Source organism: Bos indicus x Bos taurus, chromosome 21 (genome assembly GCF_003369695.1).
Source record: "Bos indicus x Bos taurus breed Angus x Brahman F1 hybrid chromosome 21, Bos_hybrid_MaternalHap_v2.0, whole genome shotgun sequence".
In the NCBI taxonomy this organism is placed as follows: domain Eukaryota; kingdom Metazoa; phylum Chordata; class Mammalia; order Artiodactyla; family Bovidae; genus Bos; species Bos indicus x Bos taurus.
This window is the reverse complement of record NC_040096.1, coordinates 19929600-19990547: the sequence shown is the minus strand read 5'-3', so window position 1 is coordinate 19990547 and position 60948 is coordinate 19929600. Positions and strand designations below refer to the sequence as shown.

The 60948-nt window shown below is 47.9% G+C and overlaps 3 protein-coding genes, 1 long non-coding RNA gene and 1 other non-coding gene across 5 annotated transcripts; 3 read left to right on the top strand and 2 right to left on the bottom strand.

Moving 5' to 3' along the window:
• The first annotated feature begins 1555 nt into the window (after positions 1–1555).
• Positions 1556–8178, top strand: LOC113879801 (myeloid-associated differentiation marker-like). The gene is made up of 2 exons (XM_027521605.1): positions 1556–1640; positions 6623–8178. The coding sequence occupies exon 2, from the start codon at positions 6771–6773 to the stop codon at positions 7656–7658; it is 888 nt and encodes a 295-aa protein (XP_027377406.1). The 5' UTR covers positions 1556–1640; positions 6623–6770; the 3' UTR covers positions 7659–8178.
• Positions 8179–15044: 6866 nt separating this feature from the next.
• On the bottom strand, positions 15045–25002 carry LOC113879919 (myeloid-associated differentiation marker-like). Its single transcript, XM_027521758.1, has 2 exons — positions 24963–25002; positions 15045–19182 (listed from the first exon to the last, which is right to left on the bottom strand). The coding sequence occupies exon 2, from the start codon at positions 19037–19039 to the stop codon at positions 18101–18103; it is 939 nt and encodes a 312-aa protein (XP_027377559.1). The 5' UTR covers positions 19040–19182; positions 24963–25002; the 3' UTR covers positions 15045–18100.
• Positions 25003–29054: 4052 nt separating this feature from the next.
• Positions 29055–38537, top strand: LOC113879706. The gene is made up of 3 exons (XR_003507433.1): positions 29055–29984; positions 32587–32651; positions 35030–38537. It is a non-coding gene; the product is annotated as an uncharacterized LOC113879706 (long non-coding RNA).
• A 4276-nt stretch (positions 38538–42813) lies between these two features.
• Positions 42814–42886, bottom strand: TRNAC-GCA. The gene has a single exon. It is a non-coding gene; the product is annotated as a tRNA-Cys (tRNA).
• Positions 42887–45764: 2878 nt separating this feature from the next.
• Positions 45765–59350, top strand: LOC113880090 (myeloid-associated differentiation marker-like). Its single transcript, XM_027522097.1, has 4 exons — positions 45765–45815; positions 51546–51676; positions 52091–53021; positions 59246–59350. Exons 1-4 carry the CDS (start codon positions 45765–45767, stop codon positions 59348–59350), a joined length of 1218 nt encoding a protein of 405 aa, XP_027377898.1.
• Positions 59351–60948: the final 1598 nt, after the last annotated feature.

Genomic DNA, 60948 nt, shown 5'->3' with positions numbered 1-60948 from the left:
GAGATGCAGGCATGGAGCCAACCTTCCCCATGGAGGAGGGACCTGGACTGGAACTGAGAGAGGAGAACAGGGGCCTGAAGGGGTTTCAGGGCTGTGACAGGGACACGTGGCCAGAGTGGCAGGGACCCTGGAGACCACGGAATTGCCCAGGTCACCTGCCCAAGACAGGGCTGCAGTCCTGCCTCACACGGGGGCTCCTCTAGGGTCCAGTGTGTCGGGGGAGTGGGGGCCCTCCCAGCCCGCCCCCTCCTCAGGGACAGCTGCCCTGTTTCCAAGGGACTATTTGCTGAGATGCCCCCAGGGCTGAAGGGCCAGCACCCTGATCCCCAGCAGCTTCCTGCCATAGTGATGGTGATGGTCAGACACTATCAACAGAGGTAAAACTTTGCTTGTTTTACAGCCAAAGTCTTATGAATAGTTAAACACAGCTCCAGAGTTTGATGGACTGTTTTTATCTGTATTGATCTGTTTGATCAGTCCAAAAAATGGACTGTGTGGATCTGCCTGTTTTTGTCTGTTTCTATCTTAGTTCTTTCTCTAGAAATATATGACCAGTGACCTGTAGAATAATGACCCACTGATCTGGACAATGTAAGGACCCACTCAAGTTTAAAAGCCAGAAAGGTGTCTCGTGGTTAATGTAAAGTCTCTAAAAATAGAAGCACAGAGCACCTCCAGCAATGCAGCCTACAGCCTGCATCCCTTTCCTGTTTCCCGCCTTGTATAAATTCCGGCTCAACCTTGGAGTGCTGCGAGCTGGTTCTTTTGCACAGTGGTCTGCCTTCTCCCCCGGTTGCATCTTCCTTAAAATAAAGCTACTTTTCTTTTACTCAACACTTGTTTCTCAATACTGAGTTCTTATTCTGAGCTGGGTGACAATGTTGGCCATCCAGGCAGCAGTCATGTCCCTGGGGCTCCGGACCCTCCCCCTCCTCCGGGGGCGACAAGGGTGGTGCCTCTGAGAAGGTCGAGGTGCCAGTTGCTCCCAGCGAGGATCTACAGGGATGTGCCAGTAGCTGCCAAATGTGTTAGTTTCCGAACTTGCCCTGTCCCTCCCGAGTCCTTCTGTTGCAGGAAGGGGGACCCCTTCCAGGGCCCGAAACTGGGCTCTTGTGTAACACTTGGAAATGAATTGTCTGAGGAGACACATGCGCTGACAAAGCAAGAGATTTTATTGGGAAAGGGCACCCGGGTGGAGAGCAGGAGGGTAAGGGAACCCAGAACTGCTCTGTCACATGGCTCGCTGTCTCGGGTTTTAGGGTGATGGGATTAGTTTCCGGGTGGTCTTTAGCCAATCATTCTGACTCAGAGTCCTTCCTGGTGGTGCCTTGTTCAGGCAAGACGGATGCCAGAGAGAAGTATTCTGGGAGGTGGTCGGACAGGTGGTGCCTCCTTTTGACCTTTCCCGAACTCTTCTGGTTGATGGAGGCTTATTAGTTCCCTGTTCCTTACCAGGACTTCCTGTCGTAAAACAACTCATGGAAATGGTTACTATGGTGCCTGGCCAGGGTGGGTAGTGCCTGGCCAGGGTGGGCGGTTTCAGTCAGCGTGCTTCCCCTAACACTTCCTCACAGCCTGCTTTCACTTTCTGTTGAGAGAAGGAAACTGGCCTCTGAAGGAGCTGCGGAGCTGTTGACTGAGTGAGTAGAGGGGTGTGTACCTTGGAAGCCCCCTTCCCACCTGTTTGGGAATATTCTTTGCCCTTTGGAACTTTGGGGTCAATTTGGACAGAACAGGAGTGGGACCTGGCTTTTCTGTGACTCTGTACCAGTCTCTACCCAAGAGGAATTTGCATGTTTGTTTGTAATCTGTTCCAGGGGAGTGGGTGAAGTGAAGATGGGGCCTACATCCATCCAGTGGACTTCTAGACTTTGTAGAAGTCCACTGGACACTTCCTGGCAGGTTGGCAAAACTAGAGCTATGACCTTGTTTTAAAAAAGTCTTTTTTTTAATTGCAATACAGACTGGCCCAGTTTGCTTTCGATTCTGAAGAATGGTGGCCCCTGAATGGGTCTCTAAATTCCTCCACTATTTGGACTTAGAACTAATTTGTCAAAGATCTGGTAAGTGGGAGGGAACTCCATGTGCAGGCCTTCCTGTTACTCCATAGTAACAGTAACAGGGCACTGAAAGGCAAAATTCTTCCAACAAGGACACTAAATTAAAGGCAAAAGGGAAACTAAACTGTGAAAAGCCTGCCCCCTTTACAGACGAGTCTTTGCAGGCGAGGGAGTGAAAAGAGGGGATCAGCTTCTTATGGATCTGAATTTCCCCCACCTCTGTGGTTCTTATCCTAATGCTCCAGGCAGGGGCTGCCTAGGTCTGCGCCCCCTTCCCCCAGTCTCTGGACGGAAGAAGACTTCTATTGTTCTAACACCAGGGGAGTTCTAACCTGGGGCACCCCCCACCCCACCCCCTGCCCAGCATGAGAAAAAAAGGATCTGAAATAGTTTCTTCCTTTAAGACCTGACAGGACACTCGGTTTGGTCAGGGTGTGTCCACTACAGGGGGAGGGGGAGGGAGAGGGTAGATTTCCAACAAGACAGTTCTCTGCAGGAGGTCTGAGTGCGAGAGGACAGCCAGTTGGCCATCATTGGATTTTGTTTTCCACCTCAAACCTACTAAACCATAAAAACACCAGTCCTCCGTACACAGGCGATCCAGGAAAAATGGTAGAAACGTTCATTAGTATTTTTTCCGACCCCGCCCCCGGTTGTAGGCTGATGCACAGACATGGGCGATGATCGGCTTCACAGTGGGGGTGCAGCACCTTGTTCCCGACACTGGTGTCTCAATGTTTGGCTTCCTGAGGGATAAGCAGACAAGCCCGAGTTGGGTAACATGGCTAAGGGGCTTCCAGAAGCTAAAAGAGGCAAAGAGGGACCCTTCCCTGGGGCATCAGAGACAGAGCAGCCCTGCTGACACCTTGTTTCAAAACTCTGACCTCCAGAACTGTGAGAGAATACACTGCTGTTTTAAGCCATCAGGCTTGTGATGATTTGCTGCAGTAGCCCTAGATATTCAAGATGAATTTCCAGAAATGAAAAATAAATTCTTTGTCATATTTTTTTTTTTTTAAGTTTTCAGAAAAGCTTGCTGACCTCCTACTCTAGAGCATGGTGGTCATGTGGATCCCAGGACCCCTGGTCATATCCTGTGTCCCCCCGTGTCTGAGACTCACAGGGGAGGGTCAACTGATCTAGAGAAGGCAGGTCAGTCCAAACACCCGCAGGAGCCAGGAGGGAAGGAAATAAGTAAAGGGGATGGAGAGGACTAGGGCCCCTGGAAAGGACCAGCTGCACCTCAAAAGGGTGGTGAAAAAGCAAGATGCCGTGTGCATGACACGGTCTCATGTGTATAAAACTGAAAAAGATATACAGATATGCCTTATAAACTTGTATGCATATATGTACACACATGTCCAAATGTGATGTCAGAGCATGTGAAATGCGCTGAAGGCTGTACATGAGGTTGAGGACATGGATGCTCCCTGAATGGAGGGGCAGATGCTTCTGTGAGCAGGCAGGAAGCCTGGCCACACCCAAGAGGGGAAACAGGCACATGGGAGATGATCATAGTCCTAATTTTTGTCAGTTCAGTTATACATGAGAAAAAGAAAATATAGAAAATTAAACGGAGAATGAAAACAATATAAAGGAGACAGCAGCTGCTCAGCTCCAGTGACCCCCTTTTTAGGGAATGCAGCCCAGTGAAACTGGATCTCCTGAGGCTTGAAAAGGAGCTGGAAATCTGGATTTTCATGTGAAATTGGAGCACTGTGCAGCTACCAAACACTTGAGGAAAAAAATAATGTTGATTCTCTACCATCGCTTTCTGAAGGGAAACCAAACACATCCCTGGACCACCTCCAGTCCAAGCTGGTTTGCAGCCCCTGATCTGCAGCAAATCAAGCTGCATATGCTGATGTCCAGAGTGGGGCCAGGGCCTTCTGGGTCCTTTGTGAGGGGGAGGGGGACAGGTAAATGGCATGGGTTGAGTGTGCCATGCACCAGGGCTCTGATAAGCCCTTCACATGCTTCCATACATTTAATTAATGTAAAGTAGATACTAAAGTCCCCTGCACAGACGGCGAAACTAAGGCTCTGGTGAGTAACTTGCCCAGGTTCATCCAGCTCTGAGGGATCTCCCACAATCTCTCCCCTCTACCTTCTTTGCCCTTCTGGCACCTCCTCCTCCTTCCTCTGTCCTGACCATGACCTTCCTGGTTCCCTGTCTTCCAGTCCACACGTCTGGCTGCTGGGCAGGCAAGGCTCAGCCACATCCAGGCTGTACTCCGACGGGGGCACCATGTCCAGGATCACAGATTAGAGTGGAGGAGGGGCTGCTGGGGAGACTCAGGCAAAGCTGCTGATTTCCAGGTCGGGGAACTGAGGCCCAGAGAGGGCACAGGCCTGACCCAGGGTCACACAGCAAGAACCTCATCCTCTCCTTCCCCAAGCCCTCCCTCTGTGACATGAGAAGGATCCAAAGTTGTCATTTAGTCTTAGGTGGAATCTCAGGGTGAGTTCAGGTAATTAAGCCAGGATCAAACTGGGGTACAGAGAGCATGACACCCCCAGCATTCCTCACGCCAGTGCCCCTCCCCACCCTTGGCAGTGCCCACTGGGAGGCCAGCAGGCTCCAGGGCTCCACTGGTGATTGGGGCTCAAGGAGCTTTGTGAGTCCAGGAAGGTTCTCAGGCTTTGTTTTGTGTTTCTCTTTCTAGCCTCAGCTTGTCCCGGGGTTTATTATCAGCAAAGTGACAAGGCCCCTGATGGCAGGAAGCTGGCTGGGGCTCAGGGTGCTGGCCCTTCTGCCCTGGGGGCCTCTCAGCAAATAGTCCCTTGGAAACAGGGCAGCTGTCCCTGAGGAGGGGGCGGGCTGGGAGAGGCACACTCCCCCAACACTGGACCCTGGAGGAGCCCCTGTGTGAGCAGGACTGCAGCCCTGGCTGGCGGGACTGTCTTGGGCAGGTGACCTGGGCAATTCCGTGGTCTCCAGGGTCCCTGCCACTCTGGCCATGTGTCCCTGTCACAGCCCTGAAACCCCTTCAGGTCCCTGTTCTGTCTCAGTTCCGGGCCAGGCCCCTCCTCCATGGGAAGGTTGGCTCCATGCCTGCATCCCTTCTGGGTCAGAAGACCCCTACTGGGCTGCCTCAGCGCCACTGGGACCCTGGGGTCCCCCCAGTCATCTCCACTCTGCCCCCCGCACCCCCCTCCCCCCAAGTCCCAGGAGCATTCTCAGGGCTGGCCCCTCCCAGGGGTCCTGCAGGGGCCTCCTCTTTCAGCTCCTGCCCTTAAAAGGGGGTGATCATCCATCCATCCTCACCCCCTCCCTGAGATGCCCTGGAAGACTCCCCATCAGCATCAGACACAGCATCCTTGTTCATTTCCAATCCCTTCTTCCCTGCTTGGAAGCTGCTAACCAGTCTCCCAGGCCAGGAAAACCCACACAGGTAGGACTACTCCTAGATCTTTCCAGACTGGCGCATGGATGGCTGCTTTGGAGCTTATGAGCCAAACATTATGTTAATTTGTTCAGTGATTTCTCCAAGACACTCGTCCTTGGAGTCACGCTGGGTTGAGATATCCCCTCCCCAGTGGGGAAGAGTCACAGGTTGAGACAAAAATGGGTGGAGGGGATTCACAACAGTCCCTACTTCCCATGTCATTCTGTTCCCACGGCCTTGCTCTTACCTCATGGCTCCTCCCTGTTCACCCCTGAAACTGCCCTTCTGTGGTTGAAGCTGTGTCCCCTCAGATGGCAGCTCCTTCTAGTGATGCTGCAGGGAGGACAGGCCGGGACACATCCTCCAAAAGACTACAATCCATAGTCTTTTTTCTGAAATCCCTTTGGGACAGATATGCTTCTGAATTCAGAAACTTTCTGCTTCCGACTAGTAACACGGTACATCTACTCTATGTGACATCACACCCCACTGGTGTCTAAAAACAATTTGTGATCAAACACATTCATTTTGGCAGCTGTACTTTTGAACATTCACTTTCATTGAAATAAACAAAAATTGTTAATTGTCTCAGGTCTGTTCAGGTCAAAATTTGCTACCAAACTATTTTTTTTTTAATTCTTTTTCAATTTTGAGAATCATGAAGGTTTGTGATTGTAGAAAAGGAGAAGCATACTCTATATTCCTTTAAATAATGGTATCTAACACAAAGAAGGCGATGGCACCCCACTCCTGTATTCTTGCCTGGAAAATCCCATGGATGGAGGAGCCTGGTAGGCTGCAGTCCATGGGGTTGCTTAGAGTCAGACACAACTGAGCGACTTCACTTTCACTTTTCACTTTCATGCATTGGAGAAGGAAATGGCAACCCACTCCAGTATTCTTGCCTGGAGAATCCCAGGGACAGGGAAGCCTGGTGGGCTGTCGTCTATGGGGTCGCACAGAGCCGGACACGACTGAAGCGATTTAGAAGCAGTAGCAGCAGCACAAAGAGATAAAAATATATACACAGTTTTGATGCCACCCTCAGTCTAGCTGTGAGTTTAGGATAAAACAAGTCTCCTGAAAAAGCCACCAGTGATGTGTGGGGAGAATCATTCTGGAGTGGCTATGCTGTTACCCAAGTGTCTTGAGTCATTGATTCTAATTCTACAGGTCCTGAGCCTCAGCCTTCACAGGGCCCTGGGTCGTTTCCAGGCATCTGACTCAATCCATCTCCGGATCTGGATCTTTCTCTGGTGGATCTTCAGTGAGGACCACTGCCACAACCAGTGACCGTGACCTGTCTGACCATCACAGCACCATGGCCACCAGGTCCACATCCACAGACCAGGACTACTTGGCCTTGGTGTGGTTCTGCTTCCGCCTGCTGCAGTTGTTCTCCAGCTGTATGGCCTTCTGGCTGGTGACTTCTGGCTTTCGGAAGAGGGGCTACGGGGACGTAAATATCTGGGCCATGCTCATCTGGTTCCTCTCTTTGCCCATAAGCCTCATCATAGTCATAGTTGAATTATGTTATATCCAGTCCCACTTTCATTTCTCGTACCACATGCCCCTCACAGATGCCTGCTTCGCCGCCCACGTCTATCTCTCACTACTCGTCGTCCAGTCTATCCGGAGACACCGGTTTTTGCCTTATGAACCTTTCATAGACCGCGTCAACGCTGCCCTATCATTCACCTACATTACGTGCTTCCTTTATGGTGTAGAACTGTCTTGCACGTGGAACTGCGACAAGCTCAAAGACCTCACCTGCGCTGTGTACACCACACAGGGCGTGCTGAAGGTGCTGGAGATGTTTGTGGCCTGTGTCATCTTCACCTTCATCTGCAACACCTCCCGGCACCCAAAGGAGCCAGCTCACGAGTGGTGTCTGGCCATCTATTGGATCTGCTTTATCCAGGCAGTTGTGGCCACGCTGCTGAACCTGGGCAGCTGGGAGTACAGGCTGCCCATCCAGCTGACCCTGCTCTCCGTCCTCCTCTACTCCACTGCTTTGGTTCTCTGGTGGCTCTACCCAGTAGATGAGGAGATTGAGGGCAAGCCCAAGGGATTCTGGGTCTTGTACATGTTGAGGCTCACCGACCGCTGGAGCCGCTGGAGCCGCAGGGACCATCGACAGGCTGTGGTCATCCTGACAGCCATCAACCTGCTGATTTATGTGGCCGACCTGGTGATCTCAGCCCGCTAGGTTTTGTCAAGGACTGAGGATCAGCCCTCTTGTCAATGGAGGTTTCTATACTGAGCTCTGATGTCATCTTCCTGGCTCCCCTTCTCACATTCTTTCCCGTTCATCTCTCTCTCTTTTCTGTTTCCTTCTCTCCATATGCTCTTTGTCCTGTTTTATGTGTTTGCTCACACCCTGTTTTGTCTTTCTCTTGCTTCTCTCATCTTTTCTACATTTTCTGCTTTTGCCCCTTTTCTGATCATCCTTGGTCTCCTATGTCCTGACCTCCTCTCCCCATTTTCCTGCTGATCCATCAAGATCAGATTTCTTCCTTCTCTGCCCACCACCGCCTCCCACCTCCTAAGGTGCTGACTTCACAGCACACACCTCACTATGTGGCTGTTCACACGCTGGACATCCAGAGGGGCCTCGTTGCCAAAGCAAGTCTGTACCCCTGGCAGTGCCTTAGTTGGTGTGTGTGTGTGAGTTTAGGGGTGGCATGGGTAACTAGGCTGCTGCTGCTGCCGCTAAGTCGCTTTAGTCGTGTCCGACTCTGTGCAACCCCATAGACGGCAGCCCACCAGGCTCCCCTGTCCCTGGGATTCTCCAGGCAAGAACACTGGAGTGAGTTGCCATTTCCTTCTCCAATGCATGAAAGTGAAAAGTGGAAGTGAAGTCTTGCAGTCGTGTACGACTCTTTGCGACCCCATGGACTGCAGCCTACCAGGCTCCTCCGTCCATGGGATTTTCCAAGCAAGAGTACTGGAGTGGGGTGCCATTGCCTTCTCCGGGGTAACTAGGCATTGGGCCTCAATTATCTGAGTGGAAGGCGGGTGTACAGTGTGCCCTCCCTTCAATTAAAAAAAAAAAGTCTCAAGAGGTTAACTATTTCCAGCGGGCAGAAGTCTTAAAACAGAGACCCTGGATTCCAGGGCCCCACCTGATGTTCAGCCCCTTTGAGATTGGCTCCAGAATTTTTGCAGGCTCACTAAACACCTGCTGCCTAGAGGGTATCTTAGAGGAAGCCAGGGGTGAATGCCTTCCATCCCAACTACTCTATAGGGAATAAAAAAAGAAGCTGGTGAAGAACCCCAGGATCTTGAAGACACCTGTTTGCAGCGTTGGTGAGGGGCAGCGATGTGGCCCTCCTGCCCCAGCGTTCAAAACAGCACCCTAGTGTCACCAGGGCTAGAGGTGCCAGGAAAGTGGAGGTCTGAGGGAGGCGCAGGGGAAGGCCCCCCACTGCTGCCACTCTCTCCTGGACTGGGGTGAAGCACAGGGGCAGGTGGGGTGGAGCAGGGGGCATTCCCAGGAGGTAGTCTCCATGGCAGGCAAATCTTAAGAAGCATTGAAATAAAATTAACATTTTAATGAAAGACAAGAGAAATTTAAACATAAACTTTTGGTTAAATACTGCAGAGATCACATGAAATAAGCACTGAAAAGTGTCCACTGGATGTGACCATTTGAAAGTCATTGACAGCCTTGCTTAGAGCTTTTTTATGAAGTTCTCAGGACAAAAGCCAGTGCATTGGAGACAGAGAAAGAGAACGAAAGACGGTAAATATAGGTTTCTCCTGGGGCAGCTAGTGTCTGTAAGGGGAAAGAGAGGGTCACAGTTGGAGAGGAGCCAAGGGTCAAGGGAACCTAGATGATAAGTTTGCAAAAGGTCATTTACTATTGCTTGACTTCAACCCAAAGGAACATCCAAATACTGACACAAGGCCCAAAGGGGAAAATACTTTTTAATGCCCAGAGCATGATAAAATGTGAATCACGGTGACAGTGTATGACATCATTTAGGTAAATAGGAGATATGTTAACTTGTTATCAAACAGTCTGAATGGTCCAACTGTTTTGGAGTCAGAACAGGAAATAAAGAGAAAGAGGGTAAAGGTTATTAATGTTAAGAAACTTGTGATTATCACTTCAGAGTTACTTACTTCATGAACCCAATTCTTCTGTACAGTATATTGGACAGTAGATGCATGCAGCTATTTAATTTTTTTTAATCATATCCTTTTGTTTTATTTATTTATTTTAGCCAAGCCATGCAGCATGTGGGATCTTAGTTCCCCAAATGGGAACTGAACCTGTGCCCCCTGCAGTGGAAGTGCAGAGTCTTAACTACCAAGGAAGTCCCCTAATTTTTAACTAAATAAAATTAAATAGATTGAAACATGCAAGTCCTCAGTCCTACCAGCCACATTTCAAGCACCATATACCTACATGTTGTTAGAGGCTACTGTATTGAACAAGACAGGTATAGAATATTTCTATCATTGCAGAAAGTTCTACTGGGGACTTCCCTGGTGGTCCAGTGGTTAAGAATCTACCTTGCAATGCAGGGAATGTGGGTTCAATCCCTGGTTGGGGAAGTAAGATTCCACATGTCTCAAAACAACTAAGCCTGCATGCCATAACTAGCGAGCCCACGTGCATCAGCTAGAGACTCCATGCACCACAGCCAAAGATCCCAAGTGATGCAATGAAGACCTGATGAGGCCAAATAAATGAATAAATACATATTTTAAAAAGTTCTGCTGACTGCTCTGCTTCATATATTCCAAGGCCGTATAGTTAGATGCATATATGTTTGGGCTTGTTATGTCTTCTTGTTTACTTTCTCAATTCAAAAACTATCTCCTTGTCCCTTGTGATGTTTATTACCCCAAATTCTGTTTCTCAGAATTTAAATTTGCAATCTGGGCTTTAGTTAATGAATTTACATTTACCTAAAATATCTTTTTCCACATTGTTTCCTTGCCACACTTGAACTTTACACAATCTACATGGATATTTCAGTGTTTTTGCTAATCGAGGTGATAAGGGAATAACAGAAAATAAGGTTTTGACACAAAATTGGCCTACCGACTTTCCTGAAACAGTCCACTAAAAATTCATACAGGTTGATTCAGGTCAGTTTCATTTTTATCTAGCAATTTCTTTTCTGCTCTTGTTAATTTCTTATTGAATTTCTCATTGAATTTCTCCTTGGGAAATAGTCTAAAAATACCTATTTCCTTAAAAACAATCAGTCCCTCTGGTAGGCTGGAAAAATATTTCTTGGAGAGATAACCTTGTCAACTCCTGTATCCTGTGAATGTTATTTATTTGGAGGAAAAAAAAAGATCTTTGCAGATGTGACTAAATTAAAGTGAGCAGAGAAGGGAGGAGGAGGCCAATATTGGGGTGGGTGGTGGGGCAGAAGGAAATGGGGTCAGGTTCCACATAAGGGGAAAGTATTGAAGAAACTGGGGCCTTGTAACCTGGACAGTCAAGAACTCAGGGTTGAGATGGAGACATGAGGATGAGGTGAAGATGGGTGACAGGTCACCATGTGGAAGTGACACTGGATTTATCCTGGCTGGAAACTTCAGTGGGGAAAGCCTTGTGTGTATAAACCAGGGACTCAACCCTCCGAGCAGTGCTTTCCAGACTACGACTCCTCTGTCCTTGGGCACGTCCAGGCCAGGGTCCATGGCCCAGGTGAAAGGAGTCAGGTGGCAGGGGGGAGGTGGGCTAGGGTTCAGGGCTCAACCTGGTGTCCTGTGATCCAGACATAGCCCCAAACCTGTTCCCATGGGTCAGCGTTTCTTCACAGACACCATCAGCTGGGCTGAGAGGCACCTGTGCAGTGCAGCCTGCATTCTCAGTCCTGACAAGCATCAGTCTGGGGTCACTCACTTGTTCCTGGGTCAACCGCTTAGGCATTGGGGGTGGTGAGCCTTGGAGCAGAGGTCCTGACCACACTCATCATCCTCCCCATTTCTAGGTTCACACGCAGCCCCCTCGGGGCAGGAGGGGACGCACAATGTCTTCCCACAGGCTCAGGTGAGAGCACATCCCAGCCAGGACTGCCATGCCAGATGCACTCCCCTCCCACCCCACACACACACTGGAGACTCCCCACAGGCTGTTCCTTCTTCCTCTCCTCCCGCTGCCATCCTGCTGGGTCTATCCCGGTCTCCAGGGACTGGTTCCTACCACCCAGGACGGCAGAGTCACTCATGGAGCCTCCTGCCCTGCAGCAGACTGTCCCCAGGATGTCGAAGGCTTGAGAAGGGCACAAGGGCAGGTGTTCTGTGAGCTGAGATGAAGGACAACATGGGGACACACACCCTCCCCCTGGCCCAGGACAGGATGGCAGAAGCAACGGAGCAGAGAGAAGGTGGGAGGTGGATGGTGAGAAGAGGGGCTGGGGAACTAATCTGGAGAAGCAGAGTAGGGCAGCTAAAGGGCTTGGGAAGAAACCACCGAAAGGCGAAGGGTGTTGAGAAGCACAGCTCTCACTTCTCCCTGTTGCCTGGGGTGGACCCTGACCTGCTCTTTTCAGAACTGAGAGCAGAAGAGCAGGAGGAAGTGACCTCCATGCGGATGCCTGAACAGGCTAGAGCAGAGTTCAGCATGAGCCCAGTTCTTTCCATGGTGGCTACGGAGTCGGGACTATTGTCCCCATTTCACAAAGGAGACGACTGAGGCAGGAGTTGCCCAGATATGAGTAGAGCCATAGGTGACAGCAGGGCTCCTGGGTTGTCCCAGGTCTGCTCTCTGAGGAGTTGCTCCCAGTGGTCTGCTGGGGAGGACAGAGCAGGGGCTCAGGAGCCAGGCTGGGGTCACTGGAGGACTGTGAAAGATGACATGTGTGAAGCATGGAGCCCAGAACCAGTCACAAAGCAGCCCCTCAACAAACATCACCTCCCATGCCTCCTTCTATCACAGCCTCAGTGAGAAAACCCAGCATTTGCAGCATCAACCCCAGGTGTGTGGGGGCCCAGCTAGGTCAGGGGTCCAGAGGGGCAGCAGGGGTGGCTCTGCCTTTATTAGGAACAGGGGTGATGGTGCTGTTTATGGGTCCCCACCACCCCCAGCCTGGTGCTGGGCACCCTGCCTATGGGGGACCTCAGCCCCCTCCTCAGCCCTTTGATGGACAGGACCTGAGCTCACAGAGGTAGACACGGAGTCAGGTGGGCTGACTGGGGTCTCTCTAGAGCATCAGCCTGTGCTTCTCACCTGGTTCAGTGGTACAAATAGCAGGCATTGCTGTTGTAAAGCAGCACCCCCTCCCCGCCCCCCAACCCCCTGAGTGAAAAACACGGTAGTTTGGTGTCATGAAACTGTTAGTTGCTTAGTTGTGTCTGACTCATTGCGACCCCATAGACTGTAGTCTGCCAGGAGGCATGGCAATCCTCTCCACTATTCTTGCCTGGAGAATTCCATAGACACAGGAGCCTGGCACAGGTTTCATGTTTGAGAAGTGCTGCCTACATCAGGCTACTGTGCTGTGCAGCCACGGATGAGCCACTGGCCTAAGGGCTGAGCACCTCCAAGGGGACAACAGCAATGCCTGCCATTTGTACCACTGAACCAGGTGACGTAGGTGGTACCACCTGGGAACCAGGTCTGGGAGAGTGGGGATGTGTAGCCTGACCTCTCAGGGTTCTCTCCTGCTCTGGCTCTAGGGTTTAGGGTCATGAACTCGGTTGTTGTTATTATTATTATTTTAATGAACTTTGGAAGCTGTTGGGTTCGGTGGGGCTGCCTGTCTGGCTGTGAGTGGCCACCAAGGGAGAGCCCTTGGTGATAGGTTGCTGCTGAACCATGAAAAGACGCTGGGATTCTTGGCCTCCAGAGGAGAAGAATTCAATCCGGGGCCAGAGATGAGGCTTAATAGCTCAGAGCTTTTGTGTAATAAAGTTTTATTAAAGTATAAAAGAGATAGAGAAAGCTTCTGACATACATATCAGAAGGGGGCAGAAAGAGTACCCCCCCTGATAATTTTTAGCTGGATGTTATATAGTCACTAAGCTAAGTCACTTCAGTCGTGTCCGACTCTGTGCAACCCCATAGACGGCAGCCCACCAGGCTCCCCCGTCCCTGGGATTCTCCAGGCAAGAACACTGGAGTGGGTTGCCATTTCCTTCTCCAATGAATGAAAGTGAAAGTAAAGTCTCTCAGTCGTGTCCAACTCTTAGCTACCCCATGGACTGCAGCCTACTAGGCTCCTCCATCTATGGGATTTTCCAGGCAAGAGTACTGGAGTGGGGTGCCATTGAGCAGTCTGTTAAGAAAGAATGGAATGTCTTAAAACTCAGAGAATGGCACCAGGCCCCTCATCCATAAGATGTATTTGGGGGTGTATTTGCTGTGGCCTGGCCTGGAGGGTGACCCCAGGCTCCCTGACTCCTAGCCCCTAGTTCCTTCCAGGGCTTCAGGCTTCCTCAAAAGGACAGGAACCAGGATTCCCAAAGGAAAACTTTTCCCGAAGGAAATTAACTCAACCTCCTGCTTTGGCTCTGGGGTTTGGATGTCCCCAGGGGAGGGAAAAGCTAGGGAAGCCTCCTTACCTCCCAGGTAGGTGCTGAGGTGAGCGAGTGTCAGGACCCAGAGGGTAGCATGTGCCGTGGCACCAGCCCCATCTCAAGCTCCACGCCTCCTGCACAGCCCGCTCTCAGTGGAGGAAGCATGGTCACAGGGGAGGCACAGGGGCTTCCATCTCCACATCTGAGTTTCCAAGACTGGTAAGTCCAGGGGCCCCGGGAAGAGGGGGGCTGGGAGGGACCAGGGGTCTCTGGCACCCCTCCCCCCTCTAGCAGATGAGGAAACTGACTCAGCAGCAGTGAGTGCCCTCCTCAGGGGGATGGAGCAGGTTTATGCAGAATGAGGGTGGATGGGGCAGAATCCCAGCCTGGAGGATGCTGCTACCACACTTGTCACAAGCAGTGTGGGGCTGTGGACAGACAGCCGGCCTGGGGACAGGGCACCTGGTCCTGACTCTGACTCTGCCACACACAGGGTGACTCTGGACACATTCTGCCCCTCCCCGGGGTCCAGCTGCTCCTCCCCTATGACGAGAGGGTTGAACTAAGCAGAGGACCTTTACACTCTCATTTGAGCTCCACAGTGAGGGGACTGGACCAGCCTTGGAACTGTGACAAATGACGCTAAACCCCCCAGCAGGGGGGATGGAGCAGCTGCCCTCAAGAACCATGAGGCTTGGACAGTGAGCCCCTCAGGTGAGCCCACCCTGGGCAGTTCTTTTACTAAAGCAGAGAGGCACCTTCATCTTCCGGGAAGTGAGGTCCCAGGGTTGTTTTCAATTTGATTTAGGAAAATAGAAGAATGTGAAAATCCTGTACCTAGACTTACAGGGGTAAATGTGCACTTGCTTTTCTCAATGAAAAAAAATTAATCACTAGTCAATCTAAGAAAGAAACCAAAAACTTTATTCAAGCCAACCTGTCAACTATAACCCAGGTCCTAGTTTTTCAGTAAACTGAGAACTGTTCTGAAGACATAAGGCAGGAGATTAGTATGTATGTGATTTGGGGGAAGGGGAACATACAAACAAGCACACGGCTTGGAAGAGGCTTACTGCTCTTCCCAAGGAAAAATACTTTAGCTAAAGGCGTTCATGCTTTTCTAAGTATGAGAAGATGCAAGAACAGAGTTCATAAAAATTTCTCCTAAAAAACTATCACTATCTGAGGGCAGGTTCTCCCAGTTTTCCCAGAGCACAAAATGCCTCATCCTGAGTTTCCCCCCTGAATTCCTTCCAGGATCGACTATAGGTCGGTGACCACAGTGGCTAATGACTTGATTCTTGTACAGCTGGTGATGGGCGACATTCTTTACTGCACAATTCCCTTCCTTTTGACCTTAATTTCAAACAAGATTTGGGAGGCTTTTTTGGCCAATTTGTCCCAGGGTTCTAGGAATGCTCATTCCAAAATCAACCCAGGATTTTGTTGTTAGGCCACTGAATGCGCTGTTACTCACCCACTCCTGGTAACAGTAGCCAAATCCTCTGGAGCACCTGCCTTACTAGTGTGTCAGCTCCAGGAAACGGCTCCCTCTTGTTGCCTCTTTCCTTTCTGTATCCAGAGTCACACTATTACAATCATGGATCTTAAAGAACTTTGCATCACATCAGTCATTTCAAGTCACTTGGTCATCATGATTGTTTATTATAGGCTCAATCACTCATTTGTTAATGCAAGAAACAAGAGTCTTATAAAATAGGCAGGATAAGTAACACAGCTAATGACATTAATAAGGTCCTAAATAAGTAAGTAGTAGTACCTTCTAAGGAGTTACATGCATGCACCAGAGAAACTCAACTTTACGTTTGAGTAGGTATTTCTGCCCTTGATAAGGGCTGGTTAACACATAATACAGATGCACAAAGCATACTAGAATGGAGGGAAGAGGCCGAAAAAGACAGAGAAAATTTTTATTTTTAAATTTTTCTTATCTTGCTTTAAAATACAATTTTTATTTCAGTCCTTAGGATTTCGCCGTGATGTAGACGGCCTCCTGGGAGCCCTCCCCCTGCACCCCACCTGCCTCTGGGTGAAGATCACACGCTTCATCCCAGTACAGGAATGAGGGGCAGCAGAGGGGGGTCTTTCCCCTCCCCTCCCCAACAGCTCTGCTTTTGTGGCTCCTCTGGCCCTGGTGACTCTAGGAGGCTGAGCTCGAGGCTTTGTGATTGAGGACAGGAGATTGAGGGGCCTTCACAGCCACCGGTTACTGTAAAGGGCTGTGGTCTCAATGCAGGGAAGCACATGGTCACACACACATGTATACACACATACCTGCACTGAGCATACACACAGGCACACACCTCTCTGGAGAGGCATCCAAGTGCTGTCATGGCCCCTTTAAAGGTTAGAGGAAAAGATGCTGGCACTGGGGTGGAGCCCAACCTCTTGTGTCACAGGCTGGGCCACACCCCCAGGCTCTGGTCCAGTTGTGGATGGGAGTCAGGGGGAGGGGCTCCCAGAGACCTAGCTTTGGTGAGGGTGGGAATTGGCTAGGACCTTCAGAGCTCTAGACAAGTTGGGCGCAATTAGACTATGTGGATTTGGTTCTGGAGTTTTTTGTCTTTGTCTTTTTCTTTCACTTTTATGAGGTTGAAAAGCTACATTATGAATGTGGAAGAAGGGACAATGCTATTCTCAATGACTGACAGCAGAGGCTGATGGGAACCAAAAGCTCTGGGAATAAAAAAAAAATTGTATGCATTTTATAGATCACATTATGCTGGAGTCCCAGAGAATCAGGAAGCAGCAGCAGAAAGCAACCAGCACACAGAAACACACATGTAGCCTTCCCCGGTGGCACAGTGGATAGAGTACACCTGCCACGCAGGGCACACCCCTGGTCTGGGAATATCCCACATGCAGCAGAGTGACTAAACCTGTGTGCCACAACTACTGGAACCTGTGTGCACTAGAGTCAGTGCTCTGCAACTAGAGAAAGCCCACTCACAACAGTGAAGTCTCAGCACAGCGAAAACTCAATCAATCAATAATTTTTTAAAAAATTCTTTATAAAAAAAAAAAAAGAACTGTGTGTCACTGCACACTCAAGCAATGCAGTTCTTTTGATGATGGGAACAGCAACTCCCTCCCCTCTCCAAACAACCTGCCCAAGAAAATTTGAAAAGAAGCTTCCCCTTTAAGAACAGAGTCACCCAGTAATTTTTGCCCTCCCAATCAGAAAAGAGACGAGAACAGAAAAAAAAAAAAAAAAAAGCAGGCTAACATCACTTTAAGGCTGGTGGGCCCATGCTCTTCTCCCTGCAGAGGCAGGACTGCAGTTTTGATCACTGAGGCAGGAGGGCCACATGGCTGCCCCTCACCAACACAACCCTAGGGTTCTTCACCAGCTCCTTTTGTGATTCCCCAGAGCATAGCTGGGATGGAAGGTATTGACCCCTGGCTTCCTCTAAGATGCCCTCTAGGGAGTGGGTGTTTAGTGAGCCTGCAAAAATTCTGGAGCCATTCTCAGGTGGGGCTGAGCACCAGGAGGGGCTCAGGGGCCAAGGGGCCCAGGGTCTGTGCTTTAAATTTGCCAACTGGGAATTACTATCTCCAGAGACTTTTTTTTTTTTTTAATTTAAAGGGGAGGCACATTGCACACCACCCTCCAACGCTCCACTAGGAGAGAGTGTCCAGTGACTTACCACCTGCCTTCACTCTCCAAAAAAACACACAGACAATTACCAACTAAGGCACCCCCAAGTGGACAGACATCCTTTGGCAATGAGGCCCCTCGGGAGGCCGAGGGTGTGACCGCTGCACAGAGGGCTGTGTGCTGTGGAGTCAGCACCTTAGGAGGTGGGAGGGGGCGGTGGGCAGAGGAGGAAGGAGTCTCAAGTCCTAATGGATCAGAAGAAGGAAGATGGGAAGAGGTGGTCAGGACACAGAAGGTGAGAAAACAAAGAGAGTCAGAATGGGGGTAAAGGCAGAAAATGTAGAAAAGATGAGCGAAGCAAGAGAAAGAGGCAAAAGAGAATGGGGGCTATCACATAAGACAGGAAGGAGACAGAGCAGAAGGAGGGAAGGAAACAGAAAAGAGAGTGAGATGAATGGGGAAGGATGTGAGAAGGGAGAGAGAGCCAGGAAGAGGGCATCAGAGGATGTCAGAGCTCAGTAGAGATCTCCTGTGAGCAGAGAGGATCAGGAGTCTGTGGGTTGACCCCCAGTCCCTACAGAAACCTGGTGGGCCCAGTACCCCAGGTCGGCCATGTAAGTCAGCAGGTTGGCGGCTGTCAGGACGGCCACAGCCAGGCGCTGCTCCCAGGCGCACATGCCGTGGGTAGTTCTATCAACGCAGTTCACATCACTGGACTGCTGGGGCTGCCTGCCATACTTCTCATCAAACTGGTAGAGCAGCCAGAGGACCAGAGCAGTGAAGTGGAGGAGGATAGACAGCAAGTTCAGTCCCAGATGAAAAACGGGGAAGGAGATGGGCAGCCTGTTCTCCCATTCTTCCCGGTCCATCAGCATGGCCAGAACTGCCAGGATGAAGCAGATGGAATACACGGCCACGCACCACTCCAGGGCTGGCTGGTCTATGTACAGGGAGGTGTTGCTGAGGAAGGCAAAGATAACACAGGCCACAAAGGTCTCCAGCACCTTCAGCAGGCCTGGCATGGTGTGCACGAAGCAGGGGATCTCCTTGAGCTTGTAGCATTCCCATACGCAGGCCACTTCCATGACATAAACCACACATGCGATGCAGGAGAACACAGTGGCAGCAATGGCCCGGTTTCGGGTGGCATCATAAGGCAAGAACTTGATGTAGGTGATGGGGTAGAAGATGGAGGCTGAGAGGCAGATAAGGGCAGCATAGCAGGCATAGGTGATGGAGAAGTTGTACCAGCAGAAAGGAAAGTCGGTCGGGAACCTATATAATTCCAGTATGACGATGATGAGCGTACCAATGATACAGAAGCACCAGCTGAACATGATCCAGCTACTTATGTCCCCCCATCGAATCCCCATGTCGAGCACTAGGAAGAAAGCCGAGATGATGCAGACCAGCTGTGGCACGCGGAGGCAGCTGAACACAATGTACAAGCCACACTTTTCTGGGGATGTCCTACCGGTGGACATGATGTTGTGATGGTCAGGCAAGTCCCGTCACCAATATGGCAGTGGTCTTCACTGAGGACCCACCAGCCAACATACACTCTGGAGGCGGATTAAATCAGATGCCTTGAAAAGTCTCGGGGCCTGTGACTGCTGAGGCTCAGGATCTGTGGAGTTAGAACCAATAACTCAATCACTTGGGCAACAGCTCCAGAACTATATTCCCCACCCATCACCCTTGACCTTGTAACAAGACTGCTGCTGCTGCTGCTGCTGCTAAGTCGCTTCAGTTGTGTCTGACTCTGTCAAGACTATCCCATTCCAAACCTCACAGCCCAGTTGGTTTTGCCTCAAGCCATAAAGACTTTTTATCTCTTTGGCTGTGCGCCACTATTTTTGGAGATACCGTGGAATGTGGCCCTTATCCGCAATCCCAACATTTTAAGGCTCCAAAAAGAAAAGAAGAACTTTTATAAATTCCTTTGGCTAGAGAATCTTCCTGAACAGACATGAGAAAATTTATCAGGTCAGTTCAATTCAGTCGCTCAGTTGTGTCCAACTCTTTGCAACCCCATGGACTGCAGCAAGCCAGGGCTCCCTGTCCATCACCAACTCCTGGAGCTTGCTTAAACTTATGGCCATCAAGTCTGTGATGCCATCCAACCATCTCATCCTCTATCATCCCCTTCTCCTCCCACCTTCAATCCTTCCCAGCATCAGGGTCTTTTCAAATGAGTCACTTCTTCTCATCAGGTGGCCAAAGTACTGGAGTTTCAGCTTCAGCATCAGTCCTTCCAATGAATATTCAGGACTGACTTCCTTTAAGACTGACTGGTTTGATCTCCTTGCAGTCCAAAGGACTCTCAAGAGTCTTCTCCAACACCACAGTTCAAAAGCATCAATTCTTTGGCGCTCAGCTTTGTTTATAGTCCAACTATCACATCCGTACATGACTACTGGAAAAACCATAGCTTTGACCATGTGGACCTTTGTCAGCAAAGTAATGACTCTGCTTTTTAATGCTCTGTCTAGGTTTGCCATAGCTTTTCTTCCAAGGAGCAAGCGGCTTTTAATTTCATGGGTGCAGTCAACATCGGCAGTGATTTTGGAGCCCAAGAAAATAAAGTCTGTCACTGTTTCCTTTGTTTCCCCATCTATTTTCCATGAAGTGAGGAGACCAGATACCATGATCTTAGTTTTCTGAATGTTGAGTTTTAAGCCAATTTTTTCACTCCTGTTTTACATTCATCAAGAGGCACTTCAGTTCCTCTTCACTCTCTGCCATAAGGGTGGTGTCATCTGCATATCTGAGTTTATTGATATTTCTCCTGGCAATCTTGATTCCAGCTAGTGCTTCATCCAGCCCAGCATTTCACATGACGTGCTCAGCATATAAGTTAAATAATATACAGCCTTGATGTACTCCTTTCTCAGTTTGGAACCAGTCATTGTTCCATGTCCGGTTCTAACTGTTCCTTCTTGACCTGCATACAGATTTCTCAGGAGGCAGGTCAAGTGGTCTGGTATTCCCATCTCTTTCAGAATTTTCCAGTTTTTTGTGATCCACACAGTCAAAGGCTTTGGCATAGTCAATAAAGCAGATGTTTTTCTGGAACTCTCTTGCTTTTTTGATGATCCAACGGATGTTGGCAATTTGAAACCACCAGAGTGGTTACTCTGCCTTTTCTAAATCTAGCTTGAACATCTGGAAGTTCTCAGTTTACATACTGTTGAAGTCTGGCTTGGAGAATTTTGAGCATTACTTTGCTAGCGTGTGAGATGTGTGCAATTGTATGGTAGTTTAAACATCCTTCAGCATTTCCTTTCTTTGGGATTGGAATGAAAACTGACCTTTTCCAGTCCTGTGGCCACAGTTTTCCAAATTTGCTGGCATATTGAGTGCTGTACTTTTAGGACTGCATCACCTTTTAGGACTTGAAATAGCTCAGTTGAAATTCTATCACCTCCACTTGCTTTGTTTGTAGTGATGCTTCCTAAGGCCCACTTGACTATGGACTCCAGGATGTCTGGCTCTAGGTGAGTGATCACACCATCATGGTTATCTGGGTCATTAAGTTATTTTATTGTATAGTTCTGTGTATTCTTGCCACCTCTTCTTAATACCTTGTTTTTGTTAAGTCCATACCGTTTCTGTCTTTTATTGGGCCCATCTTTGCATGAAAAATTCCCTTGGTATCTCTAATATTCTTGAAGAGATCTCTAGTCTTTCCCATTCTATTGTTTTCCTCTGTTTCTTTGCACTGATCACTGAGGAAGGCTTTCTTATCTCTCCTTGCTATTCTTTGGAATTCTGCATTCAGATGGGTATAGCTTTCATTTTCTCCTTTGCCTTTAGCTTCTCTTTTTTTCTCAGCTATTTGTAAGGCTTCTTCAGACAATCATTTTGTCTTTTTGCATTTCTTTTTCTTGGGATGGTCTTGATCACTACCTCCTGTACAATGTCATGAACTTCCGTCCATAGTTCATCAGGCACTCTATCAGACCCAACCCCTTGAATCTATTTGTCACTTCCTCTGTATCATCGTAAAGGATTTGATTTAGGTCATACCTGAATGGTCTAGTGGTTTTCCCTACTTTCTTCAATTTAAGTCTGAATTTGGCAATAAGGAAATTCATAATATGAACCACAATTCGCTCCCAGTCTTATTTTTGCTGACTGTGTATAGGCCTTCTCCATCTTTGGCTGCAAAGAATATAATCCATCTGATTTCTGTATTGACCATCTGGTGATGTCCATGTGTAGAGTCATCTCTTGTGTTGTTGGAAGAGTAGAGTGTTTGGTATGACCTGTATGTTCTCTTGGCAAAAGTCTGTTAGCCTTTGCCCTGCTTTATTTTGTACTCCAAGGCCAAACTTGCTTGTTACTCCAGGTATCTCTTGACTTCCTACTTTTGTATTCCAGTCCCCTATGATGAAAATGACATCTTTTTTTTGGTGTTAGCTCTAGAAGGTCGTGTAGGTCATCATAGAACCGTTCAACTTCAGCTTCTTTGGCATTAGTGGTTGGGGCATAGACTTGGATCCCAGTGATCTTGAATGGTTTGCCTTGTAAATGAACAGAGATCACTCTGTCATATTTGAGATTGCACCCAAGTATGGCATTTTGGACTCTTGTTGACTATGATGGCTACTTCATTTCTTCTAAGGGATTCTTGCCCACAGTAGTAAATATAATGGTCATCTGAATTAAATTTGCCCATTCCAGGAGTAACAACAAGATGGTGGAGTCGAAGGATGTGCACTCATTTTCTCCCTTGAAAACTCCAGGGAGAGTTGGAGTTGGCAACTCATTGCTGAACAACCATCAACAGGAGAATGTTGGATCCAACCAAAAAAGATATCCCATGTCCAAGGACAAAGGAGAAGCCCCAACAAGATGGTAGGAGAAAATTTAGAGTCTTTATTTATTTCACTTAGTGTGAACGTTCAAAGGTTCAGTGCAAAAACAGTCATATGTTTGTTTATAAGGTGCTTTCAGACCCTTAGAAAAAAGGGTTTGAAAAAAGGGATTGTGGATTGTACTGTGGATGGCTTCTATATTGTTTTCCATTCATATTTTTGTGTGGTTTACTTCTTCTCATGTATGCATGCATGCTAAGTTGCTTCAGCTGTGTCTGAGTCTTCGCAACCCTATGGACTGTAGCCCACCAGGATCCTCTGTCCATGGGATTCTCTGGGCAAGCATACTGGAGTAATATATAAATTAAAAATAATAATAATACTGGAGTGTGTTGCCCTCCTCCAGGGGATCTTCCTGACCAAGGATTGAACCCATGTCCTACGTCTCCTGCATTGGCAGATGGGTTCTTTATCACTAGTACCACCTGGGAAGTCCCTTCTCATGTATAATTGATATAAAGTAGGAGTATGATCATCTCCCATGTCCTGGTTTCCCCTCTTAGGCATGGCCCGTCTTCCTCCTGCTCACCCGAGCATCCACCCTTCCATCCATGTCCTCAACCTCATGTACAGCCTTCAGCACATTTCATGGGCTCTGAAATCATATGTAGAAACATGTGTACATACATGCAAATATGGTTTGAGGCAGTATCTATATCTCTTTTTCCATTTTATAGACATGAAACAATATCTTGCACACAGCACCTTGCTTTTCCACCACACCCGACAGGTGCAGCTGGTCCTCTCCAGGGGCCCTAGTCCTCTCCATCCCCTTTACTTATTTCCTTCCCTCCTCGTTCCTGGGGGCGTTTGGACGACCACCTTTCTTTAGATCAGTGGACCCTTCCCCGTGAGTCTCAGACACTGGGGGACACAGGAGATAACAAGAGGTCCTGGGATCCATGTGACCACCATGCTCTAGGGCAGGAGGTCAGCAAGCTTTTCCGAAAACTTTAAAAAAAAATATGACAAAGAATATACTTTTTATTTTTGGAAATTCATCTTGATTTCCTGGGGTTACTGCAGTGAATTATCACAAGCCTGGTGGCTTAAAACAACAGAGATGTGTTCTCTCACAGTTCCAGAGGTCAGCGTTTTGAAACAAGGTGTCAGCAGGACTGTGGTCTCTCATGCCCCAGGGGAGGTCCCTCTTTGTCTCTTTTAGCTTCTGGAGACCCCTTAGCCATGTTATCCAACTCAGGCTTGTTTGCTCATTCCTCAAGAGGCCAAACACTGAGAGATGAATGTTGGGCTTTGCCTGGGACAAAGTGCTGCACCTCTGCTGTGAACACAATCACCACCCACATCTGTGCATCAGCCCATGATGGGCAGCGGGTTGAAAAATATAATAAACGTTTCCACCATTTTTTGTGGATAATCTCTGTAAAGAGGATTGGCAATTGTCCAGTTTAGTAGGTCTGAGGTTGAAAACAGTGTAAGTCCAATAATAGCCACAGGGCTGTCCTCCTGCAGAGAACTATCTTAGTGGAAATCCAACCCCACCCACCCTCGAGGACACATGGAGGCCAAGCTGAGTGACCTGACGGTCTTAAAAGGAGAGACTACTTCAGACCCCCTTTCTTCCTCATGCTGTGGTGACGCTAAGGCTGTGCCCCGCCCCAACACTAGGACCCCTCCTTCTTCCAGAGACTTGGGGAGCCGGGCACAGACCTCGGGGCAACCTCTACCTGGGCCATCGGGATAAGAACCCCAGAGGTCGGGGTGGAGTCAGTTCCCTAAGAAGCTGGCTCCTCTTCTCCCTCCTTTGCCTGCAAAGACTCCTCTGTAAAGAGTGCAGGCTTTTCACACTTTAGTTTCCCTTTTGTACAATTAATTTAGTGCCCTTGTTGGAAAAAATCCTTATTATGAGTAACAGGAAGGCTCAAATGTGGAATATCCTCCCACTTAACCAGATCTCTGACAAATCAGTTCTAACTGCAAAATAGGGGAGTAATTTAGAGACCCACCTGGGACTACTGCTTTTCAGAATCAGAAACATATGTGAGCCAGGCTGTATTATAATTCAAAAACCTCTTTTTTCTTGGTTATAGGGTTATAGCTCTGGTTTTGCCAATCTGTTAAGATGCGTCCCAGTGAACTTCTAGAAGGGATGGATAAAGACACCCCTCCCCCGCCCCCCAATGCACTTCACATCACTTGTTCCCCTAGAGCAGATTACAAACAAACAAACTAATTCTCTGGGAGAGACTAGTACAGAGTGGCAAGCGAGTCATTTCCCACTCCTGCGGTGTTCAAAGTGAAGGCGTTAGTCTCCGCTTAGTCATGTCCAACTCTTTTGTGACTCCATGGTCTGTAGCCTGCCAGGCTTCCCTGTCCATGGGATTTTCCAGTAAGAATACTGGAGTGGGTTGCCATTCTTTTCTCCAGGGGATCTTCCCAATCCGGGGATCAAACTCTCATTTCCTGCATTGCTGGCAGATTCTTTATGTCTGAGTTCTAAAGGGCAAAGATTATGTCCAAATGGGTGGGAATGGGGGGCTTCCGGGGTGCACGACCCTCTACTCACTCAGTCAAGAGCTCAGCAGCTCCTTCAGAAGCCAGTTTCCTTCTCTCAACAGAAACTGAAAACAGGCTGTCCACAATGAGTGGGGAGGGATAGGAAAATTCCAGAAACTAATGAGTTTAGCAGCTGTAAAACTTACCTGTGGATCCTCCCCACCTTCCCAACAGCAGCCTCCTCATCAACTCAAGTGTAGCTAGAGGGGCAGAGGCTAGGGGACCTGACTCCTGCCTGGTTGCACAAAGGCTCTGACTGTCACCAGGCTCTGATTAGTTTGCTGAAAAGACAATACAGAGAGGTCAGTGTTGGATGAAAGAAAAGTAACTTTATCTTAAGGAAGCCGGCAACTAGGGGAGAAGGTGGGAACCAACGCCCAACGCTGCAAGGTTCAGCTGGGATTTACGCAAGAGAAACAGGAAATGGTTGCAGGATGTGTGCTGGGGTGTGTCGTGCTTCTAGTTTTGGAGACTTTGCATTAAACATAAGGCGCCTTGGTGGACTGAGAACCTGAGTTTGTGGTCATTACATTGTCCAAATCAGCACATCTGCTCTAGGGGTGAGTGGCCATATATTCCTGGAAAAACAAAAACAAAGAAACAGAACAAAACAGGCAAAGTGAAACTGAACCAGTCCATCAAAACCCAGAGCTGTGTAGTTCACAGATTTTATTGTAAAATAAGCAAGATGACAACACCAGTGCTGGTGACCTGCCTGACCGTCACCATCACCATGAGAACCTCCTCAGGCCTGGGCTCCAGGACCGTGGGCTTCTTCCTCCACCTGGGGCAGCTGCTCTCCGCCTGCATGCCCTCCCTGCTGGTGGCCAGCATGGACACTTGGAGTGAGTGCACAGTTAACTGGTCTGTGATCCTGTGGTGCTTCTGCTTCGGTGGGACCCTCCACTGTCTTCATAGTGGAGTTGTGTGGGCTCCAATCCCACTTTCCCTTGTCCTGCTATTCTCTACCACTGTGCCTTCTATTTCACCCTTTGCTGCCTCATTGTTTTCATCATCAACTATGTTCAGTTCTTGCTCCAGGGTCCCACCTGGAACCAGGCCATCTCTGCCACTGCCTTCTCCTTCATCCGTTCTGTGCTTTATGCCACCAAAGTGGCCTGGACCTGTGCCCTGACTGGTGATACATCCTGCTCGGTGCCTGCTGGTCCAGATGTGCTTGGGAGCCTGTTGATCTTCCTGGTCTGTGTCATTCTTGCTCTCACTTATAGCATCCTTGTAAACTGTGACACCCGTTTCCAGTGTACTTCTGCCATGGTAAGACAAATGACCCTGTGCTCCATCTGCTTCTCCCTGGGGACCATGTCCACCCTGTTGCTCAAGGATGACAATGAAACACATATTTGTGGACCATCCTTTAGTATAGATGGAGACCGTGCTCTCCATCCTCCTCTACACCAGCTCTCTGGTCCTCTGGCCATTCTATCCCTTTGAAGAAAAGCTGAGCGGGCAGCCCCCGAGGTCCAGTAGTGTAAGCTGCTGTGGTTAAAAAACTCACCTGCTCTGTGCATCTGGGATGAAGGTTGGACTGTGGGCATCTTGACATCTACTAACCTGCTGATTTACTTGGCTGACCTGCTGTACTTGGTCTTGGAGGCTTCTGTAGGGACTAAGGATGGGCCCCGGGGCTCCCAATTTCTCTTTTCACCTGCAGTTTCTTCACTGAGCTTGGGATGTTCTCTTCCTGGTTCTTTCTCTCCCTTCTCACATCCTTCCCCATTCATCTCCTTCCCTTTCCATTTCCTTCCCTCCTGCTCTGTCTTCTTGTTTTCTTTGTTGGCCCAAGCCCTGTTTTGCTTCTTTCTTTTTTTCCACTCTTATCTTTTCTACATTTTCTGCTTTTTGCCCCTTTTCTGGTCATCCTTGGTTTTCTCGTCTCCTGTGTCCTGACCACCACTCCCCATTTTCCTTCTTCTGATCCATCAGGACCTGAGACTCCTTCCTTCTCTGCCCACCGCCCCCTCCCACCTCCCAAGGTGCTGACTTCACAGCCACAGCCCTCTGTGCAGCTGTTCACACCCTAGGCCTCTGGAAGGGCCTCATTGCCAAAGTGTGTTTGTCCCCCTGACAGTGTCTTATTTGGAGATGTGGGGGGAAGGGCTGGAGATTAGGGTGGGTAGCTAGAGATTCCAGAGAAGGCACTGGCACCCCACTCCAGTACTCTTGCCTGGAAAATCCCATGGATGGAGGAGCTTGGAAGGCTGCAGTCCATGGGGTCGCTGAGGGTCGGACTGAGCGACTTCACTTTCCCTTCTCACTTTGATGCATTGGAAAAGGAAATGGCAATCCACTCCAGTGTTCTTGCCTGGAGAATCCCAGGGACGGGGGAGCCTGGTGGGCTGCCGTCTATGGGGTCGCACAAAGTCAGACGCACAATAGTATTTGTTGACCAAGTGGAGTCTTAAAGTCATCTGACTATTTATGAGGCTGAAAGGGCTCCCAGAGAAGAGGTGGTCTGGGCCCAAGTCCTGAGGAAATGGTTCCCTCCTGTTGCTTTTTCACATATCTGTAGTTGTTGCCATTGTTTGGTCACTAAGTCATGTCCAACTCTTTGCAACCACAAGAACTGTAGCCCACCAGACTGCTCTGTCCATGGGAGACTTGTGGGGCCTTCATAGCCACCAGCTACTGTAAAGGGCTGCCTATCTCAATGCAGGGGAACAGTGGGCACATATACTCAGACACACATACAAACACACACAGACACACACATTGAGTGTGCACACAGGCATACAACTTTAAAGAGAGGCATCTGGGTGCTGCTATGGCCCCTTTAAGAGTTAGGGGGACAGGATATTGGCACTTGGTGGGGTCCAACCTCTTGAGTCACAGGCTGGGCTACAACCCCTGGCTGTGGTCCAGGTGTGGGTGGGGAATCAGTGGCAGTGGTTCCCAGAAACCTAGGTTTGGGTGAGGGTGCAAATTGGCTAGGACCCTTCTGACCTGTGTCTCTGCTGTGAGCAAATTTGGGGCATTAGTATATGTGAATTTGTCTTGCAGAGTTTTTTTCTTTCTTCCATCTTTCTATTGAGGTTACAAAGGACATTATCAATATGGGAGAAGGGACAAGGTTCTTCTCTGTGATTAACTGAAGGGGCTGATGGGAACCGGAAGCTTCAGAAATTTTTTTAAAATAATATACACTGATATAGATTGTATTACGCTTGAGGCTCAGAGAAACAGGAAGCAGAAGCAGAAAGCACCTGGCACACAGAAACACACGTGTGTCGCCTCACAGCCAGGCGCTGCAATTCATATGACAACGGAAGCAGCAAACTTCACCCCCTAAAGCACCTGCCCAGGAAAATTTGAAAAGAGACTTCCCCTTTAAAAACAGTCACCCAGCAATTTTTGACCCCTTGAACAGGAGAAAAGAAAAAAAACTCCAGGCTAGCATCACCTCTAAGGCTGCAGTGGCCATGCTCTTCTCCCTGCAGAGGCAGGAAATGATATTTCCATCACTGAGACAGGAGGGCTACATCACTGCCCCTCACCAACATTGCCAACGGGTGTCTTCAAGACCCTGGGGTTCTCTACTGGCTCCTATTTTTGGTTTCCCAGAGAGTATTGGGATGGAAGGCATTCACCTCCAGCTTCCTCTAAGATGCCCTCTAGGCAGCCAGTGTTTAATGAGCCTGCCAAAATTCTGGAGCCAATCTCAGGTGGGGCTGAGCACCAGGTGGGGCCCAGGGACCCAGGGTCTCTGCTTCAAGACTCTCTCCCACTGGGAATTATTGACCTCCAGAGTTTTGAAATGGCAACCCACTCCAGTGTTCTTGCCTGGAGAATCCCAGGGACAGCAGAGCCTGGTGGGCTGCCATCTCTGGGGTCACACAGAGTCGGACATGACTGAAGCGACTTAGCAGCAGCAGCAGCAGAGATTTTGTTTTAACTGAAAAGGGAGACACACGGTACATCCCTCTGCTCTGAGACAGGCTCCAATCCCTATATATCCACTCCACCCCCAAAGCCAGACACACGCACCAACTAAGGCACCCCCAAGGGGACAGACACACTTTGGCAATGAGGCCCCTCCGGAGGCCCAGGGTGTGAAGAGCTGCACAGAGGGTTGTATGCTGTGGAGTCAGCATCTTAGGAGGTGGGAGGGGGCGGTGGGCAGAGGAGGAAGGAGTCTCAGGTCCTGATGGATCAGAAGAAGGAGAATGGGGAGAGGTGGTCAGGACACGGGAGACAAGAAAACCAAGGATGACCCGATAAAGGACAAAAAGCAGAAAATGCAGGAAAGATGGGAGCACCAAGAGAAAAAGGCAAAACAGGGTGTGGGGAAACACAAAACCCAGAAGGAGACAGAGCAGAAGGAGGGAAGGGAACAGAAAGGAGAGTGAGGAAGGGTGAAAGGAGGGCGAGAGGGAGCTGTACTGGGACTTCCTAATGCTGTACTTACCCAGCCTTGAGAGATTCCACAGAAACAGAAGCTGGAAAAACAGCATAAGTTAAGAAACTATGTTAATGATTATCTTTCATGTTTTTCTTAGAATAATAGCCTTGTTACAAGCCCCAAGGCCAGATGCAGAAGGGAGTATGACTGGGATCATGAAAGCACGGACCTTGGAACACCGGGTCAGCGCCAGGCATGAACGCTGCCTACGCACTTGCTGATTGTTCCCGAGACTGGCCCAGAAGGGAAAGGCCTGGGGTGAAAACAAGGAGATCTGGACTCTGTCAGTATAGTCCATGACATTTAGGAGTATGTGCTTAAAACAGCATGTGTCTTGAGAAAGATAAGATCAAAGAAAGTCTTGTAGTCTGCAATTTGGAATAAAAGCTGGACTCAGAGTGGACTCTGCACATCAGTCCAATAGAGGCTGCAGGTCCCCTGACCCATTGCACCAGATTTTGTGTTCTGTCTTCATTCTCGAGGCTCGCTCCTGGACTGTTAAGGCAACAATTGGCACCCAACGTGGGGCTGGAGCAAAAGACCTCTACGAGTGCAAGTGAAACTGCAGGGACGCAGAACCTGGGACGATTGAGCAGCCTCTGAAAATCTCCACTGGTAAGTCTTACAGGCATGTAATCAGGGTTAAAATGGGAAATGTTGAGAGTGCAGAAAACTATTGCCCGTATATTTGTTTATTAAGACAGCTCTTGAAAGTGGGAGGAGTTTCTATTAGTGAAGGGCAATTATTAGAATTGTTACAAGCAGTGGATAAATACTGCTGCTGGTTCCCATCAATAGGGACCTTAGTTTTAAAAGCCTGGGAAAAGATTGGAGCTGAGTTAAAGAAAGAATATGCGAAAGGAACTCCGCTCCCTGTTTCTATTTGGAGTACGTGGGCATTAATTAAGTCAGTACTGGAACTTTTACAGACTTCTGATTCTTCTGATGAAAGTGATGATGACTCTTTTGAAAAGCCTCAAAGTCCAGAGTATGTGAAGCCAGAGGGAAAGGGCAAGCCATCTGCAAAACCCGCTCCCTCAGCTCCCAAGGAGGGTGATGAGGGATTTTTTTCTCCACCTCCTTCCCACTGTTTTCCATCCCTACCACCTGCTTTTGCAGGAAACATTTTCAGTCGAGAGTCTATGCCCACTCCTCGCCTTTCATCCATAGAGAAAGGAATTTTACAAGCACAACGGGAAGGAGATTTAGAGGCTTTTTGTACTACCTCTCCTATGACTATTCATGAGAGTGTAGCTCTTGGTGTTGATCCTAACAACCCTAATGGAGTCTATGAGGCTGTTCGTGAGCCTTTTCCTTTTAAAATCCTAAAGGAATTAAAACAAGCAATACAAAATTATGGTGTAAATTCCCCGTTCACGGTAGAAATAGTTCAGAGTGTGGCAGAGGGCAATCGCCTCATTCCAGCAGATTGGTTGGCATTAGCAAAAACAGTCTTGACCCCAGGGGAGTTTCGTCAGTTCAGAACTTGGTGGCAGGATCATGCTGAGACTCTGGCTGCACACAATCAGACTCATAATATCCCTATTTCCTTGGAACAACTTACGGGGATAGGTCCATGGGGGAGAGTGCAAGATCAAATACGTATGAATGATCAAGCCATAAAACAATTGCGAAGCTGTTGCTTGAGGGCCTGGGAGAAAATAGAGTCAATAAGCCAGACTTCTGTTTCCTTTCAAAAAGTTGTCCAGGGGCCTAAGGAGCCCTATACTGAATTTATTGCCCGATTACAAGAGGCAATCTCCCAGCAAGTCACAGATGCCAAGGCAGCAGACATCTTATTACAATTGTTGGCTTACAATAATGCTAACATTGATTGCAAAAAAGTAATGAACCCTTTCAAAGGAAAAGCTAGTTTAAATGATTATGTTAAGCTATGACAGGGAGTGGGAACCGAATCCTTTAAAGGGGATTTATTAGCTCAAGCTATGGCTAGATTACAACTTCCTAAATTCCCCAGCACTTGTTTTAATTGTGGGAAACCTGGACATACTAGGGTTGAATGTAAGTTCAAAAAAGGGAACTTTCAAAAAGGTAATTCACAAAAGGGGAATGTCCCCAGCCTCTGCCCAAAATGTAAAAGAGGAAATCATTGGGCAAATCAATGTCGTTCTAAATTTCATAAGGATGGCACCCCCCTTTTGGGAAACGGCTCCCAGGGCAAGCTCCCAGCCCCAACAAACAAGGGAGCCTGTCCTGTTCAGACTCCACAAATGTCTTCCCCAACTACTCCTGCCAACAACAATAACGGTCAGAATTGTGGTGACCCAAGGACGAAAGAGCAGATGAAACCAAGGAGGGTCTTGCAATGCAGGAATGGAAAAACCAGACCCTTGTCGTCTTTCCCTCCCCCTTCTTGTAACTATTAATGGATTTCAAGTCCTCCTGAGCAGTATAACCTGTCTCCCCTCCTACCCCATAGGAGGAAGGTATTTGCCTTACTCTTCCCTCCACCCAATATACATGCCTCATCCAATCAGCAAATGACCCACAAGACCCCTATCCCGCTCCTGTACTCCGGTTAAAAAGTGGACTAAAGACCCCTGTTCAATGTTGGTTCTCCCTTGAGCTGGCCCAGTGTTCTAACAGTGTCTCCCATTCTAATAAACTTTATTTCCTCTCATTCTGTCTTATGTCTGGAAATTCTTTTCCCACCAGCACCTAGACCACAACATTTTTGGTGGCCTGTATGGGGACTTGGGGTCTCTTCCCCACCTCCTCACTTCTCCTTTCTCATAGGGACCCTCTGCAACAGGCAAGTGCTGTGGAAGCAACTGAGGAACTCTGGCCAGGGTTATCCTCTGGTGTGTTCCAAGGACCCCACAGCTCACTGAGCCCCAGTAGCTGCCACCCAAATGGGAAGGGTCTCTCCTTCGTCTTCTTTCCAACTGAGGACTAGGCCAACCAATGTTGTGTGGGCATGGCTCAGGCTCTTAAAGGCCATTAGGGTGCCTGCCACATGAAGACTCCCGTGAGCCGGTCCACTAGGAGGGTCGCAGAGCGGATCAGGCCACAAGGGCATCCGCCCCCAGGAAGACAACTTGCGTGCACTGTGTCAGGCACGTAGTGGTTGAAGCAAAGCAGGGACAGACCATTGTCCCCTGGCCACCGCCTCCCCCGTAGCATTGTAAGGTGGATTCCTCAGCCTTCTCGCCTGTCACTTTCACTTCTTTCCCTTTCGGTCCGGATTGATTTACAGGAGCCTCGGTGTTGCCTCTGAGCCATCCCAAGAGTGCCTTCCATGTTTCAGGCAATCGCCCAATGGTGAGTCACCCAGCTGCTCCCAGGGATCTCTGTCTTTCTCTGCCCAGGTCACATGATGCCTTAGCTGCACAGTTCTCAGAGGTCACCTCTCACTGTTGTACGCGACTGTTGGGACGGTCGGCTATTTTTGTGCCAAGAGTTGCACCGAGACGTCACTGAGACAAAAAAGGGATGACTTTTTGCCGTCGGTGACTCTCAGTACCCCCGTTCTATGGTGTATAGGCTAAGGATGGGTTCTGGTATGTCTTGGGAGCCTTTCTCAGACTCACCCCTTGGCTACATTCTCAGAAACTGGAAAATTTTGACCCTGCAAAAGGCCTGCCCCAATACAAACTGGGGGACCCCCCAAAATGGCCTCTGAATGGCACACTAGCTTTTGCCAAAAGCAGAGAAAGGATTCAGAATTTCCTTATGTTCAGTCCTTCATGGCCCTCAGTTAGAATATGGATTTGAGGGACTCATGCCGCATGTGTCTTTCTGTTGCCTCCCTATCTCCTGTCCCCTGCTGTGTCTCTCTCCATTAGATTCCTAGACAACCCCTACTCGACCTTTCATATCCACATGATCTCTAGGAAAGAATTCTGAGGTTCCCTTTGGTCCAGGTCTTTCTCCTATATTCAAAAGCCTGAAGGATCAAAACTGTCCTCTATGCTTATCTCTCAGATGGGGAGAGAACCAAGTTTCCCCCACTCCTAAACATCCTAAAGAGTTCCTGCTAACTACTGTTTCTCAGGGTGGGGAAGGATCAAGCTTCCCCCACTCCTGCAAATTTCCTTAACCCTTCAGATTCTTCTGATGGGACAAAGACCTCACTTCCCACCAGAGGGACAATCCAAGAATTTTATCAACTGATCTGTCCCTGATATCAGAGTCAATTTGCGCATAGTTGGTCTATAATTTAGGTGTAAAACTATGACTACAGAAAGGAAAGATGACTTTTTGACACAGGATGGCCATGATATTCTTTAGACTCCAGAGAAAACTGGTTAAAACAAAAATGTTTTTTCTTGGAAACTGAAAAACCGGTTCTTTTTGCATGTGCAATTAGAAACAACTAGCTTGTTAGGGAACCCTCTTACACTGTTGGTGGGAATGCAGACTAGTACAACCACTATGGAGAACAGTGTGGAGATTCCTTAAAAAGCTGGAAATAGAACTGCCATATGACCCAGCAATCCCACTGCTGGGTATACACACCGAGGAAACCAGAATTGAAAGAGACACGTGTACCCCAGTGTTCATTGCAGCACTGTTTATAATAGCCAGGACCTGGAAGCAACCTAGACGTCCATCAGCAGATGAATGGATAAGAAAGCTGTGGTACATATATACAATGGAGTATTACTCAGCCATTCAAAAGAATACATTTGAATCAGTTCTAATGAGGTGGATGAAACTGGAGCCTATATACAGAGTGAAGTAAGCCAGAAAGAAAAACACCAATACAGTGTACTAACGCATATATATAGACTTTAGAAAGATGGTAACGATGACCCTGTATGCGAGACAGCAAAAGAGACACAGATGTATAGAACCATCTTTGGACTCTGTGGGAGAGGGCAAGGGTGGGATGATTTGGGAGAATGGCATTGAAACATGTATAATGTCATATGTGAAACGAATTGCCAGCCCAGGTTTGATGCATGATACAGGATGCTCGGGGCTGGTGCACTGGGATGACCCAACGGGATGGTACAGGGGAGGGAGGTGGGAGGGGGGTCCAGGATGGGGAATATGTGTACACCCATAGCGGATTCATGTTGATGTATGGCAAAACCAATACAATATGTAAAGTAATTAGCCTCCAATTAAAATAAATTTATATTAAAAAAAATAAAAAATAAAAAGTTATTCATCCCTAAAAAAAATAAATAATAAAAGCCCTGCCTAGGGAAAAGCTTGAAGTTAACTCTTTCTATGTCCCTGAAATACACAGCCCACTTTGCCTGAGACCTCAGCCTTGGGCAAATTAGAACTTCAGCAAAAAAAAGCAGTGGGGGGGAAGGTGGTTCAAAGAGACATTGTAAATCTCAGGCAGAAAACTATGAGATCTCTGTCTGTCTATCTGGATTTATGTGTGTCTCAGTGTGTGTCTTTTTTTTTTTTCAATAATATTGCTGAAGTTGTGAGTTCTAATTTAATTGGCCTAAAGAAAAGTAAGTGCTTACAAATCAGACAATTCTAAATACAAGAGAAATTAACCTAACTGAATTTCAGATTCACGTGAATTGGGAAATATTCAATATTAAATATCTAGTATTAACATTTGTTTGCTAATCTAATATAGACATGTCTAAGAGTCATTAAGATTAAGCATATTTTCATTGTACCTAGGTTTATTATAAGTTAAATATTTTATATTGTTATATCTGTCACAGGTTTGTCAGCAAGGAAGGTACCTCAAGTGAAAAAACTTCAAAAAAAATGTAAACGAGATATGAGCTTTTAGATAAACTCTATTAAGATTAAAAACGTCTGTCTAAAACAGTTTCTCTAGATTTTGGTAACCTGAATTTCTAGGGTTGTGCTGAACTAAGTAACAGAAGTTTATTGAACAGCTAGGTCATTTCCAAATAAAATAAGATTCTGAAACATTCATTACTGAATACTAATTTACAGAGAAACTAAAGATTTTGGACTATTAATAAATAATGTTTGATGCCATCCTGAGATGTTCGCTAGAATTTTTTTGAGAAATTATCACTGGTATGTGTGTTCACCAATCTATAGAATGCTAATATAAAGGTCAATTCTTGGTTGCTTAAGGAAAGCAGGATGTGTGTGTTCAGTAGAGAAGGTATGAGGAATGAAGTTACACTTTATGAAGGGGAAGGAAGTAGGTCTGACTTACCGTTGGCTGTTCCACGATGGGAGAACAAATGGGTACAGAGAGTGATAAGAAGGCTTTATGGAAAGTGGACCCCAAGGGAAGAGTTTTGTGTATAAATAAAAGTTTTCTTGAGATGTTGAACTGCCTTTGATAATGGATTTTAAGTTTCTTTGCCTCTAAAGTGATCTGTTCTATGTTTACCTTTGAAATCTTCTTTGTTACTTTGGCTAAGTGAATATATTATTTCACAATGATCTATATGATTCTATCTGACTGAGTGTTATAAACCCTTCTGATATTTATTGACAAAACTGCCTAAATAGCTTGACTTCTAGCTGACTTTGGGATGCTTCAGAGGGCCCCTGAGACATCCCAAAGAGCTCTTAAACTACCTGAGTTCATTTGACATGTTAAATTGCATGGGAAATATTGTTGGAGGAGTGACGAATCTTCTCGGGTTAAATTGTATGGTTGATGTTACTTATATAGATATCCTAGAAATTATGTGAAATTCATGAAAATCTGATATGTCCTGGTAAAATGTTGTCAGTTATAATTCTAGTTATCATGTTAAAGTGTTACAAGTCACAGCAATGACCAGGCTACTTTGTCAATTACAATTTAATTCGATTTTAAACATGCCTTGTGTGGTTTCACTCTCATGCCTTTAGAAAAATACTGCTAGTTCTTCAAGGTGTATGGAAAAGACTTTTCTAAGATTAACTGATAAATTTTGTTTGTTTGCTACCTGATAAATTGGTAACAGACTGGAATTTAGTCTACTCTCTATGTTAAGAGAACAAAGTTTTCTTAGAATGAATCTTTCCATAATAGATTATGAATTTCTTTGCCTTTAAGTGATTTATATTTGTTTTAAAAATCTTTTGTTACTTTAGTAAATAAGTGTTATTTAAGATTATGGTACATGTAAAAGCTCATTCTGCTTCTACAAAAAATAACGCCTCACTGTTAGACTTGTGCTATCCTAATGTCCTTAAAAAATGGCAACAGTCTACTCCTAAATTGGGGAATTAAAAATGGGTGAACAATAGCTGAAAATCAAAGAGTCAGGGCTATGGGAAATCCAAGACGGCCGCTTGGCTTTTCCCAGCTCCCTGACAAACCTCATTTTTATTTGATGGGTTAAAGCCTTCCCTGGCTACAGGGTTAATGCCTCCATAATGAAAAAATCACTGAATATTAAGTTTTGTAAATTGTTAAACTAAATTTCTAGTTTTGTTAATTAAGGTCTAGTGTTTGCTAAGACTCACTTCTGAGATAGTTCCTTGTTATGTTATATTGCTAAAAGATTTAATTAAATTATTAAAAAGGACACTCTAAGTTTGTTTCTAAGGCTTATCTCAGTAACCAATCTTCAGATAAAGGTCAGATGTTCCATAATGTACAACCAGGAGATTAACACCAGCCTATAGTCATTTAACAAATGAAGTCAGATGACCTGGGGTATACCAGGCTCTACCTAATGAAAGTTTTTGACTTATAATTCTTGCTTGCTGCTGCTGCTGCTGCTAAGTCGCTTCAGTTGTGTCCAACTCTGTGCAACCCCATAGACGGCAGCCCACCAGGCTCCCCCGTCCCTGGGATTCTCCAGGCAAGAACACTGGAGTGGGCTGCCATTTCCTTCTGCTTATGACTTTACTAATAACAGCTAGCTATAGCTATATTATTTTCTATGTCACTTGTTTCGGAGGATTATTTCTTACGTTAACAAATGTGTGACTGAGCCTGTGATACAATGCTGATATGCAGTTCCATATGAGATCAATGATTGTAATAATGTAACTCTAGATATGGGAAGAAGCAACAAGAGGGAATATTTTCCTGGACCAAGAGGCTAGTAAGACAGTGGTCCAGAGACTTGCTACTTGCAAGGCCTGGTCCAATAACAGCACACTGAGTGGCCTGTCAATGGAATATTCCCTAGACCTGGGAATGAGCCTTCCCAGCACCGTGGGACACAATGGCCATGAAATGGCCCCCAGACATGGTCAAATATGTGGCTGTGAAGGGGCCCTGCTGACTGGAAGTTGGTACTTGCCAGCTGCGTCTACAAAGATTACATCATGACCACTGCAAGCTGCTGACCTTCGATACTGCCTGAAAGGAGGTCAGGGTGGAGATCAGAAATAAGGCACTCTGTGCTCTGGGAAAAACCCAGAAGAACCGGCCTTCAGATAGTCAGATGTTTTCAGGTAAAGATTTTATGAGCCCAAATTCTTGCATCTTCTCATACCTAGAGAAACACTAACGTCACAAACCAATGTCTGGTCCTGGTTCCCCTGGTAGCCCCGGAGCAGCTTTTCTACTTCTATTAATCTTTGGGCCATATACCTTTAACTTTCTTGTTAAGTTTGTTTCTTCCAGAATACAACAAATCTCCAAGTGGTAGGATGACAAGAATATTCCCTGACCAACACCCAGACAGTGCTGAAACAAGCCACCTTATCATTCCATGGACTCTCATCTCCCTCCGTAAATGCACCTGACAGAGAGCAGACAAAGGGAACCCAGAGCCCCACGACGCCCCTGTACAGCTTGAAGAAGCCAGAGTGGTCATCGCCCCTTTTCCCCTGAGACTGGGTTCCCAAATGCCTGAGAAGGGAAATAGGTAGACAGACATGAGCAGGGTATCAAAAGAGGCCAAAGAATTAGCCCTAGAAATAAAGAGAGGGAGGACCCAAGGACAAAAGAGCAGATAAAACCAAGGAGGATCTTGCAATGCAGGAATGGAAAAACCAGACCCTTGTCATCCTTCCCTCCCCCTTCTTGTAACTATTAATGGATTTCAAGTCCTCCTGAGCAGCATAACCTGGCTCCCCTCTTACCCTATAGGGAGAAGGTATTTGCCTTACTCTTCCCTCCACCCAGTATACGTGCCTCGTCCAATCAGCAAATGACCCACAAGACCCCTATCCCACTCCTTGTACCCTGGGTATAAAAGTGGACTAAAGACCCCTGTTCAATGTTGGTTCTCCCTTGAGCTGGCCCGCTGTTCTAACAGTGTCCCCCATTCTAATAAATTTATTTCCTTCTCATTCTGTCTCATGTCTGGAAATTCTATTCCCACCCACACCTAGACCATGACAAGATTTACCATGCTGTGTCATGGAATTATCCCCAGCAACCCAATGAAACACAGCCCTTGATATAAGTAGTAGTCAGGATATTACTGTTACTCCTGGAGAGACACCAACTGTTATTTCAACAGGAATATTGGGACTGCTTCCACAGGGGACAGTTGAATTATTGTCAGGAAAATCAGGGCTGACTTCCCGGGAGTTCAAATTCATACCGGAGTTATAGCCAGTGATTATGAAGGAGAATTGGAGGTTATGGCCTCTACTGCTCTTCCCTGGAAGATTTCTAAAGGGGATAGAATTGTTCAGCCTTTAATTCTACCTTATGTGGGTATAGGACATTCAGACAAAAAGCAGAGCTCTGGGGGATTTGGAAGCACAGGAAAGGCTGGTATTTTTCTCACTGAAAAAATTTTAGAATCCAGACCCACCTAACAAGTCAATATAAGTGGCAAAAGCTTTCAAGGTTTAATAGATACTGGAGCTGATGTTTCTATCATCAGCTCTCAACATTGGCCTAAAGTGTGGCTGACTAGGCCTGCTCCAATATCTATTGTAGGTCCGGGACAGGCACAGGGGCTAAAGCAGAGTGCTATGGTATTGTCTTGTTCAGGGCCTGATAAACAACCAGCCACTATCTAACCTTATATTGCTGATATACCTGGCAATCTATGGGGTCTTGATCTCTTGGAACAATGACATGCTGAGATACATATTCCTTCAAATCAATATAGCGAGGCCAGTCACTGAATTATGTTCAGTCAAGGTTATATACCGGGATTGGGACTGGGCACAAATCAACAAGGAAGATTTATCCTTTGACTACTCAAGATTTCAAACCGCTCCCTTTTCTTTAGTGGCCACTGCTCATATTAATCTTCCTCCATCCACACCCATACCTCTTAATTGGAAAACTGATCAACCTGTGTAGATAGAGCAGTGGCCTCCAAAATAAGAAAAATTGGAGGCTTTACATGAATTAGTTAATGAACAGCTTAGCAAGGGACATATTATTGAGTCCTTTAGCCCTTGGAATTCTCTGGTGTTTGTTATACAAAAGAAATCTGGTGAATGGAGAATGCTTACTGATCTGAGAGCTGTTAAGGCTATTATTGTTCCGATGGGTGCTTTGCAGCCTCGCCTCCCTAATCCTAGTATGATTCCAAGAAATTGGCATTTGTTTATTATTGACCTCAAAGATTGTTTTTTCACTAGTCCTTGACACCCTGATGATCAACGTAGATCTGCCTTTTCAGTTCCTTCCGTTAATTTAAAGGAGCCACATAAAAGATTTTAATAGACTGTATTATCTCAGGGTATGCTTAACAGCTCCCTATTTGTCAACATTTTGTAACGAAGGCTTTACACCCAGTGTAACAACAGTTCCCTCGTGCATATATCAGGATATATTATGTGCCTTACCTGAAGTTGAAAGCCTAAAGGAACTGTTTTTAAAGCTAAAGGAATGCTTGGAGTGTGCTGGCTTGTGTATAGCTTCTGATAAATTACAATACACTGAACCTTTTCAGTACTTAAGGAATATAGTCATGCATACTACAATCAAACCACAAAAGGCGCAAATACGCAGAGACTCAATTAAAACTCTAAATGACTTACAAAAACTACTGGAAGATATTAACTAGATTCAACCTAAGTTAGGGATTCCAACTTATTCTTTATCCCATTTATTCTATTAAGAGGAAATCCAGAGCTTAATAGCTCCCGAGAGCTAACTCCTGAGGCTGAGAAAGAACTATCAATTATAGAACAAGCTGCACAAAAATGCCAAATAGACAGAATAGACCCTTTGGTGCCTCTCCAGTTGTTTATCTTCCCTACCCCTCATTCCCCTACTAGGTTGATTTGCTAACTCCTTTAATAGTTGAATGGATATTCATAGCTAATTCACAAACAAAATCTATTACCCCTTATTTAGATATGATAGCCACTACAATTCTCAAAGGAAGAGGGCGTGTTCAATAGATTACTGGACATGATTCCTGCCTTATTTGCACTGCAAACTTCCAAAGAATTAAAATATTCTCTTCACAGTTCTTTATCTTGGCAACTTGCTTTAGCTGACTATGTTGGGCAAATCGACAGACACTGTTCTGATTTACCTATCTTATAGTTTTTAAAATAAACAAGATGGATTTTGTCTAGAATTACTAGTGTTGACCCCATTCCCTCAGCTCCTCCTATTTTTACAGATGGCACTAGCTGAGGTAAAACAGGATATACAAGCACGTTTATGCTAGTTATTTAAACACCTGGATATTCTACACAACGAGCAGAAATTCTGGCTATTAAACACACATTACAAAATATTCCCCAAACAATTAACATCTTATCTGATTCTCAATATTCTGTACATGTTACTAAACATATAGAAATAGCAACTATTAAGGATACTATCCCATCCACATTGTATACACTTTTTACAAATTTACAAAAGGTGATTAGATACCAACAGTCTCCATTCTACATTACTCATACTCCAGCTCATACTGATTTACCAGGGCCTTTAACACAGTTCAGTTCAGTCGCTCAGTTGTCTCTGATTCTTTGCAACCTCATGGACTGCAGCATGCCAGGCGTCCCTATCCAAGGCCTCCCTATCCATCACCAACTTCCGGAGTTTACTCAAACTCATGTCCATTGAGTCGGAGATGCCATCCAACCATCTCAGAGATGATCAAGCCAATGCCCTTTTATTTCCAGCATTTATAGAAGCATCAGCCCTTCATGATCTGTCACATTGTAATTAAAATATTTAAAAACCAAGTTTCATATCCCTTGGGCTTAAGCTAAACAGATTGTATGGCCTTATCCTAAATGCCAGATGGTTGTGATAACCACATCTCCAACAGAAGCCTTGGGAGTTAATCCCCGTGGCCTGAAGCCAAGTCAGATCTGGCAGATGGACATAACTCACATTCCATCCTTTGGAAAGCTTGCTTATGTACACATCATGGTTGATACTAACTCTAAGTTTATCTGGGCAACTGGTTGCTCTGGGGAATCTACAAAACATGTTATTTCACATTTGCGTAGTTGCTTTACTACTATGGACCTCCCACAAAATATAAAAACAGACAATGGCCTGGCTTACACTAGTTCCCCTTTTAGGGATTTTTAAAAAGGCTTGGTCTATAAAACATCATACATGAACTCCCTATAATCCCCAAGGACAAGATATTGTAAAATGAGCTAACGATCTCTTAAAGAAATGCTACAAAAACAAAAAGGTGGGAAATGGAATGTCACTTCCTCCACAGTAAAAATTATGTAAAGCATTATTAATTTTAAATTTTTGCATCAAAATAATGATTTCACTGCAGTAGAATGACATTTTAAAAAGGAACAAAAAGAAATTCACCCCAAACCACCTGTTCGGTGATGTGATCCAGTAACACGTTCATAGCACAGGGGGACTCTGACAACCTGGGGGAGGGGTTTCGCTTGTGTTTCACCAGGTGATTCAGAAACATCCCTTCACGTCATCTGAAAGCATCTTTTCTGTGGAACGTTGCGCCCCCAGAAATAAGTTTCAAAGGCCTGAGTCTGAAACACACAAAGATAATGATTCCTCTCCCGTTGACTTATCGCAACAAGATCCCCACTTGGGGATAAAAAATTAAAAGATTAACACAGAAATCAGAAGAGATCTTAGAAAATAAAGGGAATGCTGTCACTCCTAACAAACATGCCTGTTGCCATGTTTGCTTTTATCACCACCACAGTGAGTATACCCTTAGCAACAGCTGAATCTAAAAATTAAACTTATTGGGCATATATACCTAGCCTCCCATTACTAAAACCCATTGACTGGGGGGATTCTATGATCCCCGTTTATGTTTATTATTCTTCCTGGGTACCAGGACCTAAAGATACACGCCTTCCTCTTTTTAAACAAGAGGAAGGGACTCCCTTCAGTGTTACTTATGGGTATGAATCCTGGCCAACTTGTATGGGACCAACTACAAGATGTCTTAAATTGTCTATGCAAGCCTGGCTGTCCACTAATTCTTTAAATAGTAACTATGTTAAGGTTCAGCTACATCTTCTCTGTGGTCTGAGTTTTGCTTATAACAACTCAGAACCCGATGTGAAATCGCTCAGTCGTGTCCGACTCTTTGTGACCCCTGTGGACAGTCGCCTACCAGGCTCCTCGTCCACGGGATTCTCAAGGCAAGGATACTGGAGTGGGTTGCCATTTCCTTCTCCAAGGATCTTCCCTGACCCAGGGATTGAACCTGGGTCTCCTGCATTGCAGGCAGACGCTTTACCGTCTGAGCCACCAGGGAACCCCATGATGACACCAAATTGGACAGACCTTTATGCGAGCATCACAAGCTGTGGACTGAAAAGCAAGATCGTATTCAGTGGGGTAATTGCAGTGGGACTGAGGGAATAATTTTGATTAATGGTTCCTATGGAATTGTATGGGACTGGTCCCCTAAGGGGTATGCAGTCTCTAATTGCTCTCATCAAAAGCAGTTCTGCTATCCTCACAAAAGGCTGTGTTGGCAGGGGCATAAAGTCTTTAACCATACTAATTTACCACTCTTCAGATCATCCAATTATATGGCATGGTAGTGGCATGTCACCCCCTTCCCACAATTAGATCAAGGAAGAGGGCAAGGAGGGATTTGGAAATTAGCTTTAAGTCTTAAAAGATTCCAAATTTGGGATGGATATTATTCTGATAAAACGAATTATTCATTGACATTTAATACCAGTACAAATTGGACATTTTATATTCAGGCTTGCATGAGAGATCCTTATGTGCTCTTGAAAGGAACAATTTCTATCAGTGAAAGTGTACAGGAACTTTCTTGCCAGGACTGAAAATTATGTACCTGCTTAAATTCTTCACTTTATAATTCTAATCACTCATTTGTTATATTAAGAAGAAGATTGGGGATATGGCTTCCAGTAAATCAAACCAGACCTTGGGAAGGCCCCCTTGAAACACATGCTCTTTTAAAGGTTATAAAGAAAGTACTGCAACGTTCCAAAAGGTTTATTGGACTCCTTATAGTAGCTATTATGAGAATTACTGCTATAGTCACAACCATGGCAGTAGCCGGGGTGCCACTGCATCAAACTATACAAATGACTGCATTTGTCCAGCAGTGGCACCAAAATGCAAGTTCTGCCTGGGGAACTCAAACTCACACAGACCAAGAAGTTAATGAACAATTGATTGATTTAGAAAATGCAGTTCTCCTACTAGGGGACAGAGTACAAAATTTAAAATTACAAATTCATCTGAAGTGTGATTGGAATATCTCTTCATTTCGTGTCACACTTCATAAGTGTAATCAAAGTGCATATACTTGGGATCAATTATCTAAACATTTGAGAGGACACGTTTGTAATAATCTATCCTTAGATATTTCCCAATTACAGGCTACTATTTTTAATATGCAGAATGCTCACTTACAACTACTCCCAGAAACTTATTTGAAGAAATTGAAGAAGGTTTACATAAACTAAACCCCTGTAGGAGGAGGATTGCTTAGTACTATAATATCAGGATGTATATTTTTGACTGTTCTGTGTCTAATCCTCAGATGATAAGAGAAACTGAAAGAAATCATCCAAGAACTGCTGAAGAAAGAAGTTGCTCGATTGGTGTATCTACGCCTGCAAAAATAAAAAGGGGGAGATTTACTGGGAATTCCTAATAATGTACTTACCCAGCCTTGAGAGATTCCACAGAAGTAGAATCTGGAAAAACAGCATATATTAAGAAACTATGTTAATGATTATCTTTCATGATTTTCTTAGAATAATAGCCTTGCTACAAACCCCAAGGCCAGACCCAGAAGGGAGTATGACCGGGATCATGAAAGCATGGACTTTGGAACACCGGGTAGGCGCCAGGCATGAAGACTGCCTACGTACTTGCTGATTGTTCCTGAGACTAGCCTGGAAGGGAATGGCCTGGAGTAAAAACAAGGAGATCTGGACTATGTCAGTGTAGTCCATGACATTTAGGAGTACGTGCTTAAAACAGCACGTGTCTTGAGAAAGATAACATCAAGGAAAGTCTTGTAGTCTGCAATTAGGAATAAAAGCTGGACTCAGAGTGGACTCTGCACCTCAGTCCAATAGAGGCTGCAGGTCCTCTGACCCATTGCACCAGATTTTGTGTTCTGTCTTCATTCTCGTGGCTTGCTTCTGGACCGTTAAGGCAACAGGGAGCCAGGAAGAGAATATCAGACAACGTTGTTGCTGTTCAGTCACCAAGTCATGTCCGACTCTTTGTGACCCTGTGGACTGCAGCACGCCAGGCCTCTAGGTCCCTCACTGTCTCCAGAGTTTGTCCAAGTTCACGTCCACTGAGGATGTCAGAGGATGTCAGAGCTTGGTGAGGATACCTCCTATGAGCAGAGGGAATCAGGAGTGCTGGGCAGAGCCTTAGTTCCTACAGAGAGCTGGCGGGCCCAGTACACCAGGCCGGCCTCATAAACCAGCAGGTTGATGGCTGCTGTCAGGACGGCCACAGCCAGGCGCTGGTCCGAGGTGCACATGTAGGCGGTGAGCCATCAGTGCAGTCCTCATCACTGGACCGCCGGAGCTTCCCACCCAACTTCTCATAGAACTGGTAGAGTGGCCAGAGGACCAGAGCGCTGATGTAGAGGAGCACGATGAGCAGGGTGTGCACAACCTTGACGGGCAGCTTGTACTCCATGTTGCACAGCTGGACGTGAACTTGGGCAAACTCCGGAGACAGTGAGGGACATAGAGGCCTGGCGTGCTGCAGTCCACAGGGTCACAAAGAATCGGACATGACTTGGTGACTGAACAGCAACTGGACAAAGGTGATGGAGTAGATGACGGAGGCCGAGAGGCAGAAGAGGGCGGCATAGCAGGTGTAGGTGTCGAGGAGGTGGTGCCAGAAGAAATGAAGGGGGACCGGAGCTTACGTAACTCAGCAATGAAGATGATGAGGGTCACAGTGAAACAGAAGCACCAGATGGCCATGGACCAGTTGCCTACATCCCCTCTCCCAGTGCCCATGCTGGCCACCAGTGAGAAGGCCACACAAGTGGAGAACAGCTGCGGCAGGCGGAGGTAGAACCATATGGTGTTCCAAGAGGCTGAGATGGACAAAGTGAATGTCCTATTGGTGGACATGGTGTTGTGATGGTCAGGCATCAGTATGGCACCAGTATGGCAGTGGTCTTCGCTGAGGACTCATCAGAGAAAGACCTAGTTCCGGAGGTAGATTAAGTCAGACGTCTGGAAATGACACAGGGCCCTGTGATGGCTGAGGCTCAGAATCTGTGGAGTTAGAACCAGACACTTGGTAACAGCACAGCTGCTCTACAGTTATTCTCCCCACCCGTCACCCTTGGCTTTGTCAAGAGACTTGTCTTATCTCAAAGGTGGGTTGAGTCTCACCACAAAGCCATGCACATTTTTAACTCTTTGCACTGCATGCCATTATCTACAGCCATACAGGGTACAAGAATGTGCTCAGTCGTGTCTGATTCTTTGTGACTTCATAGGCTGTAGCCCACCAGGTTTCTCTGTCCTTGGGATTTCCCAGGCAAGAATACTGGAGTGGATAGCTGCTTCCTATTCCAGGATATCTTCTCCAAACCAGGGATCGAACCCCTGTCTCTCGCATCTCCAACACTGGCAGGTGGATTCTTTACCACTATTGCTATCTGAGAAGCTCTGGTTACAGTGATGGTTTTCTATAATCCCAAGTTTCAACTCTCTCCAAATTGAAAAAAAAAAAGTTTTTAATTGTTTAGTAACAAACTTTGACTTCAACAAAGTTGAGACAATTTATGTTGCTGAAACACTAACATGTTTGATTATAATTCAGTTGCCAAAACACTAACGTGTTTATTTCAAGGTGCTTTCAGACACAAGGCCGAGTGTTATGGCATATAGAGTAGATTCACCATATACCTGTCTGACTTAAAAATTCTGAATAACAAGCATCTGAGCCCATGAGTTCAGAAAAGAAGTAGTGGATTGCATTGTTAATGCAATTATTTTTAGCTGCGCTGCATGGTATGTGGAAATTCCCCAACCTGTGTTTGAGCCTGTGCCCCCTTCAGTGAAACAACTACTGGACCACCAGGAAAATCTGATAATCCATTCGTGGATGAGAAAACTAAGGTGAAAAGGCTGTAAAAGTGTAAACCCCAGATAAAAATAGCAAAGCTGTGGGTTTGAGCACTTTGCTCTACAGCCCACATGTCAGCAGGTCCCTTGTGGGTGGGAGTTCTGGGACCCAGGACCCACCTTCAGGCCCACGGCCTCCTTCCACAGTAACCTGGAGACACGTGTCCCGGCCTGTCCTCCCTGCAGCATCACTAGAAGGAGCTGCCATCTGAGGAGACACAGCCCCACCCAGAGGAGGGCAGCTTCAGGTCTGAACAGAGAGGAGCCCATGGGGTGAGAACAAGGCCCTAGGGACAAGATGACATGGGAAGTAGGGACTGTTGTGGATCCCCTCCCCCAATTTTGCTTTCACATGTGACTCTTCTGCATTGGGGAAGGGAGACCCCAACTCAGCATGACTCCAAGCATCATGGAGCATCATGGAAGAATCACAGAATAAATTAACATAATGTCTGACTCTTAAGCTCCAGAACTGCCATCCAGGTGGGAGTTTGGAAAGATCTAGAAGTAGTCCTACCTGTGAGGATTCTCCTGGCCTGGGAGACAGGTTAGCAACTTCCAAGCTGGGAAGAAGGGACTGGAAATCAACAAGGATGCTGTGTCTGAGGCTGATGTATACATCCCAGGGAGTGGGTGGGGATGGATGGATGATCACCCCCTTTTAAGGGCAGGAGCTGAAAGAGGAGGCCCCTGTAGGACCCCTGGGAGGTGACAGCCCTGAGAATGCACCTGGGACTGGGGTGGGGGCGGGGGGCAGAGTGGAGATGACTGGGGGGATCCCAGGGTCCCAGGGACCCTGAGGCAGTCTAGTACATGTCTTCTGACCCAGAAGAGATGCAGGCATGGAGCCAACCTTCCCATGGAGGAGGGGCCTGGACTGGAACTGAGACAGGAGAACAGGGGCCTGAAGGGGTTTCAGGGCTGTGACAGGGACACATGGCTAGAGTGGCAGGGACCCTGGAGACCACAGAATTGCCCAGGTCACCGCCCAAGACAGTCCCGCCAGCCAGAGCTGCAGTCCTGCTCATACAGGGGCTCCTCCAGGGTCCAGTGTGTGGGGGGAGTGAGGCCCCTCCCATCCCGCCCCCTCCTCAGGGACAGCTGCCCTGTTTGCAAAGGACTATTTGCTGAGAGGCCCCCAGGCCTGAAGGGCCAGCAGACTGAGCCCTAGCCAGCTTCCTGCCATCAGGGGCCTTGTTGCCTTTGCTGATAATAAACCCTGGGAAAAGCTGAGGCTGGAAAGAGAAACAGAGAGCAAACCTGAGAACCTCCCTGGACTCACAAAGCTCCTTGAGCCCCAATTGCCAGTGGAGCCCTGGAGCCTATGGGCCTCCCAGTGGGCATGCCAGAGGTGGGGAGGGGCACTGGGGTGAGGGAGGCTGGGGTGTCCTGCTCGCTGTTTGCCAGTCTATTCCCACCAACCTCCCAGAACTCATCTGGAATTTCCTTCCAGGGAGAAATGACAACTTTGGATCCAGGGACAGAGGGGGTTCCCTGGTAGCTCACCTGGTAAAGAATCTACCTGGAATGCAGAAGACCCTGGTTCGATCCCTGGGTCAGAAAGATCCCCTGGAGAAGGCATAAGCTACCCACTCCAGTATTCTTGGGCTTCCCTGGTGGCTCTGACGTTTTAAGAATCCACCTGCAATGGGGAGACCTGGGTTAGAACCCTGGGTTGGGAAGATCTCCTGGAGGAGGGCATGGCAACCCACTCCAGTGTTCTTGCCTGGAGAATCCCCATGGACAGAAGAGTCTGGCGGACTAGAGTCCATGGGGTTGCAAAGTGTTGGGCATGACTGAGCAGCTGTGCACAATGGGACAGAGGGAGGGCTTGGGGAAGGAGAGCCATGGGTGTTCCTGCTGTGTGACCCTGGGTAAGGCATGTGCCACTCTGGGCCTCAGTTGCCCAACTGGGAAGCAGCAGGTTTGCCTGAGTTCCCAGCAGCCCCTCCTCCACTCTAATATGTGAGCTTGGACACAGTGCCCCTGTCAGAGCACAGCCTGGATGTGGCTGAGCCCTGCCTGCCCAGCAGCCAGGCACGTGGACTGGAAGACAGGGAGCTGGGAAGGTCATGGCCAAGATAAAGGAAGGAAGGAAGGAGGAGGTGCCAGAAGGGCAGAGAAGGAGGGGAGATGGTCACCAGAGTTACAAGGAGGCTCTGGACCTTTGGCAGACATTTCATAGCTGGATGATCCTGGGAAAGTGACTCACCAGAGCCTCAGTTTTCCCATCTGTGCAATGGGTTCAATACCTACTTTAATTAACGAAATCATGTGAACAGCTTATCAGAAGGCCTGTCACATGGCACACTCAATCCATGCCAGCTGTCTGTTCTCCTCCCCTGCTCCCTCACAGAGGACCCAGAAGGCCCTGGCCCCATTCTGGACATAGCACATACAAGCTTGATTTGCTCCAGATCAGAGGTTGCAAACCAGTTTGTATTGGAGGTGATCTAAGGATGTGTTTGGTGTCCCTTCAGTGTTTTCAGAAAGAGAGGGTATAGAATTGGTGTTATTTATTTCTATTGCGTTTGGTAGCTGCAAAGTGTTTTAATTTCACATGAAAATCCACATTTCCAGCTCCTTTTCAAGCTGCAGGAGATCTGGTGTCACTGGGCTATGCTCCTTTGGTGTGGGGTGAAGCTGAGCAAATGCTCTGCCGTTTATATTATTTTTCATTTTCATCTCTGTTTAGTATTTTCTACATTTTCTTCTTCTCATGTTTAATTGACATAAAGCAGGACTGTGATCATCTCAAAAGTGCCCCATTCCCTCTCTTGGGTGTGGCCAGGCTTCCTGCCTGCTCACAGGCACATCCACCCCCCCATCCATGGAGCATCCAGGTCCTCAACTTCATGTACAGCCTTCAACACATTTCACAGGCTCTGATCATATGTAGACATGTGTGTACACACATTCACACATGTTTGTAAGGAGTATCTGTATCTTTTTTTGCTGTTTTATAAACATGAGACCATATCATCACACACCACATCTTGCTTTTCCACCACCCCCGACAGGTGCAGCTCGTCCTCTCTTGGGGCCCTAGTCCTCTCCATCCCCTTTACTTATTTCTTTCCCTCCTGGGTCCTGTGGGCATTTGGACTGAAACCCCTTCTCTAGATCAGTGGACCCTTCCCAGTGAGTCTCAGACACTGGGGACACAGGGTATGACAAGGGATCCTGGGATCCATGTGACCACCATGCTCTAGAGCAGGAGGTCGGCAAGTTTTTCTGGAAACTATAAAAAAATATATGACAAATAATATATTTTTCATTTCTGGAAGTTCATCTTGATTTCCTAGGGCTATTATCACAAGCCTGGTGGCTTAAAACAACAGAAATGCATTCTCTCACAGTTCTGGAGGTCAGTGTTTTGAAGCAATGTGTCAACAGGGCTGTGCTGTCTCTGATGCCCCAGGAAGGGGTCCCTCTTTGCCTCTTTTAGCTTCTGGAGGCCCCTTACCTTGTGGCTGTGTTACTGAACTCAGGCTTGTCTCTTCAGTCCTCAAGAAGCCAAATACCGAGAGACGAGTGTCAGGATTTGTCTGTGACAAGGTGCCGCTCCTCCGCTGTGAATACAATCACCACCCATGTCTGCATCAGCCCCATGTTGGGCGGTGGGTTAAAAAAAGTACTAATGAACATTTCCACCATTTTTTGTGAATCATCTTGGTATGGAGGATTTTGTTTTTTCCAGTTTAGTAGGTCTGAGGTGAAAAAAAGATTGTATGTCCAACAACAGCCAACCGGCTGTCCTCGTGGATTCAAACCTCCTTAGGGAATTGTCTTAGTGAAAATCCACTTTCCCTCCCTGTCCCCTTGTAAGGGACACACTCCAGGCAAACTGAGTGTCCTGTGGGATCTTAAAGGGAGAAACTACTTCGTACCACCTTTCTTCCTCACGCTGTGGGGGCGCTGAGGCTCTTCCTCCCACCCTTGCCTCTGCACTAGAACCCCTCTCCCTCCAGAGACTGGGGGGAGGCGGCACAGACCCCGGCATCCCCTGCCTGGGGCACCAGGACAGAAACCATAGAGGTCGGTGTGGATTCAGTTCCCTAAAAAGCTGACCCCCTCTTCTTCCTCCCTTGCCTGCAAAGTCACCCCTGTAAAGGAGGCAGGCTTTTCACAGTTTCATTTTCTTTTTGCTTTTAATTTGGTGCCCTTGTTGGAAGAATCTTTATCATGAGTAACAGGAAAGCCTCCCACTTACCAGATCATTGACAAAAGAATTCTAACTGGAAAATAGTAATTTAGAGACCCATTCCAGGGCCACTGTTCTTCAGAATCGAAAACATACACGACTTGGGCTATATTAAAAAAGCATTTTATTCATGGCTACCTACTGGGTAATAGCTCTAGTGTTGCCAATCTGCCAAGATGCGTGCCAGTGGACTTCTAGAAGGGATGGATGTAGACTCCCCTCCCCCAACTTAACTGGCTCCCCCAGAACAGATTTAAAGCAACCAAACCAATTCTTTCTTGGGAAAAGAGTGGTACAGAGTCACAAATAAGCCATTCCCCACTCCTGCAGCATCCTACTGACCGCATAGTCCCAAAGAGCAAAGAATATGACCAAATAGCGGGGAAGGTGGCCTCGCAGGACGCATGCTCTTTTACTCACTCGATCAAGAGGTTGGCTGCTCCGTCAGAGCCCAGTTTCCTGCTCTCAACAGAAAGTGAAAGCAGGTTGTGAGCAAGGAGTGGGGAGGGGTAGGTAAGTTTTACAGCTGCTGGAAAAATACCTACAGATCTTCAGTGGGAGCAGCGGGCACCCCGACTTTCCTAGCCGCACTGTCCCTTTCGCCCCAGGAAGAGGGGGAGGGCAGGAACCCCGGGGACCTGGCTGCTGCCTGGATGCATAACATTGTCACCCAGCTCAGGCTCGACAGCTCGTCCCTGAAGAAGCCAGTACTGAGAGATAAGTCTTGGGCAGAAGAAAAGTAGCTTTATGTTAAGCAAGCCGGCGGGCAGGGGAGAAGGTGGATCACTGCGCAAAAGAACCAACTTCCAACACGGCAAGGCTCAGCTGGAATTTATACAAGGAAGAAAACTGAAACTGCCGTAGGCTGTGTGCCAGGGGTGCGCTGTGCTTCTATTTTGGGAGACTTTACATTAACCCCCGGGCCGCCTTGCTGGATTGAGAAGGTGAGTGTGGTCCTTACTTTGTTCAGATCAGCACATCAGTTCTAGGGGTCAGTGGTCGTATATTTTCTTGAGGAAAAAACGGAGACACAAACAGAGCTTAACCGGCAAAGCAAATCTGAACTCAGAACGTCAAATCCGGAGCTGTGTTTAAACTGTTTACAAGCCTTTGGTTGAGAACAAACCAAAGCAAGAAGCTTTGGTTACAACAGCGGTGACGTTGACCACCTGATCGTCACCATCACCATATGCTGGTCCTCAGGCCTGGCCTCCAAGCCCATCATGGGTTTTTTCCTCCACGTGGGGCAGCTGCTCTCGACCTCCGTGTCCTTCTCGCTGGGGGCCAGCCTGGGCATTTGGGAGGAGGGCATGGGTAACTGGTGCATGTTCGTCTGGTGTCTCTGCTTTGCCGTGAGCCTCATCACCTCCATAGTGGAGTTATGTGGGCTGCAGTCCCGCTTCCCACGCTTCTGGGATGGTTTTATTCATGCTTATTCCTTCCACTTCATCATCATCTGCATCGTGACTTCCGTCATCTTCGGCACCTCCTACATCCAGGTCTTTTCTCCAGGCCCCGCCCAGAACCGCGCCATCATCGCCACCGCCTTTTCCTGCGTGGCTGCTCTGCTTTATGCCATCGAAGTGGCCTGGGTCTGTGTCCGACCCGGCAGCATGGTCTGCTTTGTGCCCACCTTCCCAGGTGTGCTCAGGAGGCTGGAGAACCATCTGGCCTGGGTCATCTTCCCCTTCATCTGCAACACTGACCTGTACCAGCACCAGCCGGCCCTGGTGTGGTGTGTGGCCGTGTACGCCATCTGCTTCGTCCTGGGGGTCGTGAACTTCCTTGTGAATGGGTGTGACTGTGACAACGACAAAAAGCTGCCCCTTCGCATCCCCCTTTTACTGTGGGTGCAGACTGTGCTCTCTGTCGTCCTCTACGCCACCGCAGTGATCCTCTGGCCCCTCTACCAGTTCCATGAGAAGTTGGGGGGGCAGCCCCAGCGATCCAGTGATATGAGCTGCAGTGATCAACTCACTACCATTGTCTGCATCTGGGACCGTCGACTGGCTGTGGCCATCCTGACAGCCATCAACCTGCTGGTTTATGTGGCTGACATGATGTACTTGATCCTAGAGACTTTTGTATGGACTGAGGCTCAGCCCAGGGACTCTGGATTCTCCCTTTCACCTGCAGTTTCTTCACCAACTTCTGATGTCCCTTGATACCCTCTTTAGACTCAGATACCTGGTGTTGGTGGGGGAGGGGAGTTGAGGGGAAAGTGGATGGAGCCACAGGTAGAAGGGAGATTTCTCAGAATATGGCCTTTTTGAGCATTTTGATTTTGAAACATGTAAGCAAATTGCTTTTTTAAGGAAACAAAATTAAAGTTTGAAAAATATACCAAGTGGAAAAGTAGGATCAGGGGAGGGATCGTTGGCCAGATGGTCTCCATATTCCCTGCAGCCTTGATGGACAGGCTGGGGAAGAGCTGAGAGATGCTCCCACAGGCTGTCTCCAAAAGCAGAGGGAAGGGAGGCGCCTTGGGTCCAGGGATCTGGATACAAGACAGGCTGCGATCTTGGACCCTTTGCTGCAACCCTTGCTTGTACCTGGACAGCACCAAATCAATTTCTATTGATTAAGGAGGCCAAGAACCCTGGTCTGTAACATGGGGAGAAGGAGCTGTGGCCCTCATGCCCACTTGTTGAGTGGCCAGGGCCAACTCCAGCCCTTTAGTACACACAGTTGATGGAGAAGACCCCGGGTGCCCAGGCATCAGGCCCTTCCCTTTCTCCCTGCCTGGCCTGGCCTCCCTGCCTCCCAGAGCAGTGGCCAAAGACTCCCTCCTCAGCCGGCCAGCCAGAGCCTCCTGGCTGACACCAGGCTCAGACTGTGGCCAGAGCCTGGTATAGAACAGAGCCCGGGTCCATTCTCTGACCCTGGAGCAGCTTCTTGGAAGGATCACAGAGTCAGCCTTCCTCTATCCACCTTTGAGTGGAGAAAAGAGGGTCTCTTCTCTCCTGAAGCCTCAGGCACCTGACTATCTGTCTTGGGGGCCAGTGTAGATGGTCCATCCATGTGGCCCTTGTCTGTATGGCTGACTCCTATCCCAGGGCCCCTGTAGGGAGGCTGGTGGGCTGGGGGAAGGGCAAGGAGGCACCAATCAGACCCTGCCTAGCATCTTGACTCTCTCAGGATATTTCTGGCAAGCTTGCCAACAGCAGAAGGGGGTGCTGTTGTAGGACCTCTGGGTGGGGCTTCCTCCACTGAGAGCTGGCTGTGCAGCAGGCAGGGAGCCCACGCTTTGAGAAGCTCAGCCCGAGGGCCAGACGACTGTGCTGTGCAGCCACGGATGGGCCACTGGCCCAAGGGCTGAGCACCTCCAGGGGACTCCGGTCACTGGTCCAGCCTCGCCCCTGCCATCTCCCTTGGCTACCTGTTCATGCAGAGAGAGGGCACAGCCCTGCAGGATATGTCCTAACAGCCCACCACCTAACAGCATGAGGGGCTCCAGGTGAGGTTAAGAACTCAGGGATTCAAATCCAAGTTCATATGACATCAAACTACTGTGCTTTTCACTCAACTTTACAGTGGCCATACCTGCCATTTGTAACACTGACCTTTGGGGACTTGGTCTGGGAGAGCAGGGAGCTGTAGCCTGACCTCTCAGGATTCTCTCCTGTCCAGGCTCTAGGGTTTAGGGTCATGGCTTCTACTGTTAACTCTTTTCATGAACCTCAGAAGCTGCTGGGTGTGGCTGCCTGTCTGATTATGACCGGCCACCAGGGAGAGCGCTTGGACTATCTCTCCTCCAGGCTGACTTGCAGGCAGAACCAGCCTGATGGATACTCTGGCAGGAAATGTGAGGGGCTAGGTCTTTGACATGGTTAGGGGGCGGCTCCAGAGACCTCTCCAGTATTCTTGGGCTTCCCTAGTGGCTCAGACGATAAAGAATCTGCCTGCAATGCAGGAGAACTAGGTTTGATCCCTGGGTTGGGAAGATCCCTTGGAGGAGGGCATGGCAACCCTGTCCACTATTCTTGCCTGGAGAATCCCATGGACAGAGGAGCCTGGTGGGCTGCAGTCCATGGGATCGCAAAGAGCTGAACACAACTGAAGCAACTTGACTCACTTTCCAGGGACCCTCTAGATGCCCTCACTCAGCCACTGAGCTGAGACTGGGAGGGGGCTGAGGCAGCGGTGCAGCCTGGCCTGGAAGGTGACCCCCAGGCTCCTTGACTCCCGGCCCAAGTTCCTTCCAGAGGGTCAGGCTTCCTGGAAAGAAGAGGAGCCAGGATTCCCAGAGGAAAAGCTTTCCTAAAGGAAATCTCTAACCTGACATTCTGCTCCTGGCTCTGGGGTTTGCATGCCCCAGGGCAGGGAAAACCTGAGGAGGCCGCCCCCACCTCCTAGGTGGCCCCAAGGTGAGGGTCAAGACCCCAGAGGACAGCGTGTGCTGTGGCCCCACCCCCACCCTAGACCCCTGCTTCCTGCACAGTCTGCTCTCAGTAGAGTCACGGGGAAGGAGAGGCTGATGCTCTAGAGAGACCCCAGCTTCAGTCAGCCCTCCTGACTCTGTGTCTCCCTCTGTGAGATGAGGATGTCCTCCATCAAAGCGCTGAGAAGGGGACTGAGATCCCATAGACAGGGTGCCCAGCCTTGGGCTAGGGGAGGTGGGGACCCACAAACAGCACTGTCACCACAATCCTAATAAAGGAAGAGCTGCCCCTTTGGCTCAGCATCTCCTCCCCCTTTCCCTCCCTCCTCCTGCTCCTTCTCATCATCTGAGGGTCTCAGGTCCTCAGGACTTGGAGCCAGATCACATCTTCTCTGTGTGCCATGTTCTGTGTGTGTTCTCATCCAGTCTGATGGCTTTAAGACTCCACTCAATAGACAAATATCCTTGTGCACCAAGTGTGTGCCAGGCACTGTTCTAGGTCTGGACAGAGAGCAGAGAACCAAGAACTCTGTCCTCATAGAGCTGACACTCTAGTACAGAAGATGGACCATGTGCAACCAGTATACAGTATCAGGTCAGTGGATGATAAATGCCATAATGAAGGCAAAACTGGTGAAAAGAGTTATTGGAGTGTGTGGGTATGAGTGGCCAGGCTGCTCTTTTAGGTGAGTGGGCATGGTAGGCATTTATGAAGATATTGAATGAAGTGAATAGGCTGTATGATGAAAACTCTGGAATTCCTGCCTCCGAAGTTGATCTCTGTTGGGGTCCAGAGTCAAATCCAATGGCCTCCTGCTCTCTCCCTCTGGATGTCTCAGGACTCCTCACACTCACCATGTCCAATCACATCTCCTGAACCTCCGGACCACCCCCACACACACACGCTGGTCCTTCCTCATCTTTCCTGTCTCAAAGGCACCACCTTCACAGATGCTCTTCACAAAACACTCATGAATCCACCCACTCTTCCTCTTCTGTAGGGCTACCTGGTCCAGATCCATCCATCCGTCTCAGCTGGACACCTGCCATAAGCTTCTAACTGATTCCTGTTCCCATTCTTTCCCTCAAAGCCTGTTTTGGACTAAATTCAAACTAAGATACCTTTGAAAGCTTCTCTTCGGATGAAACAGAGACTTCAAAACATCACTTCCAAAGCCCTGCGAGCTCAGACCCCTTTCTACCTCTCCAGCCACTGAGAACTTCTCCCAGTCCCTCTTTGTCATCTCAGGGACTTTCCCCTTACATGTCTCAAGTCCCCCAACCCTGATCTGAGACCAGAGCACAGCCTGGCACACAGTAGTCCTGTGCTCAGTCTACGCCACTCTACGCCTCAGTTTCCTCAACCAGAAAATGGAGATAATAGCACCTGCTTTTAGACATGACTGCACCCTGTGGAGAATCTCCCTGGCAACTTTAGCAGAGAACAACTGTGCTAGAAGGATGCTGGGTAGCTTGGAGAATTATTATGGAGGGACCAGGCTCAGAACAGGAAGGAAGTGAGCTGGGCAGCCAGGGCACAGTCAAGATCAGCTGGTCCAGGCACCACGGCCTTTGGAAGCACACACTAGATGCTGCTTCAGGCCCCGCAGAAGGAATTCTAATCTGACCTGTGTCTGTTTGCTACCTGCTCCCTAGGTGTGTGTCCAGGCCCCACTTGTGGGGCAGGTCCAATATTTATCTGACCTTTTAAGTTTCTTATTAGGGTGAAGCCCAGTCTGTCACAAGTACACAATGGGGACATCCTCAAATATAGTGGGGAGTTTAGGTTCTCAGTGGTTCCCCTCCCTGGAGATGTCCATCACACAAGGCCATGGTGCTGTTAGGAGGATTAAATGAGATAGCACCAAATCCAAGAATTCTCAAGCATTTCCACTAAAGGCTGAAGAAATGGAATATATCCTGGCCAGGAGACCCAGCCTGGAGCCTGAGGCGGTAAGCTCATGTGGTTGTTGTTGTTCAGTCGCTCAGTTGTGTCCAGTTCTTTGCTGCTTCATGGACTGCAGCATGCCAGGCTTCCCTGTCCTCATGTTATATTAAAAAAAAAAACAACTGGCATTTTCGAGATGGCTCAGTGGTAAAGAATCTGCCTGCCAATGCAGAAGACGCAGGAAATACAGGTTTTATCCCTGGGTTGGAAGATCCCCTGGAGAAGGAAATGGCCCCCACCCACTCCAGTGTTCTTGCCTGGGAAATCCCTTGGACAGAGGAGCCTGGCGGGCTACACTCCATGGGGCCACAAAGAGTTGGACATGACTGAGCACGCACGTGTGCACTTTTAATAATATACTCATCACATATCATGCTTATTTCAAGACAAAATAATGGCTTCCTACTAATGGACTGTGGGCTTCCCTGCCCTATTTGCTTAATGACACAGAACAGTTTCCTTTTGTGCATTATTTGAGCAACTTCTGGTTGACATCAAGAACAAAGCTTAAATTAAGTTTGTGGAGGAGAGGGAGGAGAAAGATGGGGTGCCAGATTCCCGTGGGAAGTGGGCAGAGGTGAGAAGAGCAATGGAGGGATTTGGGGCATCTGCTAGAGTCTGCCAGCATCCAGAAACAGAATATTCTGAAAGTGCTTCCTTCTCCCCAAAGCATCAGAAATAATCTCAAACTCTTTGTTTTTTTTTTAAGGGATTTGCATAAGGAGTGATCCCAGACTAGTAACAAGAGTGTAACAAGGGGCGGTCGTCTGGGCTGACGGGCAGCTGGCCCAGCTCAGCATGGACATGGATCACTGCAGTCACTGGGCCTGAGGGATGGCGTGCTGCAGGCAGCAGTGGACACCTGGGAGCACGAACCAGGGGAGTGACTTCCCTTGGCAGTAGTGCTGAGAGGGTGTCATTGGCTTTAAGGCTGGTCAGGGCCAATGTAGGGAGGGGAAGAAATCTGAGGGACCCCCTCACCCTATGAGCAGCTTGGTGGCCCAAATGGGTGGTTTTGGGGAACTTTGCTCCCTGAGGAAGCTCACCCTCCTTCCAGCCAAAGCACTGAAGGGATTTATGGAAACAGATACTGGTTGGAGTCGGGGGTGAGGAGATGGGCTTGAACTAAGCTCCCCCATCCCCACCACTTCTCCATCCCTGGTCAGAAGCAGACCCAGAAAAGACCAAGTGGACAAACCCCCACCAGCCCAGCCTGGCTCCAGAAGAGACCTCAGGTGACAGCTCACAGGTTCTGTCGGCTGAGAAAGCGGCCCTGAGGACTTGGGCTGCAGCGGGGCTGCTGTAGACACAACAGTTACAAGAGGTCGTATGTGTCGTGCTCACTGCAGGTCGAGCTCTGCTGTGGATTCTTTTGTTCCTCCCAGCAGCCCCTGAACTGTGCACTCAGTGTCCCCATTTTCACAGGCACAGAGATGTTAGCTGGTCAAGATCGTACAGGTTTAGGTGGCAGAGCTAGATTTGAACCCAGTCATGTGGGTTCAGGACCTTAAAATCTGCCTGGGTTTGATTTGTACCTTAGACCCAAAGGGGCAGAGTGGCCAATATTTTTTTCAGCACCGACAGACTCACTAGGTGACGTTACCTCCATTTCATTCATCTTCAGGGCTATTATTATTATTATTATCCTCCTTTTATAGATGATGAGACTGAGGCTCAGAGTGAACATTATGTCATTTGCTCAAGGTCACACAGTTACTCTCTGTCAGAGCCCAGATTTGAATACAGGTCTGTCTCCCTGTGAAGTTCAGCAGGTAATGGAATCTCAGTAAACACTGAGCCCCTTCCTTCTTGTGAGTCCAGGAATCATGTCCTGGCTCCTGTCTGTCCTGCTCTGGCTGCAGTGCCCCCGTCTCAACCAGACCACTTCCTGTTGACAAGCCAGCAGAACATGACAGAGAGGGTGCAGATACTAGGGAGGGACTGATTGGAGCTTTGCCTTAATCTCTTGGGCCCATCAGCCATCCTACAGAGATTTTTCCCCAGGAGACAGCCACACAGACAAGGATCACATGGATCGGCAGTCGATGCCTGGCCCCCAGGATGGGTACCTGAGGCCGCTGTAGAGCAGAGTCCATTCTCTCTCCACTTAGAGGAGGACTGAGGAAGGCTGGGTCCGTAATTTTTCTAATCTGGTCTAGAGCCAAAGAATGGGAACATCTGGGCCCCCAGCTCTGTTCTGGATGTGGCTCAGGACACAGTCTTGTGGGTGGGGGGAAATGCATCAGCTAGAGTCACGCTGCATGGAGGAGGCTCTGGCTGACCAGCTCAGGATGGAGCCTCTGACCACAAGCCCCCAGGAGACAGGGAGCCCAGGCCAGGCTGAGAGCAAGGAAAGGGCCTGAGGCTTGGGCACCAGCGATCTTCTCCATCAACTTTGTGTGCTAAAGGGCTGGGGGAGGCCCTGACAATGCAGCTGTGGGCTTGGGGGCCACAGATCCCTCTCCCCAGACCCTAGAACCCAAGCTACCTCCCTTCCCTCTGCCTTTGGAGACAGGCCTGTGGAGGCATCTCTCAGCTCCTCCCTCAGCCTGTCCATCGAGGCTGTAGGCAGCATGGAGACCATCTGGTCACCTATCCCTCCCCTGACCCCTTCTTTACTTTGTATATTTTTGAAAATTAAAATTTATTTTCTTAAAAAACTAATATATTTTCAAAGTTTGAAACCAAAATGCTCTAAAAAGCCACACCCTGAGAGACATCACTTCTACCTGAGTTTCCATCCACTTTCCCCTCAGCTCCTCACCTCCTCCAGGACCAGGTGACTGCTTCACTGAATTCATAGGAGCCCTTCCCTTGTTTCTTCTTTTTCGTTTTGTTTAAGTATTTATTTATTTATTTTTGGTTGGACTGCATCTATTTTTTGCTGTGCTCCAGCTTTCTCTAGTCGGGGAGAATAGGGGCCGCTCTTCGTTGCAGTGCACTGGCTTCTCATTGCAGTGGCTCTTCCTGTTGTCGAGCATGGGCTCTAGGGGCACAGGTTTCAATGGTTGCAGCACAGGGACTCATTCACTGGGGCTCACGGACCCTAGAGCTTGGGCTCAGAAGTTGTGGCGCATCAGGCGTAGTTTCTCCGAGGCATGTGGAATCTTCCCAGACCAGAATTTGAACCCATGTCCCCTGCAATGAAAGGCAGATCCTTATCCACTGCGTCAGCAGCGTAGCCCTGCCCTTCCCTTGCTTCTTGATGCAAATCAAGCATATACAGATGTATTCAATTTTAGTTCTCTTTTTTATTACATAAAAAATAGCATACTACATGTCAATCTGTATCTTACTATCTTTTTATTTTACTTAGAAATTTAACAACAGCTGCCAGTGATATGGAAGTAGCAGGTGAACTTTTAAAGGTAAACACTGAAATACAGAAAGCTATTATACCATGGTCATCACATTCTGTGACAAGCTGAAAATCTGTATGTTCCTTCATTAGACTTGTATGACAGGGTTTGGAGCTGTTAAACCATTGAAGTTTCCATCAGACATAGTCCATCAGACACTCACTGGCTGTTCTTAATGGGAGATATTGATGGAAAGCCACAAAGGTGGCTTTGTGTCACTGGAATGACATTCCATTTAATGCCATACCCAAACAGATGAAAGTGTGGGCTTTCCAAGCGGAGGCATACCCATTGGGCTGGAAGCAGGCAGGATTATAATGTAG

What these genes read in the sequence shown, in the direction of transcription:
- LOC113880090 (XM_027522097.1), top strand. Translation starts at nt 45,765, where the DNA reads ATGGCAGTGGTCTTCGCTGAGGACTCATCAGAGAAAGACCTAGTTCCG. An exon ending in AAGTCTTGGGCAGAAGAAAA is followed by an intron (nt 51,677 to 52,090) that starts GTAGCTTTATGT and finishes TGGTTACAACAG; the next exon opens with CGGTGACGTTGACCACCTGA. An exon ending in ACTTGATCCTAGAGACTTTT is followed by an intron (nt 53,022 to 59,245) that starts GTATGGACTGAG and finishes TGGGCCCATCAG; the next exon opens with CCATCCTACAGAGATTTTTC.
- LOC113879919 (XM_027521758.1), bottom strand. Translation starts at nt 19,039, where the DNA reads ATGTCCACCGGTAGGACATCCCCAGAAAAGTGTGGCTTGTACATTGTG.
- LOC113879801 (XM_027521605.1), top strand. Translation starts at nt 6,771, where the DNA reads ATGGCCACCAGGTCCACATCCACAGACCAGGACTACTTGGCCTTGGTG.